This window comes from Solanum lycopersicum, chromosome 12 (genome assembly GCF_036512215.1).
Source record: "Solanum lycopersicum chromosome 12, SLM_r2.1".
Lineage (NCBI taxonomy): Eukaryota > Viridiplantae > Streptophyta > Magnoliopsida > Solanales > Solanaceae > Solanum > Solanum lycopersicum.
The window spans coordinates 5,255,979-5,325,332 of NC_090811.1; the positions used below are offsets into that span (position 1 = coordinate 5,255,979).

General features: G+C 29.3%; 4 protein-coding genes, 3 long non-coding RNA genes and 1 pseudogene across 7 annotated transcripts; 2 read left to right on the forward strand and 6 right to left on the reverse strand.

Moving 5' to 3' along the window:
• Positions 1 to 8,815: 8,815 nt before the first annotated feature.
• Positions 8,816 to 10,683, reverse strand: LOC101251653 (early nodulin-like protein 2). Its single transcript, XM_004251815.5, has 4 exons — positions 10,246 to 10,683; positions 9,852 to 10,121; positions 9,602 to 9,730; positions 8,816 to 9,500 (listed from the first exon to the last, which is right to left on the reverse strand). The coding sequence occupies exons 1-4, from the start codon at positions 10,412 to 10,414 to the stop codon at positions 9,031 to 9,033; spliced, it is 1,038 nt and encodes a 345-aa protein (XP_004251863.1). The 5' UTR covers positions 10,415 to 10,683; the 3' UTR covers positions 8,816 to 9,030.
• A 4,136-nt stretch (positions 10,684 to 14,819) lies between these two features.
• LOC138340569 (uncharacterized) lies at positions 14,820 to 21,847 on the reverse strand (annotated as a pseudogene).
• Positions 21,848 to 26,217: 4,370 nt separating this feature from the next.
• Positions 26,218 to 28,238, forward strand: LOC104644849 (uncharacterized). The gene is made up of 2 exons (XR_738722.4): positions 26,218 to 26,353; positions 27,988 to 28,238. It is a non-coding gene; the product is annotated as an uncharacterized lncRNA (long non-coding RNA).
• A 1,991-nt stretch (positions 28,239 to 30,229) lies between these two features.
• LOC138340570 (uncharacterized) lies at positions 30,230 to 36,062 on the forward strand. The gene is made up of 2 exons (XR_011213224.1): positions 30,230 to 30,361; positions 35,966 to 36,062. It is a non-coding gene; the product is annotated as an uncharacterized lncRNA (long non-coding RNA).
• Positions 36,063 to 36,125: 63 nt separating this feature from the next.
• LOC138340571 (uncharacterized) lies at positions 36,126 to 40,749 on the reverse strand. Its single transcript, XR_011213225.1, has 2 exons — positions 40,649 to 40,749; positions 36,126 to 36,284 (listed from the first exon to the last, which is right to left on the reverse strand). It is a non-coding gene; the product is annotated as an uncharacterized lncRNA (long non-coding RNA).
• Positions 40,750 to 42,860: 2,111 nt separating this feature from the next.
• LOC104644917 (uncharacterized) lies at positions 42,861 to 43,310 on the reverse strand. The gene is given in 1 exon segment (XM_010315781.2): positions 42,861 to 43,310. A coding segment is annotated over 1 exon segment (195 nt). The 5' UTR covers positions 43,056 to 43,310.
• Positions 43,311 to 46,308: 2,998 nt separating this feature from the next.
• Positions 46,309 to 51,325, reverse strand: LOC101251955 (PRA1 family protein H). The gene is made up of 4 exons (XM_004251816.5): positions 50,759 to 51,325; positions 49,975 to 50,111; positions 46,828 to 46,899; positions 46,309 to 46,732 (listed from the first exon to the last, which is right to left on the reverse strand). The coding sequence occupies exons 1-4, from the start codon at positions 51,214 to 51,216 to the stop codon at positions 46,644 to 46,646; spliced, it is 756 nt and encodes a 251-aa protein (XP_004251864.1). The 5' UTR covers positions 51,217 to 51,325; the 3' UTR covers positions 46,309 to 46,643.
• Positions 51,326 to 54,049: 2,724 nt separating this feature from the next.
• Positions 54,050 to 58,234, reverse strand: LOC101252662 (protein yippee-like At5g53940). The gene is made up of 5 exons (XM_004251819.5): positions 57,907 to 58,234; positions 56,068 to 56,111; positions 54,663 to 54,771; positions 54,418 to 54,473; positions 54,050 to 54,305 (listed from the first exon to the last, which is right to left on the reverse strand). The coding sequence occupies exons 1-5, from the start codon at positions 58,000 to 58,002 to the stop codon at positions 54,227 to 54,229; spliced, it is 384 nt and encodes a 127-aa protein (XP_004251867.1). The 5' UTR covers positions 58,003 to 58,234; the 3' UTR covers positions 54,050 to 54,226.
• Between the last annotated feature and the right edge of the window lie 11,120 nt (positions 58,235 to 69,354).

The window sequence follows — 69,354 nt, forward strand, 5'->3', positions numbered from 1 at the left end:
TTGTTTATTGTTCTATCAATTTCGTATAAGTAATATTGGAGCAAAATAAAAAAAGGAAGTACATAACAAGCTAAGGATCTAATTTTCTTAATCTCACATGTGATGATTTGAACATATTTTTATAAGCATTATTTGATTTATTTTATGCTTTAATATTTGGTTCTTACTTCTTGTACTTAAGTTCTCCTTTTTTGTGAATTATGAATCCTTATTTATAGTTGTAAAAAGTGGTGAAGTAGTTGTATGGTTTGATTGATTGGTTTGAAGATTGTATGATCAAACACATTTATTTAGTGATAGGCTTCAATTTGATTGGTCAAAACATGTCATTTGTACACTTGACATAATTTCATTGGTTCATTTATTTGATCTACAGTATCACATCTATGATATGATTTCAACAGCGTATTAATTTAACTTTGATTATCACTCTATTTTGATATGATTTCAATGTCTTATCTGATTTGGATTATCACTTCATTTGACACGTGATATAATTTTAATGATACATTTAATTGAACATTATCTAACACGTGATATGAATTTGGACTTTAAAATTGACTAATGGCTATTTAGATTTTAGACAAATAAAGTGGGCTCATCTTTTGTAAAATGGACTAGCCCAATATATTTGAGATTACACAATAAATGCAATTATATTTGGGGAAGAAACTCACGTAGTAATTTAAAAAAATGTATATAATGATAAACTATTAATTTAAATTAAATGATATAATTACATTTTGATTGAATTGTATTATGTAACAAATTGTTTGTCAGTCGTTTCTTTTTCTCAAACTCTCGCTCGCCACCCTTGCTCTCTCGCTTGCTCCCTTTGTCGTTGCCTCTCTAGCTTTATACAATCAAAAATGTATAAATTGTGTTTCTGTTGTATAAAGCGAGAGAAAATTGTATATACACATGCAACTACATATATCTTCATCTTATACACTTATAGTTATACAATACAAATATTCTCATGCCCACTTCTCTTTTGCGTTTCTCTCTTTTTCACTTTATACAAACACAAATTATACAAAATACGACGTATAATTTATGTTTGTATAAAGCGAGAGAGAGAGAGAGAGAGAACGATATTTTATATACAAACGTTTTATTTTGATTCAATTTTTATTAAAATTCAAACTTTATACAGATATACAAAAACATGAAATTGAATTAAGAGGATGCCAATGATTTATATAAACGAGAAACTGACAGCCATTTATACAAATGGTCTGCCAGCGTAATTATACAAATCTGAAAGAGGAGCCAGCAATTATACAATTGCTTCTTTTGTATATGTGAAAGTTGCTCTTAAGTAAAAGGGAAACTATTTACAAGCGTCTACCTTTCTTATTTTCATACCCTCTTGTTTTTAACTATTACTATATATATATATATATATATATATATATAGACACACACACACTCTGATGTTATCAAAGAAAGAGATGAAACGTTTAAGTGAAAACACTATTCAATTACTCCTTAATATATTTTGATGACATCGAGGAGGAAGATGAAACTTTTCAGTATAAAACTGCTCAATTACTACTTAATACTATCATAATTACAAATATCATCATATAGATATCATCAAAATATATATGTAATCCGATGATATCAACAGTGGTTCAGCGAATAGTACAACCGTCATGACATTCATGTAATTATTTTGGATTATGGTTTCAATCACCCCTAATGTATTGGGTTTTGTCCAATTCATATAGTTTTTCAATTATATTTTTACATGGATATTGTGATCTTTTATCACATTTCAAACTATTTGAGTTGAGAATGAAATTAAACCCTACAAATTAATATCTTTTCAATCTCAAGAACCCAAATATATATCATTATTGTTAAAGATCAAATAAAAATAATAAATTTTATTTTTATAATAACACATACATTACACAATTATTTAATTTGCCGACAACAAGAACTTTTAAATTTGGCCAAGTTGTCAATTGTCGATGTGAAACAATTAGTCAGCAGTCAACATTTTCTATCGTCCCTACTTCCAAATTTAATGCATATACACGTTGAACTTAAATTTAGTAGGCACGTAAAGACATTTGAGCATAGTCGACAAAATTAGACATGAAATTATAACTCGTTCAATTTATCCAAGTGTAAGTTGATCAAAATATCTTGTTTAATTCGTTTAATTCAATTCAAATATATGAATCGATCCAAAAAATATTAAATTCTACTGAATTTACGTAATCTGCGTTGACACTACAAAACAGAGATGGATAAGGAAAAGAAAAACCGTGTGGTCACGTAACTACACTGTTGTGTGGCTGAGGCTTGTGGGTGGAAAGTTCTACTTTAAAGGTTTGGGATATTTTTTTCTTGTGAACTAACCAATGCCACATATTTGAGAAAATGAATTAGTTTCATATGCTATTTTTTGCTTCTCAATCTGTATTGGAATTTGATTAATTCGAATTTATAATATATAGGGCCTTATTTTGTATGAAAGTATTTCATATTAGAAGTTTTTTCATACTTCAATCTCAAATCTAAGACCTCTAATTAAGAATATCACAGTCTCATATATTGCAATATATTATTTGGTGGGTTTTATGTTCTTTTTCTTTACGAAAGCTTTTCATCTTCAACTATTATGATGGCTTTTGCAAATAACTATTTCATCCGTTTCTCAAAGAATGACTAGGTTTAATTTGATACGGAGTTTAAGAGAATAAATAAGACTTTTGAATCTTGTGGTCCTAAATTAAAGTTATGTCATATGTACAAAATTGTCCTTTGATGTTGTGACCTTAAAGAGGTCATTCTTTTTTAAACAGATTAAAAAGAAAAAGAGATCATTCTTTTTTAAACGGAGGAAGTATTACTTATTGAGTTTATTAGTAAACAATAATGTTCATTATTAATTTGTACAATATCACATCAGCATTCTAGTTCTAGTAAATTTGTTTTCTTCTATGATTTTCCGACATATTTTGAGGATGTCTAGATAATTTATTTTTAGGTGCTTTTGATTTTTTAACACATGTTAATGTTCGGAGGTAATTCACAAAGACACACCTAATAAGTTGGAGGAGCAATATGTATGACCTCACCATGATTCACGCCATTTTGGATATTTAGGAGTCATTTATTAGGAATTAAGCGATTTTCTTTAGTTTTTCATGTATATTGCTCATAAATAATTTGGTGAAAAGGTTTTCGAGTGATTTATTTGAAAATAATTTACGACACCCTCCATAATGAGTTAGGGCAGAAGTACGTGTGGTCTTACACACGCAACACTCTGTAATGGGTTAGGGAGAAATACTTATGGATTAATACACACGAAAATCAAAGAAATCACATAATTCCTCAAAGTTGGCCCTTAAATGAAAAAATATGTCTTAAAAATTATAGACTATACTCAACGTTTCCCAACTCATTATGGAGGTTCTCATAAAGTTTTTTAGAAAAAAGCCTAATTCTGAGCGCTAGAAGACGTCAACATCCATGGGCTAATACACACAAAAAAAATCAAGAAAATCGCATAATTTCTCAAAGTTGACCCCTACACGCAAAAAAATGTCTTTAAAATGATGGGACTATACATAATGCTCCTCCAACTCCCTTGAAAGGCTTCCATAAAGGTTTCACAAAGAAATCATCCAAAACCATATCATTAAGAATATTCATGAGTTACCACAAACCAAAAATTGAGAAACTCTAATTCCTGTAAATTAGCCCTAAAGTGTCAAAAGTAACTCTAAAAATGATGAAATTGTACGTACTGCTCCCAAACTCTTTACGGAAGGTTCTATATAGATTTTTCAAATAAATAATTTGAAAGTCATATAACAAAAATATTCATAAATAACACACATAAAACCTGAGAAAATCATTTAATTAAATCCTGTAAATTAGTCCTCAAATGCCCAAAATGAAATATGAAAAATGGTGAGACTTACGTACCACTCCATCACCTCCGTTGAGAACATATCATAAAGGTTTTGCAAAAAATTCATGTGGAGATCATATCACCACAATATTCAAGGACCAACACACGAAAAAACTTAGAAAATCACCTATTTGCAGTAAATTGACCCCTTAAATGTCAAAAAATCTATTTAAAAAAAAATAGAGAGATTGTATGTACTGCTCTCCTAACTCCCTATAAAAAATATCGTAAAAATTTCACTGAACAAAAAACTGAGAAAATCGCCCAATTCCTTAGTTTAAACATGTCTTAAAAAATTCATTTCATAATTAATTTATTATTTTAGAGATTATTATCTTAAAAGATCTAGAATCTTCAAATCCTGACTCTGTCTCCATCTCTAAACACTTATTTTCACCTATTTTTTTTTATTTTTTATCAAACGCATAATTAAGAAACTTACTCACAACATGCCTCAAAAATAATCTACCATTTTTGTCATTTAATTTACATATATACAAGCATTCTCCCTTTCATATAGGGACCTCTTGTTGATTGATGCATCTCATTGTTGTTTTTTTGTGTTATGGATGAATGAATAGTGCATGACATTTGAAATAGAAAGATACACGTCAAAGGGTATCATATATGACAAGTCGGCAAATCGAAACGCCCCATTTATACGCACACACTCGTTTCATCGAAAATAAGTTATTTTACGTTGAATTATTTAAAAATTAATTACTCAATCATTGTTAATATAAAGTAAAAAATAATACTACAATCTTGATATAACTAACTTCAAAATAAGTTATTAAGTAATTTTATTTTAACGAAATATGAAATAGATTTATCATAAAATTTATTTCGAGATTTAGTTATTTTTGTTTATATTTGTCCACTTGTAAAGTTGATGTTAGTACTCAAAATGTTTATTAGAGGATGTTTGGTCATGAAAATAAAATAAAAATGATTTTATTTGAAAATATTAATATTAATAATATTTGGTAAATAGATAGGAAATAAATTATTTATGTATAAAATAATACGACGTTCGAATAATAATTTAGAAATCTTCATAACTTATAATTCATGGAGGAAACTATGTAATAATTTTATGTCGAATAAAAGATGGAATAACCAATACATAAATAATTAATTTTTGCATAGCTAATATCTGCATAAAATAATATATAGATCATTCACTTATAATTAAATCCTGCATTATTAATAAATGCATAACTCTAATCAACTATCAAATGACTCTAAAAAAATACTTACAATATTTTCCTCCTCCAGAGTAAGTATATATATTAGGGTTGTTTAAAATCAAACCAAAATTGATAACCTAAACTAAATTTTTTTTTATTGATTTGTCGGTAATGGTTATTGGATTAGCAGTTTTAGTAATGGTTTCGATTTTTTATGATTATCGAATTATCAGTTTTTAACGATTTGCAGTTTATTCTTAATATGTTAAGTACCGATAATCGGATAGTAAATTTTAAAAAAAATAGATTTATACCATTTGGTATATAAAGTCCTCGACTTAGATTTTAGTTTCATACTTTTATTATTTACTGTCTCAAGCTCTCGGTTATTTTATTATGTGACAATATTTGCTTTTGAGCAAAATGCGATTTGTCATCTCATGTGTACATATTTATTTTAATTTGTCACCTTATTCTAAGTGATTTTCAAAAAAAAAAATTATTGTCAAATCTTAATAGTCAAATTGATAACGATCAATAGCGACAAATCAATAACTAATGAGACGATATCTTAATGATTATAGTAACAGTTTGATATATCTACAAATTAATAACTGATAAATCAAATCGATAAATTTTAAATTCAAATACATAGACAACCCAAATAAATACCCTTTGAAATCCAATTTTAGTGTAAAGGGTGTTATGTGTGGGTTTATATTTAAATGATCTTATTGGCACCCACTTTCATTTGAGACAATTAATAATACAGAAAAAAAAAGGGCATTTCTTTAGTGCTTTTCTACTTTTACTTATGTTCCCTGCTAAAGTAAAATAAATGTTTTAGACTTTTACTTAAACTTTTTTTTAAAATATATTTTTTTTACTTCCTACTTTTAATTAACAAAAATTCTTTTTTCATTTATAAATGCTTTGTAATACCTTTTTATGCTGCAGAGAATTGGATTCTCCTTGAATTGTCAAGTTTCATAGATTTGATAATTCTTTTAAAGATAATTTCATATTAATATATAGTTAAAATTCAAGTTCCACCACATAAGTAGGAATATTAAATTCCATTATAAGCAAGTAGCATATATTCTTATTAAAAAAAAGTTATCTAGATGCAGAAATTATATTGTATATATAAAGTATTTTTTAAAATTTTATACCAAGACTGTTTCATTCGTCAGAAATTTCAGTAAAATTTTCTGAAAATCTCTAAGTCCAAATTCCTTTTCTAGCTCTCTTAATTAAATTTTTGAATCCGCCACTCCATATCAACCTAGTCTATAACCCACATTACTTATCGATTTGTTTAAAATGTACTTTCTTATGTTTAAATGGAAATTATAACAAAATACATCAATTCATACAATAGTAAGATAGGATAAGTAGAGAAGTGAATGCAAAAATTGTATCACTAAACGATATGGTGTAGTGAATTATAAAATCGATTCTCTCTTAATTAAAGATTTTATACGTATGAATTTTTTTAGAGAGCGCTTCCTCCGAATAAAGCACAATATGGCACGTATTCAAAATAATCAAATTACAATATAAATATCAGGACATCAGATAAATAATTTATGAAAAATCAATGTATAGGCTAATTAATGTAACTACTTACCAACCAACAAGTGGCATGGAGGAAAAGTTTATCCCCCTTCCAATTTATTTTGACACGAGGATCAATTAGACAATTTATCACATCACTATTTAAATGTAATAAATTAATACTTTAATAAACAATTATAATTAATAGAGTAATAAGAGTAAAATTAAAAAATAAAAAATAAATATTTTTTTTTAAAATTTTAAAACTAAACAAGTAACGAACAAGTAATATGAACTAAAAGTATACTACTTGATTAATTAAAATGATAAAGTGATTATATATTTTCAAATCTAATAACTCTCGAGATAATAATTTATATGGAGTATATATATTTTTTATTTGTTTCATTTTATATGTCATCTTTTTATTTTGTATTTGCATACAGAAATGATATAATCTATTCTTATTTAATGTTTTCTTAAATCAATTTTATTAATAAATGACAAGATTAATTAACTATACTATCATGGGTATAATAGATAAAATATGATAATTTATATATAAATTTTATAAAATGACAAATATTGTAATTCAGCTATTTATAAAAAGAAACTTTGCTAGCGTTTGACCATGAATTTTCAAATATTCTTAGCAAATATTATTTGAGTGAAAATTTGGGTGAAATTTCACCATGTGTTTGGCCATAGGATTTGGGAAATATATTTCATCTTTTTATAAAAATATGATTTATACTCATAAGTTTTAAAAACTATTAAAACTAACTATAAGTTTGTATTACAAGTCAATTGGATGTTCGTTACAACAATAACAAATAGTTTTCATCACACTAGAGTAATGTGGTAATTTGGAGCGAGTGCAACAAGTATCATTCCATACATGGTGAAGTAGATGAAGCACATGATTTTATTACCTTGAGTTAATTTTTCATCATTTTCATCAGCAATCATATCATTATTTAATATTCTCTAAATATTTCATCACTATTTTGGTGTTCACGTAAAAAGATTATGTAATACAACAAAAATTACTATAGAGGGTGTTTTTGTAAAAGATAAAAGTTTGGGGTAAAATTTTAATTTTCAAAAGATTCCAAATAATGAGATTTGACCCAAATACAAAAAATAAAATAAAATTAGTATTTGGAAATTTGAGATATTTGCCAAAAATGTTTGCCAAATAATGACAAATTATATAGACAAATATTATTTACCAAATTCTTCCCCAAATATTATTTGAAAAATCTACGACTAAACGGATCCTTTATATGAAGTCGGGAAGAAATAATATCAATTATATTTTTATTAAAAACGATATATAAATAAAAACAAAAAAAATAATACCTTTCAAAATCACAATGTTCACTTTAATTTTTTCGAAAACAATTAAATTTCAAAACGTTGTGACAGATGGAGCAGTTTCATACTGCACCCTTTTTTGTAGTTGGACTATTTATATCAGTAATAAATCACATTAATTTTTGGAAGGCTAGTCAACAAAAATTAATACTCCCTCTATTATTTTTATTAAGATGATATTTATTTTAAGATAAATGGAAAAAACCACTTCAATTCAAGTCATCTTGTTATTATTATTACACCAAAGTTTACGCACATAATGAGTAAACGAAGAAAAGAGACGACTTCACATCGGTACGTTAATAAATTTATATTTGGAACGTATTGCATGACTTTGACTTTATAAGAATTTCTATAACTTCCACCGGGAAACAGTTATATTTGAGCGATATTTTTACGTATTTGTCAAATAGTCTATCGTTTTTTTTATTTTTTTTAAGATGTAGATAATTTTATATTTTTTTGTTTTGTTTTCAAAATCATTTTTTTAAAATTTTTTTTAAACGAAAGATAATTCTGAAAGATTATAACAATGTATATAGAGATTTTGATTTAGACAATAAAAACGAAGGAAAAAGTCTTACTTTCGAACATTTGGATTGTTGGTAGACAATTTAATTTTTGAAGGAGGAAACACTTAATACCTTCGTAAATTGATCGCTAAAAACTTAAATAAAATTATTTTTTTATATAAGAAGGATGATAAGTTATATTTGTGCATGATTTAAAAATTCACTATAAATGTTCTCTAACGAAACAAAAACAAAAACCAGAATTAAACTGGTATACATAAATTCAAATTTTAAGTCTCACCCACAAAAATTAAAAGCAAAAAAATAAAAATTAAATACATCTATTGTATATCTAAAAACACGCCAATAATCTCCGAATTATTCAAGAAATTAAAAACAAAATACAGTAAAAAAAAAGAAAAAACACAAATTAAATATAATATCTAATAATTTTACCCTAAGGTAAAATAATAAATTCTGCCAAAGTCACAGTTAAAACGAGTGAAACGGCTGACACAAGTACAACTGATGGAGTAAATGCCTTCACTGCAAATGAATTTGGGTTTTCTGGTGCGCCAGCTGGCGTATTGATGTCCGCCGGAGTATTGCTGCCGCCGGGACCTAAAGCACTACTTCCCGGTGCTCCCTCCGATGGTCCGCCTGCCAATGGTCCTCCTGCCGATGGTCCCGGTGACATACTTACTGTTGGTCCGTCTGCCGCCGGTGCAATAGCGCTTCCAGATGGTCCGCCTGCCGACGGTGCAATACCGCTTCCTGACGATGGTCCGCCTGCTACAGGTGAAGAAGAACCTGGTGTACTAGTTGACGGTCCATTTGCTACCGGAGACATTGCCGGAGTTACGGTCGCAGGAGATGGTGGAGATGCGGTTGAACCGGAAGGTGTAGGTGATGAGGTTGGTGATTTACCTGAACAAACAGATAAACTATATGATTCAATTTACGTTCAATACGTTAAAAATCGAACGAAATTAAACGTTGAATCCATCAAATCGAAATTCTACATTTACCTGCAGGAGTAGATACCGGTGCCCCATTAGGTGACGATGCACCCGGTTTAGATGATCCCGCCGGAGCGTTAGCTGAAGGTGCCGACGGTGTACCCGATCCTTTAGACGGAGCAGCTGCCGGAGTTGAGCCTGCATTAATCACGTAAGTTCTCAATCGAATCATGTAATTTTTACCTTCAGATACAATAACTCGCAAACCACATAAGCAAATGTCAACGGGGAATAAAATAAAAATCCTGATTCCGCGTACCTCCAGAAGGAGTAGGTGGAGCAACTGCCGGTGCCGGAGTTTGTGGTGGTTTACCTTGATTCCTAGCAGAAATCACAACAATTTGCAACTTTTGGCCTTTATCACAGTTATCTTTGTTCCCACTGATAAAGTAAAAAGGACCAGACCGATCCAACGTGAAAATCGAGTTTCCATCCTCCATTTTCTTAATTGGATTTCCAGTATTGCACTTATCATAATCATCCTTACTCACCTCCAACACAGAATCTGCTCCCTGCTTATACTTAAACACTTAAAAAAGCGCACATACACACACAAAAAAAAAGTATCAACATATAGAAAAAACTCGTTTACCAATTATATTGTTCGAACTCTTCAAGCAATAATAAATAAAGAGAGACATGTTAAGACTTACGAACAGAGTCGTTGATTATAAATCTCATATGCTGAGACCAAGTGTTGTAATCAACAGAAGGGTTAAGGACCCAACCATCTTTACCACCAACAGTAAATTGATAAGAATATGAAGTTGTGAACAAACAAGCCAACATGAATAAAACTACAACATGTATTTGCTGAGCCATGGGCAATATTTTTCTTCTCTTTGTTGTTTCAAAATTTGAGTTCAATATGACTCTTTTTGTGTGGTGATAAAAAGTAAAACACTAAAAAAGAGTCACGAGAAATAGAAAAAAAAAAAATAGTTCTTCACGAGAAGTCTAGAAAGAAACAATAGAAAGGTTAAAAGGGAGACTACAAAGTTTATATAGACTTTGTGTGCAGTATGCACTACTTATTGTTGGTCTTTGTATATTAAGATTAAGGTTACCGTTGTAATGAGGAAAAAATATCCACTCAAAATTATATTATTTTCTTCGTTTTAATTTAGGAAAAAGTCGGAAATATGTCGGAAAAAGTCTGAATTTTTAGTTTCTTGTACAATTTAATAGTATATTTTAAAGATATATATGTGTCAGCGTAAACATCATGGATATTGTATCCTTACAAATAATAACGTATAAGCGTGATCACATATATATACCTTTAAAACACACTATTAAATAGTCTGGTAAAAGGTCTTTCATAAAATTTGATGTCGTAATAATAATTTGATCAAAATTAATCCTTTTTCCTTTTAATTTAGATAAACGTGTTTGATTGAACACAACTCAAAAGAAAATAAAGTAGAATTTATATTTGTATGTTTCATAATTTACACAAGTCAGAGAAATTATTTTGTCCAGAAATCGTTTTATGACGTATAAAATGAGGGATTTAAAATTAAATTATTACTCCTTTTAATTTTAATTTATCTGATACTATTTAAGTGATAAACTTTTTTTTTTAAAAAAAAAACGATGGTCGAAGGTGGTTGAAATTTACGGTTCAAACCATATCTTAAAACAAATTTATTAACGATTATCGTAATGTGTCATCATCTTGGATAGAATAAAAAAAGTGACTTTTTTGTGATAAAGTAAAAACAATGCTCACATAAAATGAAATAGAGCAAATAATTAAATTTGTTTTAAAATAAAGAAAATATTTTGGGTTAACAATATTAATGAACTTTACACTTTTTTGGCACTTCATGAAATATTTTATCGATCACATAATGTATTGATATTTTAAACCTGCAGATTTTAAATAAAACATTCAGTATTTTATTAATTCAAATTATGTTATATAAATTGAAGCTAAGGGATGCCCTTTTCTGAACAAGGCAAAAAATCTTATTCTATTTATCTATTTTATATTACATTAAAAAGAATTGCATTTTTATATTTAAAATAATTTAAATACTTTTATAGTAACAGTAATATCATTAAATATTTAACATTATAAATCCTAAATTATTTTCTTTCATTTCTTGAAGTTTATGTGTTATTAGATTAAGCGATAAAATTAAATGAAGAGTAAGATATAAAAGATACCCCTAAATAATAGTGAAATTATCAGTAGCACATCTAAATTATTTCTTTTTGATACTATTATTCACTCAGTCAAACTTATTTAATGATATTTATTTATTTATTGCATTATCCCAATAATAATAAAAGTGAAGGTAAGATAAGAAAAAACTATTTGGGAAACTGTGAGGACCAATAAGGCGTAAACGAATTGCAATGTTCTACAGTATGTTTGGAATCAAATGGATAGAATATCTACTTGGAGAAAAAAGTTATCCACATATATAAATATATAAAAAAACATTCATTTTAATTTGTTTATTTTTACTCAAACTTAATTATATATATATATAATTTTTGTTGATTTAAAAATTTTCATCCAATTGAGAGATATATTTGATAAGTTTATAAATAGCGGGATAAAAATAACTTCATTTTAACGATGAAGATGTATTTAACTAATAAAATAAAGTTGAAAGATATTTTTAAACCTTTTTCTTTAATACAAATATAAAATAAAAGCTGACATATAAAATGAAACAAACTACGACAAACATTGCTTTTCTTCCAAACAATGTTCTCTTTCTCGTAAGAAGACTTAGGTGTGAGTTTGCTCTCTTCTTTGTAGTCTTTAAAGTTGATTTGATAATAACATCAAATTTTAATTTTTTAGGCTCATTTTTTTTCTTTACTTTACTAATTTATCTTTTTATTGCCTTTATTTCATATGGTTGGTACTGGCACCTATCTTCAATTAATTATTTGCTCTATCTAACACATGATCTATTTTCAATTAATAATTTGCTTTATCTAACACATGATCTGCTTCCCGCCTAATTTATTTATTACATTTACATCAAAATTTCTTGCTTTATTCATTTAGTTATCATACTTTTATTTTCAATTCTTCTTTCCTATAAATCATTTATATTATTTGTGGGATTCACTTTCTGAGTGTATATATATATATATATTTGATTGTTTTGGAGCTGCTGTTTAATTTATTTAAACAGGGTAGAGGAAAAATTGAATGCTGTTTTTAAGCAGTAAAAATTATATAGTTTTTTTAAAATTGATAAAGCATTTTTATACTCAAAATATTTTTTCATTCTATACATTTTCATTTCATGTATAGAAAATATTAATGCATTATATTGATGACCAGTATGCCTATATACTTGTTCCATTTCGAAAATTGTTCTATCCATATGAAATAAAGCCCTTTTATGCTTCCAAACTCTTTTTCTTATGTTATGCAAAGATTTGTAGAAATTTCATTTTTATGCTAAGATATGCATATATTATGCGACCATTACCATGATGATCTTCTTCTGTTTCTAAAATCTTTGCATAGCATAAGAAAAAGAGTTTGGAAGCATAAAAGGGCTTTATTTTATATGGATGGAGCAATTTTCGAAATGAAACAAGTATATAGGCATACTGGTCATCAATATGATGCATTAATATTTTCTATACATGAAATGAAAATGTATAGAATACAAGAATATTTTGATATATATGATGAAAAATTAGTAAATTAGTCACAATTCCTAACTTAATTAGTAAAAATACCTATATTAAATTTTTTTATTGAAAATGTCAAAATGTCAATATTTCAAAAAGTAATTTGTATCCAAATTTTATTTCTCAAAACAATCCAACATTGAATCAAATTCTACATCCACTAACCATTTACACTTCTTCCTATGCTTTAATACAGATAAATTTATTTTTCATCTTTCATTTTTCAATTTTTTTTTCTCTTTCATCAACTTCTCAATTTTCACCATTCTCATCATTCACTTTTCTCTCTTTTTTTTTCTTTCATCAAAATTTCACCATTATTCTCTCTTATTGTTGAAGAACTAATTATTCAAGTTCATACCAATTTGTTTAAATCTATCAATTAATCAAGAAATCTCTCAATTGATAAAGTTATTTTCGAAGTCATCATTTATTTTGCGAGATTTTGTTTCTAAAATCACACATTATGTTAAATTTTCGGATTGTGTTTATTGAGGATCTTCCGTCATTTTTCAAATTTCTATGTGAGTTTGTTAACATACTCATCAAATATTTATGTATTTCAGATTTTTAGTATTTTAAACAATTTTATTTATCTTTGTTTATGATTTGTTTTTATATTTTAGATTTAGCTACATTAGCATTTAGGTATTCAGTTGTTTCGCAAAAGTATTGAAAGTAATTTGAATGTTCTGTAGTTTGTATTCAAATTTATTTTTACAAAGTGATAATCTAAATATAAATCTGTTTTTTAATTATTTAAAATTGTGAATGAATACGAAATCAAATATAAATTAGTTGGTATAAACATATAATGAGCAAAATAAAATACAAAACTATTTGACTGATGCAATTAGAATGAATACACATATAATGAATACATAAATAAACTGTATTTTGACTATTTATAGTTGAGAATGAATACGAAAGCAACATATAAGTACAAACTTTATGATATATATTAGGACAAATACAAAATCAAATCTAAATACATACTTTATGGTATACATTAGGACGAATACAAAATCAAGTCTAAACACAAACTATTTGGTATACAAAGTGATATTGAAAAGAAGCAAAATAAAATACATATGTAAGATAGATGAATACCTGCATAATGAATACATGAGTATTGTATTATGAATATTGGAAAATTCCTTAAAAGAGATAAAAAAACTTAATAACCTTAACAGGATAACCAAATAGCTTCATAAACTTAACAGGATAACCAAATAGCTTCATAAAATTTCAAACATTTTTAAAGATAAATTATAATTTTATTACGTTAAAATGATGCCTTAGTAGAATAAACTGCTTCAAATATGATAATGTATGGTAAATAAACGTGTTTAGAAACAAAAAAAGAGATTAAAAAATTGAATATTGATTTTTTTAGAACAATAGTGATAGTCGTGCTTTTTAGAACATGGTGAAAGAAGAAAAAACAGATGAAAGTTGGTGTATTTTGTAAATTGGTGTATTTTGACAAATTGTCAATTAGTTTTTTGTTTTTGAATTTTTATAATTGATGAGACTTTTAAGCAATTGTTTCTTTTTAATTTTTTTTCCATCCCCTTAGTTTCTCCCTTTTGTTTTTTAACAATTGTTTTTGACATTTTCACTAAATATTGAAATATTGACAATGAATCCTATCCTAACAGATCTAGCTTTGTACACCAGGTTATAACATGCAACGTATTATAGTTATGTTTAAAGTTTTATCCTAAGTTTCGGCTGTATGGTAACCTTTTACTCAAGCATGGGAGACCTTTTTAAACATCAATTGATAGCAGTTTTAACAAGGGTTTCAGGCTGCCCCTAACATTAACTCAAACGGGGACTTACAAATACCTCATGCTCGCTATCATTGATATTTAAAATTTTCCACCACCTTGAAACCAAGTCAGAACTTGTGATAAAAGAATAAAGAACTATAATATGAATGCATTATAACTTAGTTAGATCCAGATAGTAAGTAAGAACATCATACAAATCTTATGAAGCTAGCATAGATATGAAAATAACTTAGCCGGCCATGAAGGCGGCAAACAAGAAAATATAATAATAAAAGAAATAAAATAATACCTTGAACAGAGATCTTTTAAACCAAAGCTATTGCTTTTATTACTCACAAAGAAAGGTTTTACAAAGGAGAGAGAGAAGAGAGAGAAGAGAGAGAAAACTCCAAACTTCCAAATTTAAACTTACTTCTGCCTCTAAGTGAGGCTTCTTATATAATAAAAGTAAAGAGGGGGTCCTCATATGGACCCTACATACTGTTTTAAACAGTTAAAAGATAAGATTTTCGATAAGATTTTAAATCTTATCTTTTCCTTTAAGGTTCTTCTTTATTGTGTGTTCCTGTTCCTTCATAGATGCTAGGAATTCTTCCACTTGTTCCAGCTGTCCTTCTGATAGCTCGCAGTTTTGATCTACAGACTGTTCATCAGCTGTATCGCTTTGGCCACTTCTCATAGAAGTGTCTGATTTATCAAATTCTGCAATATCTGTTAGCAGATTCCTTTTAATTTCGGCCAAATATTTATTTATTAATTCTTCTTTATTTTCTTCTTGGATTGAAATTCTTCTAGCAATATGCTTTACTGAACCTTCTGCAGAAATTTCCTTTTGAGGAATTTCTTGATAAATTTTTATAGTGTTGCTGATCTGATCCAGAAGTTCTTGTCCATATAATTTGCCTGTCGCTGGATACTTACGATTTAATTTGTCCCAAAAATTTGTAAAATACTTTCTGTATAAGCAAGGGATGTTTTCTCCTGGGGTATAGCCCATTTCTGGAGTCCATTTATGGATCCAAGGAATTGAAAATTTTATAAAAAAATACATCTGATCTATCTTGTCAATACATGAAACATGATCTTGTAAAAATAAGTTTGTAATAAATGGGGAAACTTTTGCCCATTCCTTATAAAGAATAAAAAAGTTATCTGGTAAAATCTTTACCGTTGGTCCATGGAAAGACCACCAATTTAAAAACCAGTTTGGTAAATCTTTGGAAAAAACCTTAGCACATATTTTTACAAACCAAGTGTGCTTTTGCTTATAATTATTATAATAAAAAACTTTGTTAAAAGCTTGGATATAATCCCAGTAGGTAAAACTCATATTTACCCCATTAACCATAACTTGTTTTTCTTGAAGAGTGGAGATTCCCCAATCTTCAGCTGATATAATCTGCTTGAATGTTATCTTGGAGAAATTATAAATAGTATTATCAAAATCAGAAAAGTGCTGGAATTCTGCACTTTTAGTATTACTGAGAATAGATTCATAGTAAGTTCGAGACTTATATGTCTCGCCAGGAAAATATAATCTTTTCGTGAGATATCTCTGGAGTATATTCTAGGGCTCATTTTTTCTCTGAATATCAGAATTTTCCAAAAGAAATATAATTTCTTTTTTATCCGTTTCTTCTGGATTACTGACAGGGTCAGTTTCTTTGGCTATAGAGGCAAAAGTATGACTTTGTTCTTTTGTTTGCAGATATGCTTGAATTTGTTCATATAATGAACTTTCTTTCGGAATATCCTTAAGATTTAATGTAGATGATGAAGCTTCTCCAACCTTTGATTTAATCAAGGTTTTGTGTCCATGTCGTATAACTGGGTAAGAAGAGTCGTATGACGACCTTGTAGATTGGTAAGAGGATGATCTTCCTCTACCCCTGCTGTTTCTTCCTCCTCGACCACGAATATGTGACCATGGAGGTTCATTACCTCCCGCCATCCTGGAAAGACGAACAAACTTTAATAATTATCAAAATGTCCTTCGATGTCATATTCCCAATTATTATCATCTAGGGAAACAATTTCATAATCATGGAGGAAATCTTCAATTAGAATACTATCAAATATTCTATCAATAATAGTTTCTTTTAAATTTGTACTTAATGACTGTAAAGCTATAAAAATTGTAATAAGAGTCTTATTTCCAAATACAAAACTATAAGGAGACATTTTAATTATTTAGAAATTCTCTGGATAAGAAATCAGGAAGAGAGTTATCACTTCCCTTTTTATAATGAATTTCAAAATCAAAAGGAGCTAACTGTGCTTGCCACCTAGCAAACATTAATTTTGATATATCGTGCTTGAAGTCTTTATCAAAAATATACTTAATTGACTGAGCATCAATTCTTATAATAATTTTTTGATTATATAAGTCATCTTGGAATTTTAATACACATTTAACCACACAAAGCATTTCATGAGCCACAGTCGCATATTTTCGCTGTGAATCAGACCATTTACCTAAATGAAATCTAACAAGGTATTCTATTTTGTCATTAGGATTAACCTGCTTTAAAATCCCACCATAACCAATGTTAGACGCATCTGTCTCAATGATTTTAATCCAATTAGGGTTAGCAAGAGTAAGACAAGGTAAAACTTTAACTCTTTGCTTAATGGTTTTAATCAACTTAGTAAGATCTTCATTCCAAGGTAACATTGTGCCTTTCTTCAACCTATCTGTCAGAGGAGCAAGATCTTTAGATAAATTTTTGTAAAAAGGTGAAATATAATTTATGCTGCCCAAAAATCTTTGTAGCATAGTTTTATCAATGATTTCATCAGGAAATTTCGATGCAAAATCTATGGATCTTTGAATTGGAGTAATTCTCCCCTTGCAAATTTGATGACCCAGAAACGTTACATCGGTCTGGAAAAGACTCATTTTGGTTTTAGATATAACTAAACCATTTTGGATAACAATATTTTTAAAAATATCAAGATGCTTGATATGAGATTCTAAAGTTTTAGAATAAACAAGAATATCATCAATGTATACAATAATGAAATCCATATAGGGATTAAAAATATCATTCATAATTTTCTGAAACTCAGAAGGTGCGTTTTTTAAACCAACAGGCATAACATTCTATTCGTATTGCCCGAAGGGAACATTAAGCACAGTGTTATAAGTATGCTCTTTAAAAATTTGAATCTGCCAATAGCCTGATTTTAAATCAAATTTTGAAAATATATTGGCATCATATAATCTTGAAAGAAGATCTTTTTTATTAGGAATAGGATACCTAATCCATTTTAAAACTTTGTTCAAAGGTTTGTAATTTATTACCAACCCGGGAACACATCTTTCTTGTTCTGCTTCTTTATTAACATAAAATGCAGTACAAGACCATGGAGATTTAGAGGGTTTTATAAGTCCCTTTGCTAATAAATTATCAATTTCTTTTTTGCAGAAATCAACAAGTTCAGAATTCATTTGACAAGGACGAGATTTTGTAGGAATATCTGCTTCATTAAAAGAGTCCTCATACGGAGGAGTTACAATATGTTTCTTCCTGTTCCAAAAAGCATTTGGATGATCTGCACAGATATCAGCAGCCATTTTTCCAGAAATTAATTTAATTTTTTCCTGGACTTTAGGAGATTGTAAAGAATCAGAAATATTAAGACTGAAAATTTCCATTTGTAAAGACTCAATATGTTTTTGTTTCAAATGAATTAAAGAGTTAATATCTCTAGTAATAGGCTCAGTTATAAACTCAAAATTAATGGTATTACCATTATAATTTGCAGTAAAACCCTTTGAATTTAACTCTGAGAAAGGATAAATAGCATTTATAAAAGGAGTGCCAAGTATAATTGGCGGGTTAAGCTGATTTTTAACCAGAAAGAAGAAATGAGGAATACAAACTTTACTTTGGCAAATACAAGTATTAGAAAGTTTATATTTTATGTCTAAAGCATGATTAGAAGCAGATTTAACAACATGCGTAGTTTTTTCAAAATATCTTGAAGGAATTAATCCTTCCTGAATACAACTAACATCAGCACCGCTATCAATCATGGCAATACTGGAAACTTTAAAATCATTATTAATTAGAATGATACAATTTATATACCAACGATGAGCAGTAACAATTTGAAGCATTCCAAGAAATTTATCACTTGGCTCAAGGTTTTCATCATCTAAAACATTTTTCCCTTTTTCTGGAATAGAAATATCATCTTCAGAAATATTATTTTTTAATTGAAAAATACGATGACTATTAATCAACTGATTTTGTTTTAAAGATTTAATTTCTTTTTTAAGGTTTTCAACCTCATACTTTAAATCATCCAAAGAAGTATCTCTTATAATACTTAGTCTTTTCTTTTCAAGTCTATTAAAAACTTCTTGAATAGAATAAGAACTAGTATTAAAGTTTTCAAAAGGTTTTTCTTCTCTCTTTGGTCTTTCAAAATTCTTTGAAGAGGAAGAAGAAGCCATATTTAAAATTTTATTTCTGAGATTTTCATCTGAAATATCTTTTAAAAGTTCAATAATATTTTCTGAAGAAATCATTTTGAAAGATAAATCTTCAAAACTTTGATGTAATTTATCAATATAAGAATCTCCTAACTGAGATTGCAATTTATAAAATTCATCATGACCACAAGTACAATTACCGTCTGGACAGTTTGCACAATTGTTGGTGGTCTCAATATCTTCATTTGAGGTATAACCTGAAAGATTTTCTGATTTATCAGAGGAATTAGAATCTGAATCTGATTCATAAAGTAACTCATAGAGTTTATCCTGGGTTGGCTCATCTAATTTCAAAGCTTTGAACTTATCAGCTTTACAATTATTTGCAAGATGACCAAATCGTCCACATTTGTAACATTTAATGTTCTTTAAATCCCTCGTAGAGAAATTTTTTGCAAACCTTGTTGCTTTTCTATGAGATTTCTTCTCTTCTTTCTTTTCTTTGTATCGTTTTGAACGATGTTGCTTCTTATGATATCTTTCCTTAGTTTGATCCGTCTTTTGCTTGGAACTAGACGGTCCTTCTATACCAAACTGTGTACAAAAATCTCCCAATTGAGATCTTTCAGACTTTTGAGTACTTTTGATTTGTTGAGCAAGTTTAAGCTCATTACAGAGATTTAATCCTTCTTGGGTACATGTCCCTATTAACTTTCCATAAGTTAATGTATCATAAGGGATCTCCAAGTTGTCACCTCTTAAAACTTTTTTCACCCTTTCAGCGAATAATGGGGGAAGACCATCGATGAATTTATTTTTCCAATACTCATATTTACTTTCTGGTAGTTCCATAACTCTACTCATGAAAGTATCTTTATACTATCGGAAATGACCCAAATGTTTACATTTAAGTCCATTTAAAAGAGTTCTAATAGTTTCATTTTGGTTGGAAAATCTTCCATTAAAATGTTCCAAAATGGTTAGAACAACTGTATAAACTGCATCTTCAACCTTTTTCATAGAAGTCCTTTCTGCTGGTTGACCCTTCTCATGCGTACTAGTTTCTCTTACAATTTCTTCTTTGTATGCATTCATTATTGCATACCTTTCTTCAGGTGTTAGAAAATTATCCCACCAACCTTTTAGTTGACCTGTAAAACCTGCTATAATCATTTTACAGATAGCATGATCATTATTATTATTCGTATGACGACAAATTGATGAGTACATCAACATACGATGTACTACAATGGATACCTGTCTTTCAGTTAGGGCATCAATATTCCATTCATATACATCATTTCCACTGTAGGATGTGTTAGTTTGGTTCCAATCTCTTTCTTCAACTAGCACATCTTGAGGAGTAGGTCGAGGATAATAATAAGTCATCATTGACGGGAGAGTTGCATAACCTCCTTTTCCTATAACCTTTTGTTTTTGGTTATAACCAGATTTAAATCTTCTGGAGTGTACTTCCGAAACATCTTCATTCGGATTATGGATACTAGAGAGTTGATCAAAATAATCATTTCTAGGGAAATCATTAGAAATAGGTTTTGATCCTAAACCAGACAATTTTTTATCAAGAAGATCTTCAACTTCTTTGTAAAAAGATTTAACTTTAAAGCCAGTTGTATCAACAGGTCGTTGAAGATGAGTAGGAACATTTAAAACAGTTTTTGAAGTAGAAGCTATTTCTTCTTCAGGGACTTTTTTTTGTAAATCTTTTACTAATTTAATCAAGTCATCTAATTTTTTGTCTAAAGAACTAATATGTTCACCAAGGACTTTAACATAAAGACTCAAATAATTATTTTGAGAAATAAGGTTATTAACCTCTTGAAAAGTAATCTGGGCAACATCTGTTTCAATAAACTTTTGAAAAGCTGAAAAAGTTATCCCAGTATTATTTGGTAAAATAAAAGGAGCTTGAGGAGGGTAAATGACTTTAGTAATAACACCACCACTCTCTTTATAAGTCCTTTCAATGACATTTATATATAAAGGTAAATAAGTAGTTATAAACCAAGGAACAAAATATATAATTTTGTTAAGTAATTTACAAATATCATAAAAATCTTCGGAAATATTTTTTAAATCATTTTCACTATAAGTTTCAAAAAACCAAATTCTAAATTGGTTCCATTTTTTCTTATAAAATTCTTTTTGAATATGTTTTCTTGCCAGGGACCCTGGACTAAAATCAATAAGTTGTTTAAACATAATCAAATATTATTAAGATCAGTTGATTTATCAACACTGAAATCCATTTCTGACTGAGTTGGATCCATATCTAACAACCTATCTGTTGCTTAGACAATATTTGTCTTAGGGTCTATCCTTACCCTTTCTACCAATCCTTCGCTCATAGTATCACTTAGAGTATGAAGAGATAGAGACCTTCTTCTAGCTGTTTCATAGCTAAGACCTTCCTGACTTATTGGAGAAATATGTTGGATTTCTGGTAACCTCCTGTAACCAGAGAAAGACCTCCTATTGTATATAGGAGAGTTATAAGCTTAAGAGTTATTTGAAAACTCAATACATACCTTTCCATCAAAATTCTGTGAAATATGGGAATAGTCACTATTAGTGACTTCCTCAGCAACCTGTCTTTAATCCCTATATGGATTTCATTATTGTATACATTGATGATATTCTTGTTTATTCTAAAACTTTAGAATCTCATATCAAGCATCTTGATATTTTTAAAAATATTGTTATCCAAAATGGTTTAGTTATATCTAAAACCAAAATGAGTCTTTTCCAGACCGATGTAAGGTTTCTGGGTCATCAAATTTGCAAGGGGAGAATTACTCCAATTCAAAGATCCATAGATTTTGCATCGAAATTTCCTGATGAAATCATTGATAAAACTATGCTACAAAGATTTTTGGGCAGCATAAATTATATTTCACCTTTTTACAAAAATTTATCTAAAGATCTTGCTCCTCTGACAGATAGGTTGAAGAAAGGCACAATGTTACCTTGGAATGAAGATCTTACTAAGTTGATTGAAACCATTAAGCAAAGAGTTAAAGTTTTACCTTGTCTTACTCTTGCTAACCCTAATTGGATTAAAATCATTGAGACAGAAGCGTCTAACATTGGTTATGGTGGGATTTTAAAGCAGGTTAATTCTAATGACAAAATAGAATACCATGTTAGATTTCATTCAGGCAAATGGTCTGATTCACAGCGAAAATATGCGACTGTGGCTCATGAAATGCTTTGTGTGGTTAAATGTGTATTAAAATTCCAAGATGACTTATATAATCAAAAATTTATTATAAGAACTGATGCTCAGTCAATTAAGTATATGTTTGATAAAGACTTCAAGCACGATATATCAAAATTAATGTTTGCTAGGTGGCAAGCACAGTTAGCTCCTTTTGATTTTGAAATTCATTATAAAAAGGGAAGTGATAACTCTCTTCCTGATTTCTTATCCAGAGAATTTCTAAATAATTAAAATGTCTCCTTATAGTTTTGTATTTGGAAATAAGACTCTTATTACAATTTTTATAGCTTTACAGTCATTAAGTACAGATTTAAAAGAAACTATTATTGATAGAATATTTGATAGTATTCTAATGGAAGATTTCCTCCATGATTATGAAACTGTTTCCCTAGATGATAATAATTGGGATTATGACATCGAAGGATATTTTGATAATTATTAAAGTTTGTTCGTCTTTCCAGGATGGCGGGAGGTAATGAACCTCCATGGTCACATATTCATGGTCGAGGAGGAAGAAACAACAGGGGTAGAGGAAGATCATCCTCTTACCAATCTACAAGGTCGTCATACGACTCTTCTTACCCAGTTATACGACATGGACACAAAACCTTGATTAAATCAAAAGTTGGAGAAGCTTCTTCATCAGCTTCATCTACATTAAATCTTAAGGATATTCCGAAAGAAAGTTCATTATATGAACAAATTCAAGCATATCTGCAAACAAAAGAGCAAAGTTATACTTTTGCCTCTATAGCCAAAGAAACTGACCCTGTCAGTAATCCAGAAGAAATGGATAAAAAAGAAATTATATTTCTTTTGGAAAATTCTGATATTCAGAGAAAAAATGAGCCCTGGAATATAGTCTAGAGATATCTCACGAAAAGATTATATTTTCCTGGCGAGACATATAAGTCTCGAACTTACTATGAATCTATTCTCAGTAATACTAAAAGTGCAGAATTCCAGCACTTTTCTGATTTTGATAATATTATTTATAATTTCTCCAAGATAACATTCAAGCAGATTATATCAGCTGAAGATTGGGGAATCTCCACTCTTCAAGAAAAACAAGTTATGGTTAATAGGGTAAATATGAGTTTTACCTACTGGGATTATATCCAAGCTTTTAACAAAGTTTTTTATTATAATAATTATAAGCAAAAGCACACTTGGTTTGTAAAAATATGTGCTAAGGTTTTTTCCAAAGATTTACCAAACTGGTTTTTAAATTGGTGGTCTTTCCATGGACCAACGGTAAAGATTTTACCAGATAACTTTTTTATTCTTTATAAGGAATGGGCAAAAGTTTCCCCATTTATTACAAACTTATTTTTACAAGATCATGTTTCATGTATTGACAAGATAGATCAGATGTATTTTTTTTTATAGAATTCTCAATTCATTGGATCCATAAATGGACTCCAGAAATGGGCTATACCCCAGGAGAAAACATCCCTTGCTTATACATAAAGTATTTTACAAATTTTTGGGACAAATTAAATCGTAAGGATCCAGCGACAGGCAAATTATATGGACAAGAACTTCTGGATCAGATCAGCAACACTATAAAAATTTATCAAGAAATTCCACAAAAGGATATTTCTGCAGAAGGTTCAGTAAAGCATATTGCTAAAAGAATTTCAATCCAAGAAGGAAATAAAGAAGAATTAATAAATAAATATTTGGCCGAAATTAAAAGGAATCTGCTAACAGATATTGCAGAATTTGATAAATCAGACACTTCTATAAGAAGTGGTCAAAGCGATACAGCTGATGAACAGTCTGTAGATCAAAACTGCGAGCTATCAGAAGGACAATTGCAACAAGTGGAAGAATTCCTAGCATCTATGAAGGAACAGGAACACACAATAAAGAAGAACCTTAAAGGAAAAGATAAGATTTAAAATCTTATCGAAAATCATATCTTTTAACTGTTTAAAACAGTATGTAGGGCCCATATGAGGACCCCCTCTTTACTTTTATTATATAAGAAGCCTTACTTAGAGGCAGAAGTAAGTTTAGATTTGGAAGTTCGTAGTTTTCTCTCTCTTCTCTCCTTCCTTTGTATCGTTTTGAACGATGTTGCTTCTTATGATATCTTTCCTTAGTTTGATCCGTCTTTTGTACACAGTTTGGTATAGAAGGACCGTCTAGTTCCAAGCAAAAGACGGATCAAACTAAGGAAATGGATTTTTAGTAAATAATGAAAGAGTAATATATATATATATATATATATATATATATATATATAATTTACTGAAGCACTAGATTATGCTAGAGGGGTATTAGGCCCAAACTACTATATCTCTCCCACTCTTAAACAAAATCCAGACAAAATTTCTCAATACCATATTCAGAAAGACACAGATAAAATTATATTTTGCGATCATTGTTTTTCAATGACTGAAGCTTTCAAGAGACTAAATCTCAAAAACGAATTACTAGCTCAAGAAAATCTCCAGCTAAAAGACAGGATGACAAAAATGGAGAATGACTTAAAGATAAAAGACAATCAGATCAATATACAGGGTTTTCCATCCCTAATAAAAATGGAGGAGATGGGTGTACATTCGCCTCTGAATGTAAATAAATCTACTGTATCGGATAAAGATACAGCTAGTCCGGTTCAAACGGTAGCCGGTAAAGACTCCTTAAATCTGTTAATGGCTGTCACTTTGCCAAAAAGTGAAAAAGAAGAGAGCTCATCCTCAAGAAGACAACTACCAATTTCTTTTAGCAAAAAAATCAGACAAAAAACCAAAAAATCACAAAAAAATAAAGACTTAGAATCCATCATAACCAAGACTGTAGAAAAACTACTTAAAGAACAACAAGACAAAGACAAACATATAAACCCCAGCCCAATACAAAGCCTAAGACAAAATTCAGATTTAAGCCCAAATAATTTAGATGGTTTTTCAGACACTATGCAATTTGCTCAAGACCCAAACGACTATGATTCGGGTATGAGTTTTGATTCCATTGCTTTACACAACTTAGACACACAAATAAATAAATAAAAAATAAAAATACAGTCAAAAAGAGGAATGCCTCTTTGGTCAACAATGTGAGTCCCACTTTACTCACCACCACACATTTGTGGAAAAACTGTTGGGACGCGTCTTTATGTTATTTTAAAATAGACAGGCATTAAGAAATAAAGTTTCTTTTTGAATAAAGACAAATAAAAAGGAGATAATGGAATAGAAATAATTCAGACAAAGGACGGATGATAATGCAAAAGAAGGAATCATTTCACGTGCCATGGGCCCAATGCGCACCCGGCGGAAAAGATGAAATTATTTTTCATTCTGAAGTCCGAAGTTTGAAGTCCATATTTGTGTATATATAGAAGACATTATTAGAAGAAGAAGGAGTGTGGAAGAAAAGCAAGAAGAGCAAAAATCTACAACCCGCAAATCATCCCTCCAAAGATCTTTTTTTTTAAAAAAATAATATATATATATATATATATATATATATATATATATATATATATATATATATAAATATTTTCTTTAGGTTCTTAGATCTTGTTTCAAGTTTTTGTAAAGTTACTTTGAAAGTCGTTCGGGTTTCCCGAAAGGGAAACTTCACTCTGTTCTAATAATGTAAGTTTTCATATCTATGTTTCTGTTAAACTTCCCATATATGTAAATTATGTGTGTTTAATTTTTGCTAAGTTCATGTAAATATAAGAATATTGTCATGAATCTATTTTACTTAGTATATGGTTAATCTCTTAGCCTCTTAAAAGTGTCGATGGATTAACCTGTAAATTCCTAGGACGGATCAGGTTAAATGTTCTAAGAAAAGAACTGTGAATAACCATTTTCGGGGTGGGGTTAAAGAAGATTACTCTTAAGAACAAAGGCTAAGGGAAAGAGATGAACAGTATTAATAAATTCATGAATGGACAGAGTCCATAAAAAAAAAGTTTAAACTAGAAACTAATATGATAATTACATAATAGAACAAGAGAGTGAAGGAGTACTGAGTAGGATTGTATATTTAATAAAAGTTTAGCTCTTTTATATTTACTTGGATACCATTTACACCAATTACATGGATTACTATCTAATCCAGTATTTTTTTCAAAATTATGTTCACATTCTATTATATTCATAAAATTAATTTTTAAGTCATCCATGTTTAAATTTTCTATTCTTATTTCATTAATTAATTCTTCTCCTTCTGAATTAGAAGAGTCTTCTTATTTGTTATTTTCATCTATATCAATACTTACTATAGAATAAATACTTTCATTATCTGACATATATTCATCTACATTTAATAGTGCTTCATTAAATTCTTCTACTAATTGAGCGTTTCTAGTCTTGGCATTATATCTTTTAGGACAAGTATTTGCTAAATGTTCTATACTTCCACATGTAAAGCATTCTAATTTATTTTTATAATTTCTATCCGTTCTATATTTTCTAACATGTCTATCTCTGTTTAAATATGGTTTTCTGGCTGAAGATCTTCTAAGAAAATATCTTTTTTTATTATATTTCTTATTATTTTGTGGGTTATATCTTTTATACTTTTTCTTTTTATATTGGTCTTTATCATAACTTTGGGTTGTATATATTATGTCTTTACAGAAATTCATTTCATTTTGTTTTAATTGTTTTTGTATTTGTAAATTAGTACATTTTTCTTGTAATATCTCCATTATATGTTGTATTCTATGTCCTATTGACCATTTAGCTTGAGGGTTTTGTGCTACTCCTTCTCTTTTAGTCCATCTTTCTTCTATTTCTCTTCCTAAGGCTCCTGGTAGTTTATTAAATAATTTTTTGCCTAGGTCTTGGTCAAAAGCATTTTCACTAATTGTACAATAATAGAAATAATCATTTAAAAATTTCTTTATATAATACCAATTACTTAAACTTAATTGTTCTAATTTTATTACTGCATTTCATTGTAAAGCTAATAATCCACTATTTGGATCTTCTCCTGTTATCAATGTATGTATTTTATTTGTAAAATTATAAGGATTTGGTCCTAATGATACTAAATACTGAAATTCTGATGGCTTCAAAACATAGATCAGCAGCCTTCATGGTAAGAAATCATAATGAAATAGTTAGAGGAAAAACATTTATATCTGACCATCTATTATCATATATGGTAATTAATGTCTTTGTTCCTAAATTTTTTCTAGTTAATCCTTTAATTCCTATTACTATTAATCCTAAATGCATTAAATTTTTTCTAACATATTTTATTTCTTTTACAGATTCTTCATTTATGAGGGGTAAAGATACAGAGTTTTTTCCTAATACCGATAATTGTTCCTCTCTATAATGTCTATATAATTGAGATTTTGAATTTGTATTATATAAAACTTTTGGATTTAATAAATTTAATTGATTCTGTTGGAAAATTTGTATATCTTTATCTGTATCTATAATTTCGTCTAATTGTTGACTATTTTCTTCTCTTGCCTTTCTATTTAATATTTTTGATATAAAATTATTACTTATTTTATTCTGGGTGTAACTAGGTCCTGGTCTTTTATCTCTTGATCTAGTTGGAAAAATATCCATTTTTTCTGTTTTTAACTATTTTTTCTTGTTGAGGAGTAATTTCTATTTTATTTAGCTTTTCTATTAATTCTTCTACTCCAGTTGTGCTTATGTTTTTCCCTTCAGATTTTTCTTTTTTATCTATCTTTTTATGTAATTGTAATAAAAGTGATATTATTATATTATTTTGTTGTATAATAACTTGATCTGACATTTAAGATGGGTTAAATTCTTTATAATCTGATGGAAGAACTATCTTTTTTTCTATTAATCTTATTGCTTCTTTATGTGTTTCTACTTCTATTAAATCTATCATGAAAGAACTATTTCTTTTATTGATTCTAAGAGTAGATTTTGTGTTAGGACTAGACTTTATACTACACAACAAAGGAGGAACTTTAATAACTAGAGACGGAATACTTTTTATGAAAAATACTACTTATACTTCAGTTTTAACTAACAAAATTGACACTAAAGTAAGACATAAAGAAAAATGTTGTGACAACTGTGAAAATAATATAAAATGTATTAAGAAGGAATGTAATACATTATATGAGAATATACTAGAAATAGATGAAGAAAATGAAATAGTTAATAAAAACTATGTTCTAATAGAAATGGAGACAGAATTATATAATTTTAAGACAGGAATTCAGCAGATAGGACAAATAAAAAATCAAAAGGATCTTGATAATATAGTAAAAATATTAGATCAAATAGAAATAATAGGAGAAAAACCTTTAAAACATTGGGAAAATAATCAAATAGTATGCAAACTAGATATAATAAACCCAGAATATATAATAAAAACAGCCGCGATAGAAGCCACAAATCAAGATCAAGAAGACTTTAAAATACAAATTAAAGAATTATTAGAATTAGTAGATTTTTGCTCTTCTTGCTTTTCTTCCACACTCCTTCTTATTCTAATAATGTCTTCTATATATACACAAATATGGACTTCAAACTTCGGACTTCAGAGTGAAAAATAATTTCATCTTTTCCGCTGGGTGCGCATTGGGCCCCATCGCATGTGAAATGATTCCTTCTTTTGCATTATCATCCGTCCTTTGTCTGAATTATTTCTATTCCATTATCTCCTTTTTATTTGTCATTATTAAAAAAGAAACGACTAGTTATGCCATTTGGATTAAAAACAGCACCTCCAATATTTCAAAGAAAAATGGATAAAATATTTGGAGAATATAAAAGATTTGTTTTAGTATATGTAGATGATATTTTAGTATTCAGTAAAAATATAAAAGAACATTTAGAACATTTACAAACAGTCTTTAGATTATTTGTTAATAATGGAATAATAATTAGTAAAAAGAAGATAGAATTATGTAAAAATTATATAAATTTTTTAGGAATCACTTTAGGAGAAGGGAAGGTTAAATTACAACCTCATATATATATATATATATATATATATTATTATTATTATTTTTATGGACTCTGTCCATTCATGAATATATTATTACTGTTCATCTTTTTCTCTTAGCCTTTGTTCTTAAAAGTAATCTTCTTTAACCACACCCCGAATTTGGTTATTCATAGTTCTTTTCTCAGAACATTTAACCTGACAATGTCCTAGGAATTTACAGGTTAATCCATCGATACTTTTAAGAAGCTAAGAGACTAACCATATACTAAGTAATATAGATTCATGATGATATTCATAAATTTACATGAATTTATCGAATAATTAACATTTTATAAACACGCATAATTTACATATATGGGAAGTTTACTAGAAACATAAATATGAAAAATTACATTATTTAGCACAGAGTGAAGTTTCCCTTTCGGGAAACCCGAAAAGCTTCCAAACTTTTACTTAAAAAAAACTTTTAGAATAAAGAACTGAAATCTTTACTACAATCTTTTAAAAGATAATTTTATAGAGAAAAGGGGTTGTTTTTCGAGGATTTTGAGAGAGTTTTTGTTGTGGTTGTCTTAGCCTTTTTCGCCTTCTGCCTTTTCTTGTCTTGATAATGCTTGCTTTTATAGAGATCTTCGGATTTCAAATGGAAAAGGAATCTTATCATCTCAGTCGGGTACACATCTGGGCCCCATCGTCAGGTGAAATAATGTTCCTTTTCTTGCATTATTATCCTTCTAGTCTGATATCTGTCTGTCAATACTTATTTCTTACCTATACATTATTTTTATTTTTAAAGTAAAGACGCGTTCCAACAGTTTTTCCACATGTGTGGTAGTGAGTAAAGTGAGACTCACATTTTTTTTGACAAAAGAGGCATTCCTCTTTAATACTATAATAATAATAGATTTTTTTAAGTGTCTAAATTATGTAATGCAATTGAATCAAAACTCATACCAGAGTCATCATCATTTGGGTCTTGAGCAAATTGCATTGAGTCTGAAATATTATCTGAATTATTTGGGCTTGAAACAGAATCTTGTTTTGGGCTTTGTATTGGGCTTGGGTTTATACGTTTATCTTTTTTTTGTTTTTGTTTAAGTAATTTTCTACAGTTTGGGTTATAAGGGATTCTAGATCTTTATTTTTTTGGGATTTTTTAATTTTTTGTCTAATAGTCTGGTTAAATGAAAGTGGTAACCTTCTTCTAGAAGATGAACCTTCATCTTTTTCACTTTTTGGCAAAGTGACAGCCATCAACAGGTTTGAGAAGTCTTTACCGGCTACCGTTTGAACCGGACTAGCTGTATCTTCATCCGATACAGTGGATTTCTTAGCATTCAGTGGGGAATGCACACCCATCTCATCCATTTTTATTTGGGATGGAAAACCTTGTATATCTGTCTGAGTTTGTACATCTTGTTTAGTCTTACCTTTGCTTTCCATTCTTTGGAGTCTTTCTCTGAGTTTGGCATTTTCTTGCATTAGAGCTTCATTTCTCAAATTTAGCCTTTTGAATGCTTCGGTCATGGGTGAGCAATGATCACAAAATATTACTTTATTTGTGTCTTTTTGGATGTTGTATTGTGGAGTTTTATCGGGGTTTTGTCTAAGGGCTGGAGAAATACAGTAATTTGGCCCTAATATTCCTCTAGCATAGTCTAAAGCTTCTGTAAAATCATTAAAACCTTTAAAAAGAGGTTTTTGAAAACCTTTAATAGAGTCTAAAACTTCTATCCATATCTGAAAAACACCACTTGTTTTACCATGAATTACTACATAATATTTAAATCTATTTTCTTTATTTTTTCTAGTAAAATAATATCCTAAAACATTTAAAACTGCAATTACATATTTAGTGTCTTTTTTATTACGAGCTATCCATATATTGTCTATAAGGCATGTTTGTTGTTTGTCTAATTGACAGTTAGATAAATGTCTGAATGTCCAATTAGACGGTTCGTATGCTATTAAATTTTGTTGTCTAAACTGCAGTCTTTCTATTCTAACATCATCAATTTTATCTAGAGGTTTAAAATGCAAATTTGCTAACATTGTCTGTATGTAAGAATCTGCCAAACCTGGGTTGAAGGTTGAACCCTTTTACCTTTGTCTGATAGTAGATGTCTCATTCTGTAAAATTTAAACTTTGATCAGTAATCTACTTAGTTGATCTGCAATACTATTATCATTTCCCTTGATATGCTCAAAAATTCTAGAATGATAAATTGATATAGTATCTAAAAAAATTAGCCATCTTCTTCTACTACTAGTTTTATCATTAATTTTTTGATGAAATTTTACTATAGCTTCACAATCTGTTCTTATTAATATTTCTGGTTTATTTAGAATATAAATTCTAAAAGTATTTAAACCATATATTACAGCTAAAATTTCAACATCTATACTAGCTTTATTACCCTTTTCTTTGAATTTTCCACTTTGATAAGCACATATTTTTTCTTCTTGTTTAGAACTGTATTTATGTGGTCTTGATTTTAATACTGCACCCTATCCCTCAAAACTTCCATCTGTCTCTATTATTAAATAGTCTGATTCTAATGGCATATTAAGATCGGGAATATTTTTTTTCTTTTATTTTTTGTACTAATTTTATGTCTTCAATATTAAATTTTTTTTGTCCTTTAGTTCCTGTCTTAGAGTATAATGGTCCTGCTATTTTTCCTAAATCTTTAATAAAAGGTCTTGCATAATTAATTATACCTAGAAATTTTTGTAAATCTTTTAAATTATTTAATTTATCTGGCATATCTAGAGCTTTTTTAGCTATATGAGGTTGTAGTTTAACCTTTTCTTCTCCTAAAGTAATCCCTAAAAAGTTTCTATAGTTTTTACATAGTTCTATTTTTTTTTGCTAATTATTATTTCATTATTAACAAATTGTCTAAAAACAGTTTGTAAATGTCCTAAATGTTCTTTTATATTTTTACTAAATACTAGAATATCATCTACATATACTAAAATAAATTTTTTATATTCTCCAAATATTTGATCCATTTTTCTTTGGAATATTGGAGGTGCGGTTTTTAACCCGAATGACATAACTAACCATTCAAAATGTCCTTCAAGGCAGGTAAAAGCTGTCCATTCTATACTATCTGGGTGCATTTTTATCTGCCAATATCCGGACTTACAATCAAATTTTCTAAAAACTGTTTTTCCTTGAATTCTATTTATTAATTCTGTGTTGTCTGGTAATTTATAACCATCAGTTCTAGTATTATCATTTAGTCTTTTGTAATTTATAACCATTCTAGCTTTTCCTCTAACTATTTTACTATGATTTCTTACCATAAATGCTGCATATCTATGTTTTGAAGTAAATCTTCTTATTACTCCTAATTCTAATAGTTCTTTAATTTGTATTTTAAAATCTTCTTGATCTTGATTTGTAGCTTCTATTGATGCCGTTTTTATTATATATTCTGGGTTTATTATATCTAACTTGCATACTATTTGAATATTCTCTCAATGTTTTAAAGATTTTTCTCCTATTATTTCTATTTGATCTAAAAATTTTATTATATTATTAAGATCTCGTTGGTTCTTTATTTGTCCTATTTGCTGAATTCCTGTTTTAAAATTATATAATTCTGTTTCCATTTCTATTATAACATAGTTTTTACTAACTATCTCATTTTCTTTATCTATCTCTAGTATATTCTCATATAATGTATTACATTCCGTTTTAGTACATTGTACATTATTTTTACAATTGTCGCAATATTTTTCTTTATGTCTTACTTTAGTGTCAATTTTCTTAGTTAAGACTAAAGTATAAGTAATATTTTTCATGAAAAGTATCTCATCTTTCGTTATTAAAGTTCCTCCTTTATTGTATGGTATAAAATCTAGTCCTAACACAAAATCTACTCTTATATCTAAATCTCGTACCCATATTTTATCCATCATATAGGTAGGTTTATAGAATTCTGAACAAGTATTTAAAAAACTTATTTGAGTTTTATCTATATAATATCTATATATATTATTTGTTCCATCCATTTGCATAGCTGCAAGTGGTTTTTCTAAAGTTTTTATTAATTCTTGAGGTACAATTTTTTTTATTTAAAATACTTTTGGTACATACTGAATCTATTAATGCTAAAATCTCTATTTCATATTTTTTCCAATTTGAAGTTTTGCTAATATTTTAACAGTATTTATATTTTTATCTTCATTACATATTAAAGTATTAGATTCTTCATTCATTAATTCTTGATTATCTAGTTATAGTTCTTGTTCAATATTTTTTCCTTTTTCTAATCTTACTATTCTTTCTTCTAATTCTTTAACTTTTGCTTCTAATACTAATACTTTTAAATTGATTAGAGGTTCATTTGTATGTATCTCCTTCTTTTTATGAGTTATTATTCCTAATTGTGTTTCTATACAGCTTATACATCCTTCTATAAAACATTTATTACATTTAGCTCTTTTATTTTTACTTGGATACCATTTACACCAGTTGCATGGATTGCTATCTAATCCTGTATCTTTTCAAAATTATGTTCACATTCTATTATATTCATAAAATTTAATTTTAAGTCATCTATATTTAAATTTTCTATTCCTATTTCATTAATTAATTCTTCTTCTTCTGAATTGGAAGAATCTTCTTCTTTGTTATTTTCATTTATATCAATACTTACTATAGAGTAGATGCTTTCATTATCTGACATATATTTATCTACATTTAATAATGCTTCGTTAAATTCTTCTACTAATTGAGCATTTCTAGTCTTTGCATTATATCTTTTAGGACAAGTATTTGCTAAGTGTTCTATACTTCCATATGTAAAACATTCTAACTTATTTTTATAATTTATATCTGTTCTATATTTTCTAACATGTCTATCCCTATTTAAATATGATTTTCTTGCTTAAGATTTTCTAAGAAAATATCCTTTTTTATTGTATCTCTTATTGTTTTGTGGATTATATTTTTTATACTTTTTCTTTTTATATTGATTTTTATCATAATTTTGGGTTGTATATATTATATCTTTACAGAAATTCATTTCATTTTGCTTTAATTGTTTTTGTGTTTGTAAATTAATACATTTTTTTTGTAATATTTCCATTATATATTGTATTCTATGTCCTATTGACCACTTTGCTTGAGGGTTTTGTGCTACTCCTTCTCTTTTAATCCATCTTTCTTCTATTTCTCTTCCTAAAGCTCTTGGTAGTTTGTTAAATAATTTTTTACCTAAATCTTGGTCAAAGGCATTTCCACTAATTGTACAATAATAAAAATAATCATTTAAGAATTTCTTTATATAATACCAATTACTTATACTTAATTGTTCTAGTTTTATTACTGCATTTCGTTGTAAGGCTACTAATCTACTATTTGGATCTTCTCCTGTTATTAATGTATGTATTTTATTTGTAAAATTATATGAGTTTGGTCCTAATGATACTAAATACTGAAATTCTGATGGAAATTCTACTTTATAAGCTTCCCATAGAGCTTTGGTTGATTCTCCTAGGAATGTCTCTAAGTATTTATACATGGTTTCAGCATCAGTTTCTGTATAATTTTTTATAAAATCTGCTACTACTATTCCTTTCCATAAATCTATTACTGAATTCCATCTTTGTGGATCTGTGCCGCTATATTTAAAATTTTTCCTTTACTTCCTCCCTGTTGGAGTATTTTTGGTTCTTCTATAGACATTCTTTTTCCCATCGGTTTAACTTCTGATATTGGGGTATCTCCTTGTCTATATACTCTTCTACGTGGTATATTTCCTGTGCTATTATCTGCAGTATATCCTTGTTCATTTGTTCTTTGAAATGGACTACTAGAACTTGTTGTTTCCATTAATTCTTTTTGACTTAGGGCCCGTTTGGCCATAAATTTTGCAAGTAAAATTTGGGGAAAAACTTGGCAAACTTTGTTTGTCCATACACTTTTTTATTATTTGGCAAATTTTTTTGGCAAATTTTTCAAATTCCCAAATACTAGAAAAAACTAGTATTTGGGCCAAATTTCATTATTTGGGAAGTTTTAGAAATTCAATTTTTACCCTTAACTTTTTATTTTACAAAAATAATATATTTATTGACACCAATCAATTCAATTAGCTCCCTTCTACATGCATTCTTTTGATTTCATACATTCCTTTGTTACAGTTAGTCTTAATGAACTAGCTACTAAATAAAACATGAATTGCATTTATTTTATTTTGGTAGATAAATATAACGTTGTTGATGCTGGTCTACGGAACACAAGAGGATTTTTAGCTCAATTCATTGGAATGCGCTATCATTTGCAGGACTATCGAGGAAGTGAAAGAGAGCCTAAGAATGGAAAAGAGCTATTTAACTATAGACTTGCATCTCTGCGCAATATAATTGAAAGAACTTTTGGTGCGTGGAAAAGTAGATTCAAAATACTAATACAAGGCATGAACAACTATGAATGTGACATGCAAGTGAAAATAGTAATTGCTTGCGTTGTATTGCATAATTTTTTACGTGAACACCAAAGTAGTGATGAAATATTCAATGAATATGAAAATGATGATATGGTTGTTGATGAAAGTGACGAACTACTGGCTCAGGGTAACAACATCGCTTCATCTTCTCGATCGTCTGATTCGAAAATGTAAGCTCATGAGAAGAGATTGTTCATAAAATGTGGGAAGATTATATTAAAGAATAGGTTGAACTCTTTCAGAAGAGAAAGCATAGGTTCTTCAGTGATTGCAATATTTATTTCCTTTTGTTTTCTTCTCTTTTTTTTCCCGAATTTATATTAGTTGTATTTTCATTATCATGATTTATACCAAGACCTTTTTACTATACGAATATTTACTGTAATGATTCTTGTTGATTTGTTGCGGAAGTCATAAATCTTGTTACGTGAGATTTCTATTGTGCTATGTAATACAAATTTATGGTTAGTTTGATAGTTTAAAAAAGGGATAATGCCTTAGTACCCCCTCAACCTATGTGAAATCTCAGTGACACACTTATACTATACTAAGGTCCTATTACCCCCCTGAACTTATTTTATTAATAATTTTTTACCCCTTTTTAGCTTATGTGGCACTATCTTGTGGGTCCAACGATGGTTGACTTTTTTTTCGAACTAGTGCCACGTCGGCTAAAAAGGGGTAGAAAATTACATATAAAATAAGTTCAGGGGGGTAATAGGACCTTAATATAGTATAAGTGTGTCTCTAGGATTTCGGGCATAGGTTGAGGGGGTACTTGGATATTTTCCCTTTTAAAAACTTATGGGTATAAATCATATTTCTTAAAAAATGAAATATATTTCTCAAATTTTATAGCCAAACACATGGTAAAATTTCACCCAAATTTTCATCCAAATAATATTTGCCAAAAATATTTGAATATCTATGGCCAAACGCTAGCTTAGTATAGATTGTAACTCAGATATTTCACTATCATTATCTTGTATTTGTGTCATTATGTTATTGCTTTTTTCTAATTTATCTTGTAAACTCTTTTCTAATCTATATCCTTTATTATCAGTTCTTTGTTCACATATTTTAAAATGAGATATTGTTTGTTCTAAATTTAAGTCTTTTAATTTACATCTTTTGCATGTAAATAGTCTATTCTTATTGTTTTTACTTACTTCTTTGGCTTTTTCTATAGCCAAATCTACTGCAAAATCTTCTTCTAATATTATTTCTATATTCATTTCTTCTAAAGGCATTTCTTCTACAACACTTTCTTCTTCAAAGTCTTTTTAAGCTTCATAATTGTAATCTGTAAATCTAATAGAAGGTTCTCCTTTAGAATTTGTATATATTAAATGATCATTTGGTATTAATGCTTCTTTTTCTTTAAAATCTCCTAATTTTCATTCTAATCCTGCATATTCTTCAGGACTTATTTTTATAGGTTTTATTAATTTTATCCCCTTATTTTCCATTACTTCTACTACATCTTTTATTTGTAATTTAAATCTAGTGTTACTATTATCTGTCATTTTTCCTAAAAATCCTACACACATTAATAAATTTTTTCCACTATGCATCTTTTCATATCCTTTAGTTTGTATTCCTATTCTTATTTTGTTTCCAAATTCATTTAAATTCATCATAAAATTTGAACTTATGTAAGAAATTCCTCCATTATTAGTCATATCTACTTCTGTTAATCCTATAATTGCTTTTTTTATGTCTGATCATCTATTATCATATATTGTAATTAATGTCTTTGTTCCTAAGTTTTTTCTAGTTAATCCTTTAATTCCTATAACTATTAATCCTATATGCATTAAGTCTTTTTTAACAAGTTTTATTTCTTTTATAGATTCAGCATTTATGAGTGGTAGAGATACAGAGTTTTTTCCTAATACTGATAATTGTTCTTCTCTATAATGTCTATATAGTTGAGATTTTGAGTTTGTATTATATAAAACTTTTGGATTTAATAAATTTAATTGATTTTGTTGAAAGATTTGTATATCTTTATCTGTATCTATTATTTCTTCTAATTGTTGATTATTTTTTTCCTTTGTCTTTCTATTTAATATTCTTGACAAAAAATTATTGCTTATCATATTCTGGGAGTAACTTGGTCTTGGTCTTTCTTATGCTTTCTCTCTTGATCCAGTTGGAAAAATATCCATTTTTTCTGTTTTTTAATTATTTTTTCTTTTTGAGGAGTAATTTCTATTTTATTTAACTTTTCTATTAATTCTTCTATTCCGGTCGTGTCTATATTTTTACTTTCTGATTTAAAATTTTTATCTATCTTATTATGTAGTTGTAATAAAAGTGCTATTATTATATTGTTATGTTGTATAATAATTTGATCTGATTTTGAAGGTGGATTAAATTCTTTATAATCTAATGGAAGGGCTATTCTTTTTTCTATTAGTTTTATTGCTTCTTTATGGGTTTCAGATTCTACTAGCTCTATCATGAAAGAACTATTTCTTTTATTGATGCTAATTCTGTCTTTATTTCTTGTATTTTTATTATTAATGTATTACTAACTTCTTCTTTAGATTTATTTTTTAACTCGTTTAATTTTTTACTTAAATCTACTCCTTGTTCCCTAAGGTAATCTAAATTATTTTCTATCTTACTAAAGAGTTGTTTTTGTTTATTTTGCGTTTCTTCCTGTTCACTTAATATTTTTATAATTTTGTTGTTTGATTCTTTTATTTTTTTCACTGGGATTGATTATCAAATCTATTAAAGTATTATATTGAGCGTCTTCTCTATGTAAGCAATGATTTCCGTTCTCAAAGTTACATTTAATTAGATTGTCTGATTTTAATCTTTGAAATCTTTTTTCTGTATTTATTTATAAGTCTAAGTATTCTATGTTTTTTATTGAAGTTATTGTTACTATTGTTATTTAATCCTAAAGTAGTTGGGTACTTATATTTGTAAAAGTTTTTTATTCTTTTATTATAATTATGTATAACATCACTAATTCTTTGTAATTCCCATTTTAAAGCACTTAAATATTCTTCGTTATTTATATGTCTTTGAAAATAAATAGTGTTTGGTATAAAAAATTCATTTTCGTATATATTTATATATATATATAGATTTTTCTATTCTTTGTAATCTTTTCTTTTCTTCTATATCTCTATATAATAGTCAATAATCAAGTCTTATTCTTTCAGCAAATGAAAGATTTCTCATAAAGTACTTTTAATTAAAATATTTCTAGATATATGATGTCTTATTAATTTTTGTTCTAATATTTCTAATTTATTAGTTATTTCTTTTTTAAAGCTTGTAATTTTTAGGTCTTTTAATAATATATCTGCTTTTACATATAAGTCTTGTAATTCTGTTTTAACCTTTTTATATTCTCTAGTATTTTTATATGGTCTTCTCATATATTATCCTACCGGATTATAGTAATAAGGATTATTTTTAATTATTTTAATTCTTTCTCTTATTTCTTTTATTTCAAACTCTACTTGATTTATTTCTCCACTAATTTGTTGTTGAGATTGTATAAGAGTTTCTCTAAGAGTCTTTACAGAATTTTTATATGTATAAGTTAAAAGTAATCTTAATTTTAATGTAAGTAAATGACTTTCTAAAGATTTTTTATATAATTTAACTATTTTTAAATGTTGTCTATTATAAAACAACGTTCTATGATAAGCAGACGTTTTTCTAAAATAATAATCTTTTTTCATATAAGGTCTTTTAGATCTAAGGCTCTGATACCAAAAAATAGGCTGATCTTTAGTCTGGGATTCTAGACAAGATGTACAAACTCGCACAGATATACATGGTTTTCCATCCCAAATAAAAATGGATGAGATGGGTGTGCATTCCCCATTGAATGCTAAGAAATCCACTGTATCGGATGAAGATATAGCTAGTCCGGTTCAAACGGTAGCCGGTAAAGACTTCTCAAACCCGTTGATGGCCGTCACTTTGCCAAAAAGTGAAAAAGATGAAGGTTCATCTTTTAGAAGAAGGTTACCACTTTCATTTAACAAGACTATTAGACAAAAAATTAAAAAATTCCAAAAAAATAAAGATATTGAATCCCTTATAACCCAAACTGCAGAAAAATTACTTAAACCAAAACACGAAAAAGATAAACATATAAACCCAAGCCCAAGACAAGATTCTGTTTCAAGCCCAAATAATTCAGATAATATTTCAGACTCAATGCAATTTGCTCAAGACCCAAATGATGATGACTCTGGTATGAGTTTTGATTCAATTGCATTACATAATTTAGACACTTAAAAAAAATCTATTATTATTATAGTTTTAAAGAGGAATGCCTCTTTTGTCAAAAAAAAAATGTGAGTCCCACTTTACTCACTACCACACATGTGGAAAACTGTTGGGACGCGTCTTTACTTTAAAAATAAAAATCATGTATAGGTAAGAAATAAGAGATAAGTATTGACAGACAGATATCAGACTAGAAGGACAATAATGCAAGAAAAGGAACATTATTTCACGTAACGATGGGGTCCAGATGTGTACCCGGCTGAGATGATAAGATTCATTTTCCATTTGAAATCCGAAGTTTGAAGTCCGAAGATCTCTATAAAAGCAAGCATTATCAAGACAAGAAAAGGCAGAAGGCGAAAAAGTCTAAGACAACCACAACAAAAACTCTCTCAAAATCCTCAAAACAACCCCTTTTCTCTTTAAAATTATCTTTTAAAAGATTGTAATAAAGATTTCAGTTCTTTATTCTAAAAGTTTGTTTTAAGTAAAAGTTTGGAAGCTTTTCGGGTTTTCCGAAAGGGAAACTTCACTCTGTTCTAAATAATGTAAGTTTTCATATTTATGTTTCTAGTAAACTTCCCATATATGTAAATTATGTGTGTTTATAAAATGTTAATTATTTGATAAATTCATGTAAATTTATGAATATCATCATGAATCTATATTACTTAGTATATGGTTAGTCTCTTAGCTTCTTAAAAGTATCGATGGATTAACCTGTAAATTCCTAGGACATTGTCAGGTTAAATGTTCTGAGAAAAAAACTATGAATAACCAAATCCGGGGTGTGGTTAAAGAAGATTACTTTTAAGAACAAAGGCTAAGAGAAAGAGATGTACAATAATAATAGATAGATTCATGAATGGACAGAGTCCATAAAAAAAAAGGGAAGTTGAAACTAGAAACTAATATGATAATTATAGTGAAGGAGTACTGAGTAGGATTGTACAATATTAAAGGTTTAACGAATTTATTGAACCATATATTAAAAAAAATAATTTATCGAAACATCAACATTAAAGGTTTAACGAATTTATTGAACCATATATTGAAAAAACCAATTTATCGAAACATCAACCTATTTTTTTTTAGAAGACCCACCGGAATTTAGGCTTTCGAGTTTTTCAAATTCTTTTGTTTGTCATAGTCCACAAAATTGTTTGGCATTTGAAAAGGTTGTTCACAACATTGGAACTATGATCATGGAAAAACTACTAAAAAACACATCTAATATTTTTATTATTTTTAATATTTCATTTTATTTTTGAAAATCTTTAATACTTCTTATTTCTTTAATGTATTCGAGCCAGTATTTACTGTAATTGAATTACATATTATGTATTTGATTTATTTTATCTGGTCCATTTTATAATGTATTCGAGCTACATATTATGTATTTAATTTATATTATAATGTATTCGAGATACTCTTTAATGTATCTGAGCTACATATTAATGTATCTGATTTGTGTTACTTTTTAAGGCATTAATACAATTACAAACTAAAGAGAGACATATTGTAATTTCATCTTAAAACTATATGACCTAAAAGTTATCCTTTGATTATTCTCCTATATACATAAAAAGTTTTTTACTCTAGCTACAGTGTAATTTTCCGATGAAGAGGCATCCGTCGATACCCCTCTACATGTGGTTCCACCATTGCCCACATCTTGAAATGTTCTTTATGAATATCCCCAAAGTTTATGGAATATTCGAGATTTTCTTGAGAAAGACAATACGTGATGTCTTCATGCTCTCTTGTGAAAATCCATGGGTTATAAAATATTCGAGATGTCTGTCTTTTTTAAGGAAATATATTACCTTTTAAATAGATATAAACTAGAACTTAGTGTAGAGTAATCTTTAAATAAAAAAATATTTTGAAATTGATCTAAATAAAATTAATTTATCTAAATATTAGTGCATGCCTTTTATGGCCTTGATTTGTATAAAAGAAATAATTGTACAAACATGGTAGTTTGGCTTGCTTACGTGTTTTTCTAGCTCAAGTTATTTTCTAAGAGTTTTTAAGTTGAGTGACTTCACACCGACAAAAAGTAGTTTTTATTTTTTTATTTTTATATAGATAAAAAACTCTAAATTTGATTAATATTTGAGAAATTAACTCACAGAAATTTAACTACTCTATGTTTTTCATATCCTTCAAAATTTTCTTTTGAATGTATACCAATTTTTTTAAGAATTATGTATTTTTTAGAATTCGAATGGAGTGTGACAATATAGTCAATGGATCTAACCAAATATAGTTAATAATGACTACTAGGTATGCATTTCATCATCATAGTGAATAAAGTGCAAATATTTTTTTTATAAGAATACATTTAGGATGAGGTTTTTCTCAAAAGAGTTAAAGATTGCAATAGCACACAATAAATATTTTAAACTAGAAGTAAATGAAGAACAATATTACTTGTATGAGCATAATATATAGTTGCATTATCTCATTGCCTCTTCTTTCATTGTGGCTTGCTTTCTTCTTTCTCTTTTGGTTTTTCTTCTTCTACCTTCTTATCTTTAGGTTTTGCTTCTTCAACTTTGGCTTTAGGTTTTGCTTCTTCTTTGGCTTTTGGTTTTCCTTTTTGGGGCTTCATGAAACAAAAACAAGAACAACATGGACATTGGAACAAGAACTTCATTCTCTCTCTCTCTCTCTCTCTCTCTCTCTCTCTTCACCTCCCCCTTCTACTTGTGTTATATAAATAAGTAAGAACTACTAGTATAGTTGTTTGGGATTAGACAGTCTGGTGTATAAAGTATCTCGCGTTTACGTAAGGGTCAAAAAATGTTAGTTATTTCGAATTAGACGTACAAAACATTTCATGTTCACATAGTGTTAAAAAAATATTACATCTTAAGGGGTGATATAAATATATATAGTCTATCTTAATGTAAGCAATAGTGACCACTTTCACAAAGACGTTTAGTTTTATGAATGATTATTGAACTTTGTAATTATCACACTAAAGTCATAAATTATCGTTTATGATGAAAAAAAATCAAATTAGGTGATTAAAGTATCAAGAAAATTACTTAACTTCATTAAGTATCATTGAAAGTCATTAGGAGAAGAAAGCAAAAGAGAAATTTAATTAGATGAGTGACTTTATGTGATAAATATAATTGAGTGATTGTTTGCTTTTTAAAAAAAAAAAAAGTTTACTGATTCTCTGTTGATATTAAAATAAAGTTGAATATTTTTTTTATCACCACAAATAATTTTTTTAACCTTAGTGTAATAAAATAAAAGTTGAGTAATCACATGTGAAACTAATACAACCCAAGATTAAATTAGTCCACTATATGTTTGTGTATAAAAAAATGATGTGCTTTAGTTATAGCTTTTCTTTTTGTTATTTTTGTTCAATTATTTGTTTTCTTTGTTGAAATTTTATCATTAATGCTGCAATAATTCTTTCACATATTCCATTTCAATCACTTTCAATAATGAATATGTCTATAGCAAAAGAACGTGAAGTGGGGCATCCTAAGTTTTCGTTATATACGGTGTCGTGACGGATTTAAAATTTAAATTTTGAATCGTAAACTTCTAACCTATTTTATGTTATTGGATTCACAATTCATTATTGGTACACTTAATTTGCGAATTTCTAAATATTTATATATGATTTGAATTAATGTTACTGAATTCTATCCAATACGTATAATAGAGTGTATGTTGTATGTGATACCGTGAAAAACATATATTCATATTTGGTAATTCAATTTTTTTAGGAAAAATAAGTTTGTTTGTTTTTTTTAAAAAAGGGAAGGAAAATGACCTCCTTAATCGAGGTATAGAGAAAATAAATTTTACAAGTAGCATCTCAGATTAATTGTCCCTCTCTCACACTTCTTCAACACTTAATAGTTAAGTAAGTTAGAATTGGTAGATTGAATAAACAAAGATATATTATGAATTAAGTTGCTATTCTATCTTCTATATGAGAATAAATTTCATTATTTTAGTTTAAATAGTGAGATAGAATATCTGTAATCGAATGCAGAATAAAATAATTTCATATTTTATCACAATATTAGTTTTATCTCACCAACTAAACGACGTAATGTACAAGTTACCTCGTCAATTTATGTCCGAAATTTCAGAGACACACTTATACTATACTAAGGTTCTATTCACCTCCAAATTTATTTTATTTATAATTTTCTACCCCTTTCGGCTTACGTGGCACTATCTTGTGGCCCAATACTGATCGACTTTTTTTTCAAGCTAGTGCCACGTAGACCAAAAAGGGGTAGAAAATTACTTATAAAATAAATTTATAAGAATAATAGAACCTTAGTATAGTATAAGTGTGTCTCTGGAATTTCGGGCGTAGATTTACAGACTACTTGCGCATTTTCCCAAAAAATACAGTAACAAAAAATGGAGTCATTGAACCTTAAGGATTGAGCAATGTTTATTACACTATTGCTAATGGGATGGGACCATATAATTTTTGGTCACTTGTATTGAAAAGGAAGTCTAGTTTGATTTCCTTCCCCACTCAATAGATGTCATGGGCTGGCAAGCACAAGAGTTAAGTGTGATCATGAGTCACACTAGATAAAAAAAAATGGATTTAAGTTAAAATAACTTTTATATTATTATTAAAATCTAATCGATTATTATATAATATAGTATCGTAGAATATCATGTTAAGTTTGTTACAAAAGGAAATTTACATGTTTTAGGTAAATTTAACTTGATTTAAGTTTGCTCAGTGAACATTTTAATATTGAGAAAACACATTCTGAGAAGTGTGTTTACTGAATAACTTAAATCAAGCTATGGTATCTAGATGTACATTTTCAGAATCGACATATTTAATTGAAAAGTTTGACATGGAAATCATCATTTAGCATTTTAATCAAAGAAAAATTAGTCCTAAAAGTCATTGTGGGGTACTCCATGAAGAGACAAAGTTCACTGTTAACTCATCTGTCTTTTTACTTTCAATCAATGCATTATGTCAAAGTAAAGTTAAAGTTAGCACCAAAAAGTCACATTGGCAACAGCAAAGACTACAAACAAGATAACAAAAATTACACCAAATATGATCTTCTTCTTTTGGTTTGCACCTGGACATACTATGTGAAATCATAATTTTAAGGTGTTTGAATATATTAAGGATTCGAAAAATAAAAATATTGAAACATCAAAATGAATTTCAATTCTAAACTTGGAAAGTTAATTTTTTTTTTCTACCTTATATATACAATATATTTTTTTGTCAAAGCGATTTGGATGAACACCCTCTTGACCCTTTAAATCCGCCCCCGGTGGGAGGGAGTCAACATGGGTGGCTAGTAAATTAAACAGTTTAATCCTTATTAATTTATTCGAAAAGACTTGATATATAATGAGTTCTTTAAATTTGTCAGAATATTTTACTTAAACATTTGAACTAAGTTTTGTTCTAACTAAACACCTCAACTCCTAATAAAGTGTTCAAAATAGACTTTTTGCTTCAAATTTTACGTGTATTTTAATCTGTCCTGATTAAGTTAACCACATGAAATACAATATCTCCTTTAATTATAAGCATCAAGTTCAAGTAGAAAAATGTTTGACATTTTATAGCTTATAGAGGCAAATACGTATAATTGAAGGAAATAATGTACTTTATGTGATTAACTATACACACAAAAAGAATAATTAAAAATCGAAGTAAGAATATCTAATTGAAACACATACAAGGAGTTGAGATGTTCAACTGAAACATGACGTAATTCAAATGTCTAAATGAAATATCCTAACAAGTTTAAGAGCTGATTATGTATTTAGTCAGATCTATGATATATTAAAGCAACATTAGCCCATTTTGTTCATGTGCAAAGACAAAGTTTATACTATTTAAGTATTAACTATAGCATGTCAAGGAAAGCAAATTATTCAGTCAAAGATTAATAAATGTGTTACTAATACTAATTCATATAGTAAAAGAACAAAGCCTTAGCAGTGCCAATTCTCTTTAGGGTTCTACACCCATCTGAAATCTTATCTAGTCTTTTTTTTTCCCATTGTACAGACACATACACACATCCTAAAAAAAAATCAAATTAAAGAAGAAACTTTTCTTACATTGTGACTCGAAGAATTCTCCGTTTCATATGGAGAGATGCACTCATGAGCCAGACTCGAATGCTATAGTTTGTAAACACGGTTAACCCTCTCTCCAGGCAACGACTATGTGATTGTATGACTTGACAATAATAACCACTCATCAACTTCTAAGGACCCTCCTGTTCACTTCTTTTGAAGTTGATTGTTTTGAGGGGGTCAGCTTCCTAAATGAGGCATGCAGAATCATCACTGCAAATGCATCGATTAGCCATAAGCTCTAGAAATTAGGAATAAAACAGAAGATAAAGAGTAAGATAACAGATTAGACACGAAAGATAACCTACCTACATAACTGACCGCAAGAGCTGAGAAGAGAGCCATTTGAACGTTGGTACAGAATAGAATAACTGCAGTAGCTGTACAAGAAGGCTGACTCAGTTCTCAAATTTATTCAGTTTCAGAAAAATTTCTGCTTGCAAAAATAAACAAGTGCTTGAAATTATCTAGGGAAACAAAAACCGTCCAATATACATCTGAAAAGACTGAAAAGCGTATCTAAGAACTAGAAACGCAAAAACAGCAACAACATCATTTTGGCTTTAAACAGAAACTGTGAATCAAGATTTAACATACATGCTTACAGGAAGATGGAAACAAAGTGTATAACATACATGGACTTATAAAAAGCTTGCAATGAAAATTACTACTACTAATTTTGAATTGGTACTTCCTGCAATGAAAATTCTAATTTCAACATCTAATCACAGACAATATTAATCTAACAATAAACATCTTGAAATGTAACATCCACAAACACTGAAAACATAACATACAATCACAAAATGATTATACAGTTTCACATAATCAACCATAAAACATTATCAATCCACAGCATTTAGCTTTTATATATAGTTAGTACAAAATAGTCTGCATTTAGCTTCATATATGATAGGTAGAAAATAGTCTTTTTTGTGCAAATTCAAAATGTGAAGTAAGCCTTCGTGTCTTATTGGTGAATTGAATACATAAAGTTCAACAGATCCCCTCTTTTCTTCTTGAGAAATAACTGAAACGGCAGTATTTTTTACCATAAAAAGTTTCCCCTTTAACCTTTTTTATGAAGAACTCAATTAAGAGAGTAGAAGAGAACTCAAGAAGTATTATGAACTCAAGAAGTGGAAGAAGACATTGACTACAGAAAGAATGCTGAAATATGCATGTAAGAGTAGTCCTAGTATCCCAGTACCCAAAAGAAACCTATCATCCCCTCCTTATTTCCTTTTTTTCTCTTTTTCTCGTCCTTTCTAGTTAGATTCTTCAATCAACAATATTCTGCCGAAATTGGATTATAACTAGGTAGTTCCCCACAAGTTTCTTTTGAATAAATACCTGAATACCAGGTATAGCTACTTTGCATTTCACTTTTTGAAGAACACGTCTCTCAGAAGAGCATCACTTCAACTATGAAGTCATAATCCGTACCTTCACATCACTTGTGAAGAAACAGTAACCTCTAGAAATACTGAGAACAAGAAGGAAGAGATGTAGAACTCACCCCATCTAATAAATTATGTTTGGTAAAAAAGATTGTGCAAAGGGACAGGAAACTTCAGCTCATTAACTTTTTCTATCGCAAAAGCATCTTTTACGTTTTTGTAAGAGATATCAATGTAGAGTTAACTTCGCAGGTACTGCAAAAAGATGATATGGAGAAGAGATACCAATATCTCGTTAACTTTGCTGGTACTGGTTTCCTACAACAGATGATATGAAGAGGCTTATAAACCTTCCATTTTTACTTTCCCCTCTTCTTTTAATTTCTCGCCAAAAAGCTTCCTAGAAATCCTTTCCCACTTTTTTTACTTTTACGCTCTTCGACACTAATCTGGCTGAGGCTAAACCATTTAAAGCTATTTCCACCATATTTTGCTTCTTCACAATATTTTGAATAAAAGACAAGGTGCAGGTACTACACAGGATGAAATGGAGAGATAATAAGCCTTTTCTACTTCCCCTTTTCTTGTTTTCTTTTGGAAATGAATATACTCAAATATTCCCCACCTCTTTCTATTCCTTCAGGCCCATCGACACTAGAAAATCCGTGGACTAAAGCATTTAAGCTGTTTCTACCATATTTTTCTTATTTATAATAATTTTGAGTAAAGATACAGTACCTTCCTCATCATCCCCACACCATCCACGCCTCAGTTTTTCTCCAAATTGGGTTGGGGGTTCTATCATTGTGAGAACTTGTGAAACTTTGAACACAAAAATTGATTTGAGAAAGTGACATGACATTCTTCTCTAATGATGAAGAAACAGATTTTTCAAAATATGCATTCACTGCCTAACAAGCAGCTAATATATGAACTTTTTACAGCATTTTTATACGAATACACAGTTGTTTAGGTAACAAAATATCCAAACCATATATCCCTGCTCCATGATCAATTTGTATGCAATTCCTCACATCTGCATCTATTTTGTAGTACCAACTCATTACATACTTTAGCTTAGTGGTTGGATCATTTGTCCTTCATCCTGATTTCCAGTAATTTTGGTGAAACGTTTTAAGAGTATCCATTGCAAATCCAATGTTTCTGAATATCAGTAACCTAGAAATATGTGGTCATCCAACACCTCAACAGATTGGCATGTGATGATTTTGAATAGTCCTGAGTCCTGACTGACTCCTAAGTATGTCGTTCTATAAGCAATTAATTGACAATGTTTTTCTTTAGACCATTACATGATTCTACATCCATTGCCGCTGATATGCTGTCCAAAACTCTTTTACTGATGTTGTAACATCTAATTTGCAATAGAAGAAAGAAAATACATTTGGTCTCAAATTGGATGGATGGTAGCGACCTTATAGATCAGATTATCAAGAAAGCAAAAGAGGAGCAGGATTTTTAGGATGTAATGAGCGTCTCCCAACATGAGGAAAACAACAATTAGAACAAATGATGACGTGGGTAAAGTTAGATGTAGAATCTGCCAGCCAAAATGTTCCATATAATTCTTTGATTTTATACCATATAGGTCTAATCTAGTGTTATTATAGATATGAATACTTTTTAAGTTACACATGTTCTGCTATTAAGTGTCTCCATTTGGTATGAACATAAACTCTGTGCCTCGACCAAAAGTTGGCGTAAGAGCCTCCAATCTAGAGGAGTGCAGAGTGCTATTTATGAGAAGGAACACTAGTATAGACAATATTCAAAAGGTTGACTAGAAGCTAAAAGATCAGGGATGAGCCAACTGTTGTTTCCTGGTGTTCACTTTTACAATATACACAGGATAAATATATATATGGCAAATGATAAAACAATCAAAGCTATGATCATATCATCCATCACCATATACACTGGTAGAATGCTGGAGCGGAATCATTTAAGAGAGCAACACCCTAGGCGGCGTCTTTATACTTTTGTGGGGGGGAAGGGGGGGGGGGGGGGTGGAATTACTCAAGAATATCGACTCACCACACTGAGCAATGCGAATCAAGCTTTGTTTGATAACTGGGCGGTGCTCTAATCCCCAGCGATCTCCACATAACTTTAATACATCCCAAAGTGCCAAACATGATATCAACCCAACAAGGGCAAACAGCTTTTGGTACCTGTTACCCAAATTTATCAAAATGCAATCAATGCCAAAGCAATCAAATAGCACAAAAATCAAGCAACTGACAATCCTTCAGCTATATAATATTGCTAAATCCAAACCAAGTACCGTCTTCAAATCTCCAAGCCCTTAATATCTTTATATTTAACAAGTACAAGTTCTAAAGAACTTCAGCATATTACTCGATAACTAAACATTGTCCAATCAGAGACCAAGCTTCTAAAGTGCATTTGCCACATACTACATATCAATGTCTGTATACATGTTGTTTATGTCGGTATCCAAATCCACTGTCCTCCCGTAAGCTTCACTTAACTCTCAAAAGCCTAAAAACGTCAAGTTTCTCACACAAAATTTGATCAATCAATCAACCGCCTAACACCTCAATCCTAAATTAGTTGTAGTAAGTTATATGAATTCTCTATATTTATTCCACTCCATTTCATACTAAGCCTTAGCAGATAGTGTTCAAAACAAAGCCAACCATTCAAGTTATTGCACAAGTTCAAATGTTAATTATTAATAATTGTAATCGCATAAACAGATACATGTCAATGTTCATATACATATTTGCGGACATACTTACACATACATACATATAGAATGTGCATTGTGTATAGATGATAGAGAGAGAAAACATACAGAGAGCAAGCAAAGAAGAGGACAAAGAGGGAGGCATAATTCCGAGCATAGCGTTTCACATTCTCGTGTACTCTAAGCCGAGCCTGAGACGGCGACGAAGGAAATGAGTAGGAATCGAATGACCCGACGAATTGGAGGGTCCACGACGGGGTATCACCGGAAAAGTCATCAGATGTGAGTTTTGCAAACGGATTAAGCGTTAAAAGCGATAATAAGGTTCCAATACGTGAAAATATTAGAACGAAGACTCCATTTGAAATTGACACCGCGGCTGCAGCAGAATTAGTAACAGCAGCGTCGGAGGAAGCAGTCGTCGCCGCCACGGTGGTGGTGGAGGAGTGGCGGTGGAGATCGGTGGTCCGTTGATCGAGAATTTCGAGGTAGCCAGTATCTCGGAGCCAGGATTCGAATACGGGTTCGGGTACACTCAGAGATAACGGGTTAGCTGAGAACGCCATTTTTGTTTACCTTCCTCTTTGAAGGAATTTTTTTTCCAGGTATTTATCTGTAGCGTTTGGTGGGAAATCTTATGAGCTTTGTGATTGTTTTGATTAAAAAATGGAAAAATTACGTAATTAAGCAAACTTATATTATTTAATTATTTATTATACTAAAAGTTTTATTATAATTACTATTTGTAATGGATATTATATATTAATTATGTGGACTGACTTTGAGTATGTATAATGTGTCATGGCTTTATATGTATAATTTATCAAAATATACAAATGCATATGTATTAATATACAATTATCTTCATTCTCTGCTCTCTCTCGCTCGCCTCTCTCCTCCTTCTCCCATTCTCACTTGCCATATATACAAATGCATATGTATAATATACAATTATATACATACACAATTCATCTCTCTCCAACTCTTTGTCCTCTCTCGCCTCTCTCCTCCTTCTCCTAATCTTGCTTGTCATGTATACAAATACATATGTATAATATACAATTATCTAACCAATACCTTTCTCCCACTCTTTTCCCCTCTCTCTCGCCTCTCTCCTCTCTCTTCCAGTCTTGCTCGACTCTCTCCTCCATATAACATATAGTTATGAATTGTAATTATCAAACTATAGCTACAGAGAGTAATTAGACTATTTTTAAGTGGTTATATGTGAAAGTTCCCCCTAAAAAATTGGTGTGCATGAATGTATATTTTGATACTGGATACATATGTTTATATATGGATGTATCAATACATATTTGATACTAGGCTTAAATCATCTGCGGCCCCTTAAAGTTGTCCACATAATTCACTTAGACACCTGAACTAGTACTTATACCTATTGAACACCTAAATTATCAAGAAATGTGCCTATTAAACACAAAACGATGATGTGGCAAAATAAGTGTATCTCACTGCTGCTGAGCGCGTGAATACATTTTTTTAATTTTTTTTAAATATTTATACCTACTTTGTTGACACTTGGCATGCATTGACTAAATATATAAAAAAATAATTAATTAAGCATAAATCTTTTAAATCATAAGAAGAAGAAAAAAAACACCCCACACTCATCTTCTTCAACCCACCATTTTAAAAACTTCAAATTTCTCTGACTTTTGTTATGATTCATTTTTTTTTTCATTTTCTGTAAACAAAATACCTGCTGAATTTTCAAGAAGAAGAAAAAATGGACCATTTGGAGTTAACAAATTGACCAATATCAGTACATTTTTATTTTCAATAACTCCAATTGAGCAACTATCACCATTCATAAACTTATTAGAAATGCTATAAAATATTTGATATAATTTTAATTTCTCTTTGTTGTCGATTTCAAAATAATTTATCAAGATCGATTATATTTACAAAATCGGAATAGTCGTCGAAGGAATAACATATAACGAAGAAAATGAAAGAGGAAAACATTTGGTGGATGAATTCGGAATGAGATGGGGTTAGACATTTTTTTTTGTTATGCAGAGGAATGGTGATTGTGGAACAACAGAGAAGAAGAAGAGAAGAAGATGAAGAAAAAAGGACAGTAAGTTAGATGGGATGGGGGTTGGGTGGGGGAAAGATTTTTTTTAATCAATTTAATTTTTTATATATCATTAAATGAAGGAAAATATTCTTTATTTTTTAAAATTAAATTTATGGGCCATATGCCACGTGTCGTAGTTCTATTCGTAATTTTTGTCAAGATAACAAGTGTGCATTACACGCACAATATTTGTAAAGATAGTTGTTATTTTATGTTCAATAGATAAATATTTATTAATATTAAAGTGTCTAATAGGTAAGAATTTTAGTTGAGGTGTCTAAATGAATTATGCGGACAATTTTAAGGTGTTATCGATGATTTAAGCCTTGATACTAAGTATATCGATGAAATTGATACCAGATATATAGGATGAAGTGGAAATCACAATACTTTGGATGCAATTTATTTTAGAACATATACATAAAATTGGTATTGGAAACATCAATACATAAAATTTGTGAACTCAGATACATTCTTAAATATAAAGCGAACAAGAGAGTATGCATATTATGGATAAATGTAAATTATATTTAAATATTGTATATTTAGAATAAATTATACCTAATTTGACATGCATATATTTGAAATATATGTATCTTATTCTATTATATACATCTATCAATTATCATAATTTTCTAATGAAAAATGTAATTAGAAGAATGAAGAATAGTTATGCAAGGTTGTACAATTTATCCAAAAAGGAATACATAACAATAATAAGGATTTGAATAAATAAATAAATTATCTAGTTAAAAACAAAATAGAACAATTTTGAGCATAGGGACAATTTAGTCCTTTAATTTTTCAAAAATTTGTGCTTGTGTGCTCCCCTCATGTAATGTTTATTCGAAAAGCATCTTATTCTTTCTTTGCTCTTGTAGCTTTTAGACTATTTACTATATTCGAAAAATGAATAGAATCCAAATCATTTTTAATTTTTCATTGTTTATTCTAAACTAGAAAAAAATTAAAACAAAGATTAGATTTTGAAGACACAATAAAAAGGCATGTTGTCCAGTATTCTTATTAGAATCGAATTAAATATGAATTCGTATTAAAAAGCGTGACACTAAGAGTAAAACACTTCGTAACATGAACTTAATATGAATTCGTACTAGAGAAGCGTGACAATATTCTCACGACAGTAACGAGTAAATCACTTTCTAACAAAGACAAATCTGTATCCAGGACTTAAAAGTTTTACCTCCGTTCACTATTTTTAGTTTAACCAGTTTGGCAGAGAATAATCATACTAGCTCTTATATTCTATTTTTTCATACATCATGAAAAACCATGTATTGTAGACCAAAAACTTATGTATAACCTTCTTTATATACTAGCGTCTAGCAAACTGGACTTACAAGCTACAACCACACAATATTTTGATACAAACAGCTTCTTCCCTATATCTACAAACTAGACTTACAAGATACAACAACCACACATGTTTAGATAGATACATCACATAACAAGGCCTATGCATCCTCAGTATCACTAATAGTTGGACGAGAATCGATGTAGAATTCAGTGTCAACTCCGTCAATGATCCTACCCCTGTTAACAAACAACCAGAAGAGCATGGAGTATTATATGGAAGAGATTCAAAACAGAAAGATGTTTTCATGTATATATGTCGAATGTGAAATCAACAAGAAAAAAGATGCACCTTTCGAGAACAAACTTCTTTTCTTTATACTTCTGGCTTTCCTCGTGTGCAGCCTCCTGCATGATAGAAACGTGAAGTGGTAGTTGTTAACAAAGTTTCCGGTGTAGGTACATCATGCATGTGCAATTGGTAACATATTTATGGCGAGAGGAGCAACTATTGTCCTCCTCTTTTTGTCTGTGCGTTTGTTTTGGTGTCTATTTCTACATGCACGAGAAATAGAGAGAGAGAACGAAAGGGAATACATATTTCCAGCCAACAATTTGCCCGCAACAGCAACAAAATATATCTGCTACTGTGTGCATCCCAGAAAGCATCGCTCTCTCCTCCTGAGGTCCAACAGTTACGTTCACCCTGAATCACAAAATCAGACGGAGCAGTTAGACCTCCGCATATATATCAAAGGGTGCACAGTTGAAAAGTGTTGGGAAGGCAGAGAAAATGATATCTATTGCACTGCCAAGGCTTCTATGATCATCGACCAAAGAAAGAGAAATGAAGCAGTAATCTTTAGTCTTTACTAACTTGATATATTTTGTCCTTACCAAAGATCTTTTTTTTTTTCATTTTCTGATCATGTTTTTGAAAATTCATTGTCGTGGATCCTTCACTTTCACTACATCAAAGTGGATTGCCTCGTGAAATAGCAATAGAACTTTACCATACATTAATAATTCGTGGTCTAATTAGACAACATCTTGCATAGAAAATCAGAGCGGTAAGAGTAAAATTCGAGAAAAAATGTGCATATCTGGTAATCCCTTTAATATCCAAGTTGGAATCGGAACTTCCTATTTGTGAGAAAGAAAAAAGGGAGGTTTGTCTAAAATCTTTCTTATTAGTGATACCTCTTGGGAACCCAAATCTATAAGATAGGACGGATAAGAGAAAATATACATGTTCCGCTACTAGAAAAAGCAAAAACTAATTTCTATTCAAATACATCTTCAGCTCAACAGCCATGTTCAATGCACATCAAGTTGCTGATGTTTAGTGCATTCAAGTGGTACGGTTAAGTTGGATGCTGTTGCTCTAGCGTTTAATTGTTCAGTAACGTAAAATTAATATATGGGTGCAATACTGAAATTGGGAACTCTTTTGGATTCACTAATAAGTCGGGGTCATCACTAGAAAGGAAGTCTTTTCTTGTACATATAACATCTCTCTAGAGGTTAAAGTTATAGTATTACAGTTCATACAATGTGAATTCCTCAATCCATTACAATTTAGAAAGCACGAAGATGGATGTGAAATGCATATGATTCGCAGACACGTCGACGTGGTAAAATTTTGAGAATTTGATACAAGGGATGAAGGACAGATCAATTCCATAACACTGCCAATCATGAATCTATCATACAAAGAAAAGACGGCATATAAAACATAAAGTTAATATAACATATATCTTTTTCTTTTGTCAAAAAATTTAACAATCACTCTGTCCCAATTTATGTAACTACATCTAATAAATCTCAATCTCTTCCCGATACCATAACTAGTAATATAGGATACAAAAAGAATGTCACAGACATCAATCTTAAATGAATGCATGACTATCAACGAAGTCAATTCAAGTGTGAAACAAGCACATTAAGTCATAAAACAAAACTAGTTACTCAATGTGTAGTTGAGAAATTAATAGGCACTCACACTTTATTGAACAAGTAGGCTTTTCCTCTGCGGCAATGAAATCCCTGACCATAAAACCAACCGTTAATAAACCAGAAACCAAGCAAGCCAAAAGTGCAATACAATGAATAAGAAATCGTGACAGAAAATTTACATAATGATAAAGATTGATTAAAAGCTGAATCACTCTCCAAGCCTGATCTTTGTGAATTTGGTAATTAAACTTAATGTTTTTACATTGTGTTATTCGAGTTTATTAACACTTGCATGAAAATGGCATGTCATCATTTATAGCTATTCAAGAGAAAAACTTAAGTTTAATTTCTTTTAGGGATAGACACTTATATTTGACAGAAGGATAATCAATAATTACATTCAAAATATAGAAATTAACTAATGAGCTAAATCTTAAATCTGTTTACAAGATCCGTTCTCATTGATCATCCACACAAAAATGTACTTTATACTGTCATTTAAAACAGCAATATACCTAGTATAATTTCACAAGTGGAGTCTGCGAAGGATATAATGTACACAGACCTTTGTGGGGTAGAGACTAGAGGGAGAGATTGTTTCCTATAGACCCTCGACTAAAAGAAAGGTTTTGAAGTAGGGGTGAGGACATACAATGTAATGTTATATTATACATTCTCTATAACAACATTTTTCTATGCAACCAAAAAATATTAGGACAAATGTTATTGTTATAAAGAGATTTGATTGTATTATCAGATAGAATAGCATGAGAGCAAGCAAAGGTACTCAAAACATAACAAAAGCCAGAATAGTAAACCAAATGAGATATCGGTAACAAAATTCATGCAAATTGTACATTATCTATTTTCAACACTTCACTTATAACACAAATGCTTCCATATATATCACAAAATACATCCATTTGGTAAGAAGTTAATAGCATGAGAGCAAACAAAGGTATTCAAAACATAACCAAAGCCAGAATAATAAACCAAGTGGAGATATCGGTTACAAAATTCATGCAAATTGTACATAATCCATTTTCAACACTTCAATTATAGCATAAACGCTTCCATATATATCACAAAATACATCCATCTCGAAAGATGTTAAAAACTTTTCGTCAACTTTGAAAAATTAAGCTAGGTGACATTTAGTATAAATAGGTAAAGATCTCATACCTAATGATAGAAACCAAATCACTTCCGACTTGAAGGCTAATAAGCATGACTACCATACCTAGTCTTCCAATTATCAAGTTAAATCACTTCCGTCACAGCCCAGAACGAAACAAACAAATAGAGCAAAAAGCATAACAACTCTCTACACATGTTTCCATATATTATTAAAAAAGAACACTTATTTTTCCGGAGTTAAACACTGAAAAGCATGTTTGGGCATAAAATTCACTTTGAAAAAAAGAATCCACTTTTTTTTAAGATTTCACAATGAAACATGGCTAAATGCCTAAGTACTACATGACTCGACATACATGTGTCCAAAAAAACTAGCACAAGCAAATGATCATGCAAGAACATTTTTTTTTTCTAGTTGAATAGCCCTGTTTTCTCCTTTGGTTGTACTTTTGGAGGATGTGTAGAAACAACCACATCTAATTATGCAAAAACAAGAAAATACCATCTAATTATTCTTTCTCAAAACAAAAAAAATACCATCTAATTATGCAAAAACAAGAAAATACCATCTAAGCATCCTTTCTCAAAACAAAATAATACCATCTAATATGCAAAAACAAGTAAATAAAAGCTAATTACTCAAAGAAACAACAAGCCCCAAAAGGCCAAAACCAAATGAAAAGCTCTATATAACAAAGATAAGATTTTTATTCATAAAAACTTAAAGGGAAATTGAAGAAATTGTTACCCTAGAAACAAGGTCATCAGCAAGAGCAAGGTGGGTTTGGCAGAATTTGCACTTGTAAATCCTGCCTTCAAGATCTACAACAAATATCCTTCCCATTTTTCAATGGAAAATCAACAAAACCCACAAAACAAGAATTGATTTTTTTGGTCAGTTGTGAGAGTGAGCTGTGGGAGAACTCTTTGGGGTTTTATGTTTATGTGGGGTTCAAGTTTTTAAGCACAAAAAAACATAAAAAGACTATTTAAATTAATTTTATTTTATGTGTTTTTAAATTAAATAATTTTGAAATAGTTATTGTAGTATTTCGATAAAACTAAAAAGTATTTTCAAGTATTAAGATAATAATTTTCTTGACTTATATGTCATGAGTTCATCAAAGGAACTCTTAATAAAATATTTTATTTTTTAAGATACATACCATCTCTCAAAAAAAATTGATTAAATAAACTATAAATCACACAGGGTATTTAATAAATGGTCAATTAATAAATATTGAATTTTAATTCTTAGAATGAAATATTATCATGAAAAACCTTATGCAGTAATTATTTTTTAAAAAAGAAGTATAATAGTTAAGAATCTATAATCATGAATAAATAATTCAAAAAATCATAAAATGGTTATAAATGTGATGAATTCGAAAATAGGTTATCCTATAAAATTAAGTTCATGATTTTTTTTAAAAAAAATAATCTTGCAAGATGAACCCTAATCTCAGCATTTCTTGAAGTTTTTGAACTTAAAAATATAGAAGTGATGGGTTTACTTTTAAAAAATTGATTTCCTAGACTGTTAAGGTCATTCAGATTTTAAGGATAAAAATAGCTTTAAAAAGATTTAAATTGGTGAAATTTGATCGTCTAACGTCGTCTAGATGACACACCATCCTTTAAATGATGGACTGTCAAAATTACCCAAAATTTGATCCTTCTGCCTCACTGTGATGAGCCCATTACAGGTCTGGTGGGCTATATATCAGTTGGGTATGTAACAAGAATTGATGGGAAATAGAGAGAAGAAGAGAAATTTGAAAAGTTTAGAACTTGAAAGGTTGCAAACTTGAAAAATCCTCTAATGCTTTAATGAAAAAGGCAATAGTCCCTCATCGGTAATGGAAATGAAAATAGGAGAGTTTAAATAAATAAACACTCCTATTAATTGTTAAAAGGGTTGGAAAGAGGGACCCCCTCGCGTCGTCGTCGTCGCTCGCTTCAGCTATGGCTACGACTTTGGCTTTGGCTATTGATCGATCGAGAGATAATTTTTTGGACAAATTTATTTTATTTATTTATTTAATTAATTAAATGTCCAAAAATTATTTTCAATTAATTAGTTGATAACAGAAGTTAACCGAAATGTTTTCAACTTTTTAGTTAACCCGACCCGACTCGGATTCGCGTGCGTGACCCGTTTTGAATTCCATTATATTTAAAAATTCCCGCCATGACTGTTCTGAAAGGTTGCAACTTTCACGAACAGTCAATACCATTTGAAAGTTTGCAACCTTTCATTAATGGTCGTGTCAATTCTGAAAGGGTTGCAACCTTTCAGAATATATTCTTCTTGCCTATAAATACCATTCAGTCTTTAGAATATTTCCCTACAAATTTTCTGATCTTCCTTCTTCTTAAAAACACATATTTCTTCGTGTACTTTCCTGTTGTGGATTGATTCGCTGACAGTAGAGTTTTTGGTATCTATACTCTACTGATTAATATCATTTTACCCTGGGAGGTTATATTTCAAATCAAACCTCGGATACTAGAGGGGAATAATTTCCTTAAGGGGGACACTGTGAATTCAGTGGACTTGATTTTCTTCCTAAATTATCAAAAAAAGTATTCCAGATTCTGGTAAGTTTTACAGATTCAATTATTTTTTACAAATAAATTTTTGTTCATCTTATTTACTGGTTCTAAAAATCTCAGTTACTTCGTGTTTCTGAATGATTTATTACAACCAGTAATTTTTGATTTTCATAACACAGATTGGCAACAATATCACACGGAAACAATTTGCAGCGTCTCTGATAAAACGGTCATAATTATTTTCTCTAAAGATTAATGCAAATTAAATGACATTAAAGAAAATACTCATATCACTTTAATTTGATAGGTCATGAATCACCTAAATCTTTACATGTTGAGAAATATAATTGTTTGAAGTTGACCTTTGTATGAACTCATGCAAAAATTTAACCGATTGCTTTAAGCTGAACTTGGTATTAGAGGTTCCTTATGACTCTAATTCACATCTAATACACTTACTAATTACTATACTTAGTAAAGAACCTTAACATATATATACTGAGGATAATTCGATCATTTGCTTAGAAGTTGCGGAACATTACAATTATAAATCTATAAATGTAAGAAATGGAATATTGTTCATTGATCTTTATTTTAATTTTTTAAATGTTTCTCATAACACATAATTATTTCCTTTAACTTTGTCCCACCGATATATGTGTCCTTCAGCGTGAATATGCATAAGTGGACACTTAGTTTGTATAAAATTGAATACGTATACACATGTGTCCTACATGTCATGATAATACACATAAGATGCCACGTATGACGTCACATAGCACACATAAGTCTACTTGTTCAATATTATACAAGTTTAAGTATCAACTTCTGTTCAAAGTTAGAACACAAACATACAACCTGAAGTCAAGTCAAAAGACATATTTATCGATTATGTCTTAATCTTTTCACTCTAATTTCTTAGTCATGGATAGTTGATGGTCCTTTAACAAAAATATTCCCTTAAAAGTTGCATAGTGTGTATACAAATAAGATAAAATACATAAAAAGCTTTCTAAACTTGGCAGCAAAACTTACTTTAGTACTTAAACTACATGAGTGTTTAAATACCTTATTATCATCTTCAAAGTGATTTTTTTCACTCTGAGACTGTAACTCCACTCTCACCCGTCACATCATAGTCACGTAAGCACCACATAATAACCATGTAGGTATCACACCATTTATTTTTAGTTCTTTCTTACTTATTCGCTATTTTTTTTATCAAATTTTTTTTAGATTATTTATATCAATTAATTAATTTATAAATGCGTACCCCACTCCCTCTCTTTCTTCTTCCTTGTTGTTCACCATTTCAACCTTCAATACTTATTGTTTTTTTTCTTCTTCTTCACTATTCAACAATTTTTTTAAAAAAAATTAGAATAAAAAAATTCACTATAATACTCACATTATCTTCTTCGAACCCACCCCACAAATTTATCCTCTTGGAGAATGAATTTTTTTTGAAGCAAAGTTTTTCTTGACAACTCAAATAAGAAATGAAAATTGCAGATGAAAGTTGATAAAGAAAATAGGAACAATGCACAGTACCTCCTCAACCTATGCCCGAAATCTCAGGGACACACTTATACTATACTAAGGTCCTATTACCCCCTTAATTTATTTTTTTAATAATTTTCTACCCCTTTTCGACCTACGTGGCACTATCTTGTGGGCCCAACGTTGATTGACTTTTTTTAAGCTAGTGCCACGTAGGCCAAAAAGGAGTAGAAAATTACTTATAAAATAAGTTCAGGGTGGTAATAGGATATTCGTATAGTATAAGTGTGTCTTTGAGATTTAGGGCATAGGTTGAGGGGGTACTTGTGCATTTTCCCAAAAAAAATATAAATTCTATAAGAAATATTTGAATAGATCAAGAAATCAAAATGGGTCACTTAAAATTTCAGAAAGTTTACATTTACGAAATCGACTCCAATAATATAGAGCGAAATCAATGTCAATAAAATGACTTTGATATTAAATTTTACGGATTAATAAAGGACTAGTAAAATAAAAATATTTTTTTTGAAGTTGAGAGGGTGATGGAGGAGAAAGTGTTTCAATGGAGAAAAAGGTGTATTGAGGAAAACAACAAAATGAAAAAAGAAAAAAACTAGAGATATTAAAAGGGGGATCCACTAATTTTATATACCTTTAATCAAAAAAATTTACATGTTTTTAGAGAGTCAATATATCAAGAAAAACAATTTAAAATATTGATTATATATTGACCAACAAAAAAAAGGGAAATATGTAGGAATTTAAAAAGATTCATCTTTATTTATCTTTTTCACGCGCTATAAGGAGAGTACACTTACTCATTCTGCCACGTCATTCTTTAGTGGGTGTTTAAATCACTTGCAAAATGTTAAGGGAATATTTAAACGCCCGTATAATTTAAGGTTTAAAGTAGGTTTTGCGGTCAATATTTTTTTGGGGGTGGTGGGGGGTGGTGGGGGGGGGGGGTGAATGTTATGAATTTCCCTATAAATAATAAGCATACAAAAACGTGCAATTAATTTGATTTTATTTGACACTTATATCGTCCAATTTTGAGTTCTTAAAGGTACTCGGGTGTCGTTTGGTAGAACATATAAGAATAATGTTAAATAGAGTGTATCAGTAATGTTTTTAGCAATGCATGTATTAGTCATGTGCGCATTAATCATACATAAATTATTTTAATGCATTATTTGACTTGATGCATTAAAAATAATATGTATTGCATTAACAAAATTATTTACTAAGATACCCTCCACTTTAATGGTGGAAAAGATGTAAAAAGGTTTCGACGGAAATTGAGTCTTTTACCATGTTAATGCATTAAAACCATTGTATTGTTAATACCTAGAAATCCATGGTATTAGAAATGCCTACCTTAATACACAATAGAGTGCATAACTAATACAAACATTAGTTATACTAGGTTGAAAAAGAGTATCAAACAAGGTACTAGTAATACACAAGGTTAATACATGCGTTATTTTTTCCTAATATACTCTACCAAACGACTCCTTAAATTATCATAAAGTTGAACAAATAGCCAACTTTTTTTAAAAGAATATTTTCATAATGTTTTAAATCAATTATAATTTAAAAATATCATCATAAATATCGATAACACAAAATTATCTTTATAATATTTATTTAAATTTAATTTCAAATAAAAATATAAATAACACAATAGAAATATTAATTCAATTGTTACAAATATTAACTTACTATTTGGTATCATCTTATCAAATCTTTGTTGTTACTATTTTTTGTCAAATAACAGTTATTTTCTCATTTTCTAGAAGATTAAGTAATTGGATTATTATTTTTTTAAAAAATAATGATAATTGACAAATAAATATATTTTAAGTTTGAGGAACAATCAAATAGAATTTAAAATAGATTACATCATTTTATTTTATTTTTTGGTAATAAGAGCTACATTTTCTCAAAGCTCTTAATTTCATTGAAATAATTCTCATTTTCTAATAAGATTAATTAATTGGATTAATTTTTTTAGAAAAATAAACAATTAAATATATTGAAAGTTGGTGGAAATGGAATTTAATATAGATTACATTATATCAAAAATTTCAACTTTTTTCTCTGATCATTAACTCCTTTTTTTTCTTTTCTTTTGGGGAATCTGATTATATTAATTATAAATAGAGTATTTATAACAAAATAAAATAAAAAAGTTGTTCATTTTTCCCAATTGTTCTTGCTCAAATATTCCATTTTTCTCTCTTTTATAATGAGTTAAAGTTTTTCTTTTGATAATCATATGACCAATTTGGAGGCTCAACGTTTTGTAAGTGTATGTGTGTGATATATCACCAATTAATTATTTATAGCTATTAAACATTAGTGTTATTTTATACTTAATATGAATTATGATTGATACACTTGATAATTATCTTTGTTTGCCTAATTTTGTTTTGATTTTTTTGTATGTGAATTTTATTTTATTTTTTTCAGACTTGATCTAAGTCATTCTTGATTACATATCCGAAAGAGATTTACATGAAACAACAATGTCATTCCACCGTTAAACTTTAGCTAATCAAAAATTTTATGGTAAGTAGATCTTTTTAATGAATTTCATCATTAAAAACTTATATGTGCGTGTGTGTTTTAATAATGGTTGTATATTATTATATATAAATTATTTGATAATTCTTACATATGGAACATTATTATTATAACCTATTTGGATTGGCCGAAAAAAGGTTTTTCTTTAAAAATAACTTAAATGACTTTAGAGTAAAAAAAAAAAAGAAAACCTAGGGAGAGTTTTATTTTTGTCGATCTTTCTTTTCGTTGTTGAATATCTCTTTGATTAATCAATGTGTAAGATGCTGAATCCTCATTACTAAAAGAATCCAAATGATGATTCGCTTAGCCAAGACTATCTCGATCTTAGCCTTCTTTTCTATTTAGATTCCTTTTCGTAATCTCAGCCAGGAACTCAGGATTTTTCTAAAACTTTTTATAGTCATTTCAAAGTTATTTATTTTATATAAATCTAATCTAATTACATCTTATTCTTATTATTTTTTTTCAAATTACAAAAACTCGTTAAATTTGATGGAATCTAGATACATCTCAATACATTACTTTCCAATTGCAGATATATCACATAACGTTTCGATACATCACATCTTGATATAGTGTTAACTATCCTTTACAATTTTGTAAAAAGATAAATTTTATGGAATTAAAGTGATATGAAACTTTGATATGATAATTTTGATTTTTATTCATTTCATTTCAGCTGTCAATTCTTCTGAAGAAGCATTCTTGCACCCAAACGTTTCTATGCTCAACGTTGAATTGTTGATAAGGTGTTACCCAAAAAAAAAAATTCTATACTTATTCATGTTTAATTAGATACGAAATATTATTTCCAAACTAATAAATATATTCGATTTGTAATATTTTTTAGATATCATCAATACTAGAAGACGTACTCGTTGCTAGCAACATTCATAAACATCAATCATCTGGTGATCATACGATGGAAGATACATCTAATAAGGTTATAAGCAGAACACTTTCAGACGATTTATTAGAGTTGATGGAAAAAGAATCGATTTCAGAGATTTCTCAACGAATGAATGATGCGAAAGAGATAGATTTTGTAAAACCTACAAATACTTTGGTTACTTCACAAGAACTTACGGATGCAGGTTTGTTTCTAATTTAGCTTTACTTTGACACAAGTATTAATAACTTTTTTTTATATTTGGGATAACTTATCCCATCATATACGTGGTGGGATAAGTTATTTGTAATCAATTGGACACCCTTTCTTGGGAAAAAAAATAGCATATATACAAGTAGAATAATTAAATAACATATTCTGAACTTTCTTAATATAACAAGTTGCTATTTCTGGAAATTTTTTAAAAATTTTTGGCTCCGACACTGCCTCAGGAAAGATAATCCCATGTGATAACTTGTTCCCAACTAAACAACGAGTTTTCTTTAGTATTAGGATCTTCTTTTGTGTTGTATATACAGGAAATACTACATTTATTGAACAAACATTTGAACAACAATGGCCATGTAATGTAACAATGCATACTCAAGAGCAACAATTGGCTTTACCTATGGAAGCAATGGATGATTACTATGGTAATGAGCTCACACATGCTCTTACAAGTGTTAGCGATTTCGTTCCTGGTTACATTGAAGTTGGAAACGATGCATCAGTAAGTTGAATATAATACTCGTGTTTTAAGTATTTAGGTTACAAATATATGCTTATTTTTGTTCTATTGTTGGATAAAGGTGTTTGTTGATAATACTTTGGTTACTTCACCAGAACTTATTGAAGCAGGTTTGTTTCTAATTTAGCTTTACTCTGATACAAGTATTAATTATTATTTTTTATGTCTGGAATAACTTATCTCATCATATACGTGGTGGGATAAGTTATTTGTAGCCAATTGAACACCCTTCCTTGGAAAAAAAATAGCATACATACAAGTAAAATAATTAAATAACATATTTTGGACACTCTTAACATAGCAAGTTGCTATTTCTGAACACCTTTTAAGAAATTTCTGACTTCGACACTGTCTCAGGATAGCTAATCTCATGTGATAACTTGTTCCCAACGAAACAACGAGTTTTCTTTAATATTAGGATCTTCTTCTAATATTGTATATACAGTGAATACTACATTTATTGAACAAACATTTGAACAACAATGGCCACCTAATGTAACAACGCATACTCAAGAGGAACAATTGACTTTACCTATGGAAGCAATTGATTATTACTATGGTAATGAGCTCACACATGCTCTTAGAGATTTCGTTCCTGGTTACATTGAAGGTGGAACCGATGCATCAGTAAGTTGAATATAATACTTATTTTTTTTAAGTATATAAAGTGACAAATTATAACATATGTTTATTTTTGTTCTATTTTTGGATATAGGTGTTTGTTGATACAAATCAAATAAATTCATGGAATATATTAGGAGAACAACAAACAATGGATTCTCCTGAAAGAAGTTTGAGAAGACAAGGAAAACAACCTATGGTGGAGACTGGAAGAAAGAGCAAATCTCCATTGAGTTCTCTTGGATTAGTAAGATTTAGAAAAATATTTTCTAAGAAATATTTTTTTTTCATTTTTTGTTAATTTTAAATTTCTGAAAAATATTTTTTGAAAAGTATTTTTTGAAAAAAACCTACTTTATTCTAATTTAAGAAATATGACTTCTATACAGTATGAAATTTTTTTTAAAAACTTTTCTTAACTTAGAAAAATAATTTCTAGAGAATATGAGTTAAAATTAGATATTTTATTTATTTTCACGTGACACATTTTCAATCTGATCCTTATATATCTGAGTCGATTTATTACATGCATCATATTTTTCGAGAATGGATTTTCCTTTCTTATTTTTTCTTGTCTCTCTATATAATAATCTTCAAACACTTTATATTCTTTGTGTAGGTTGGGAAAGAAATTGGAGGTCAAAGTAATCCAATGGTTGTATCAACGCAAAAAGATAAACCAAAAGGTATGTAACAAAAAAAAAAATATATATATATATATATATTACATAATTTTGTTATGGTCAATATTCACCTAGATATGTTGTTTATTTATGTTGAGGAAATAAATTTATGATGAGAATCATCATTAATGGAGATTTGAGAAGAGAAAGAAAAACTTTCATTCATCGTGTGTGACTTTACATTCAAGATATGTACATATATATATAAGTAAAGAAGTTGTAACTAGAAGATTCTTCCTAATTGAATTCTAACTAACTTCTACAACTAACTAACTAACTTTTATTTATTCATCACTCCCCCTCAAGCTTAGAATAGGAAAATATATTTTTCATTCCAAGCTTGTGAATAAAAGCTTCATGCTGAGGTTTACATAGTCCTTTTGTGAGTAAGTCTGCTGGCTGATCTTTAGTGTTTATGTAGTGTGTTAGTATTAGTCCTTCCATAATCTTTTCTCTAACAAAGTGACAATCTATATCGAAATATTTAGTTCTCTCATGAAAAATAGGATGAGCTGCTATCTGAATTGCAGCTTTGTTGTCACAAAACAACCTTATAGGCAGCCTGATTTCTGTTTCCAATTCCTTGAATAAGCCTTTCAGCTAAACTATTTCTGCAACTATAGTAGCCATACTCCTGAATTTTGCCTCTGCAGAGCTTCTGGATACAGTGTTTTGCTTCTTAGCTTTCCATGATATTGCAGCATTCCCAAACTTCACTACATATCCAATTACAGACCTTCTAGACTCCACACGTGCAGCCCAATCTGAGTCACAATATGCTGTTAATTCTGAACTTTTACTACTTGGCATAAACAAACCAACTCCTGCTGTTCCTTTGATATATTTCACTACTCGAATAGCAGCTTCCATGTGAGATGTTTTAGGTGAATGCATAAACTGACTTAACACTTGAACGACAAAGGCTATATCTGGCCTGGTCATAGTTAAATATAACAACCTCCCTATAAGCCTTTGATATTTTCCAAAGTCATCTAACAATGTATCTTCTGTATTACTAACTTTGCTTGTACATTCATCAAATTCAGTAGAAGTTAACTTGTGGTTGGATTCTAGAGGAGTAGAAACAGGTCTGCACCCTGTTAGTCCTAGTTCAGATACAAGTCCTAAAGCATATTTTCTCTGATTCATGAGAATACCATCATTAGTTCTAGAGAACTCAATTCCAAGAAAGTATTTTAGCTCACCAAGATCTTTCATGTTGAACCTGTGTTGTAGATCTTTCCTGACTTACTGTATATGCTGCAAATTACTGCTAGTTACTAATAGATCATCAACATATACCAGAATTACAAGCAACTCCTTTCCTACCTTCTTTGTAAACAAGGAATAATCATAATGAGACTGTGTAAATCCCATATTACTCAATGCTTGAGTTAGTTTTAGATTCCACTGCATTGGTGCTTGCTTCAAGCCATACAAAGATTTATGTAATTTGCAAACCATAGACTTCTCCCCCTGGGTTGCAAAACCATCTGGAACCTGCATATACACCTCTTCCAGAAGATCCCCTTAAAGAAAGGCATTGTGAACATCCATTTGAAATACAAACCAACCATTAGAAGCAGCTAAGGCCACAACTGACCTCACAGTTACCATCTTAGCTACTGGTGAGAAGGTCTCAGTGTAATTTAGACCTTCTTGCTGACTATACCCTTTGGCCACTAGCCTGGCCTTATATCTTTCAAGAGCCCCTGATGCATGATATTTCACTTTATACACCCACTTGCAACCAATAAAAGTCTTATCATGTGGAAGAGGAACAATAGTCCAAGTACAATTATCTTCTAGAGCAGTAATTTCTGTTTGCATGGCTTTAACCCAATGAGGATCCAAACATGCTTCTTTATATGTCATAGGTTCAGTAATTGTAGAATAAGAAGCAAGAGAATCTCTATAAAAAGGAGACAGTCTAGAATAAGAAACATAATTGGAAAGTGGATATAGACAAACACTTTAAGTAGTAGGAGTAACATAGTTATCCAACCAACTAGGAGGTTTTGAGAGTCTGGTAGATCTTCTAAGAGAAGGTTGATTTTCAGTAGATACAACTATCTCAGAAAGTGAATGAGAATCAACTAGAGATGATGTAGAGACTGAGGTATCACTTGAAGTATCTAAAGTAGTAACAGACTCAGGAAGACTAGAAGAGTCATCAAAAAAATGTAGAACAGGAAATACAGGAGAAGGAGAAGAGTGAAGATCTTTAAAAGGAAATATACTTTTTTTTTAAACACTGTATCTCTGCTAACAAAAAAGGAGTGAGAGCTCAGATCATATAATATATACCCCTTTTTAGATGAAGAGTAACCTAAATGTATTGCAGGAATAGCTCTGGGAGAAAATTTATCTAAATGTTTAGGAGTAGCAGCATAGCATAAGGAACCAAAGACTCTCATATGTTGAAGAGAAGGAATTTTACCAAACAATACTTCAAAAGGAGACTTATTTTGTAGTACTACAGAGGGCAGTTTGTTCAGAATATATACTGCTGTAGAAACACAACAATCCCAGTACTTCAAAGGAACACTTGTTTGAAACCTTAATGCCCTGGCCATATCAAGAATAGATCTATGTTTTCTCTCAACA

Excerpts from the sequence above, each read along its gene's own strand:
- LOC101251653 (XM_004251815.5), bottom strand. The coding sequence starts at position 10,414 with ATGGCTCAGCAAATACATGTTGTAGTTTTATTCATGTTGGCTTGTTTG. Across the intron at positions 9,731-9,851 it reads TCCACCTACTCCTTCTGGAG|GCTCAACTCCGGCAGCTGCT; the intron begins GTACGCGGAATC and ends TGATTAATGCAG. Across the intron at positions 9,501-9,601 it reads ACCGGTATCTACTCCTGCAG|GTAAATCACCAACCTCATCA; the intron begins GTAAATGTAGAA and ends CTGTTTGTTCAG.
- LOC101251955 (XM_004251816.5), bottom strand. The coding sequence starts at position 51,216 with ATGGCGTTCTCAGCTAACCCGTTATCTCTGAGTGTACCCGAACCCGTA. Across the intron at positions 50,112-50,758 it reads CTCTTCTTTGCTTGCTCTCT|GTACCAAAAGCTGTTTGCCC; the intron begins GTATGTTTTCTC and ends TTTGGGTAACAG. Across the intron at positions 46,733-46,827 it reads TCTTGCGGTCAGTTATGTAG|TGATGATTCTGCATGCCTCA; the intron begins GTAGGTTATCTT and ends ATGCATTTGCAG.
- LOC101252662 (XM_004251819.5), bottom strand. The coding sequence starts at position 58,002 with ATGGGAAGGATATTTGTTGTAGATCTTGAAGGCAGGATTTACAAGTGC. Across the intron at positions 56,112-57,906 it reads CTGATGACCTTGTTTCTAGG|GGATTTCATTGCCGCAGAGG; the intron begins GTAACAATTTCT and ends TTTTATGGTCAG. Across the intron at positions 54,474-54,662 it reads AAATTGTTGGCTGGAAATAT|GAGGCTGCACACGAGGAAAG; the intron begins GTATTCCCTTTC and ends TCTATCATGCAG.